The sequence below is a fragment of the Bufo bufo genome, chromosome 7, assembly GCF_905171765.1.
Source record: "Bufo bufo chromosome 7, aBufBuf1.1, whole genome shotgun sequence".
In the NCBI taxonomy this organism is placed as follows: domain Eukaryota; kingdom Metazoa; phylum Chordata; class Amphibia; order Anura; family Bufonidae; genus Bufo; species Bufo bufo.
Genome location: NC_053395.1, coordinates 12,164,436 through 12,222,047, shown reverse-complemented (window position 1 = coordinate 12,222,047; position 57,612 = coordinate 12,164,436). Strand labels below are relative to the sequence as shown.

At 47.3% G+C, this 57,612-nt stretch overlaps 3 protein-coding genes across 7 annotated transcripts; 2 read left to right on the top strand and 1 right to left on the bottom strand.

Annotated features, from left to right (window-relative positions):
• Positions 1-8,053: 8,053 nt before the first annotated feature.
• Positions 8,054-14,938, bottom strand: LOC121007583 (sulfotransferase 1C1-like). The gene is made up of 8 exons (XM_040439623.1): positions 14,818-14,938; positions 13,422-13,602; positions 12,921-13,049; positions 12,449-12,546; positions 9,255-9,381; positions 8,974-9,068; positions 8,711-8,891; positions 8,054-8,501 (listed from the first exon to the last, which is right to left on the bottom strand). Exons 1-8 carry the CDS (start codon positions 14,830-14,832, stop codon positions 8,389-8,391), a joined length of 939 nt encoding a protein of 312 aa, XP_040295557.1. The 5' UTR covers positions 14,833-14,938; the 3' UTR covers positions 8,054-8,388.
• Positions 14,939-17,277: 2,339 nt separating this feature from the next.
• LOC121007575 (sulfotransferase 1C2-like) lies at positions 17,278-34,583 on the top strand. Of its 3 annotated transcripts, none has more exons than XM_040439609.1 (8): positions 17,278-17,353; positions 17,485-17,657; positions 30,313-30,438; positions 30,545-30,642; positions 30,931-31,057; positions 33,351-33,445; positions 33,525-33,705; positions 33,792-34,583. In XM_040439609.1, the coding sequence occupies exons 2-8, from the start codon at positions 17,486-17,488 to the stop codon at positions 33,902-33,904; spliced, it is 912 nt and encodes a 303-aa protein (XP_040295543.1). In that variant the 5' UTR covers positions 17,278-17,353; position 17,485; the 3' UTR covers positions 33,905-34,583. The 3 variants fall into 3 exon arrangements, with proteins under 3 accessions (XP_040295543.1, XP_040295542.1, XP_040295544.1); XM_040439608.1 differs by having other exon boundaries at positions 17,288-17,342; positions 17,377-17,657; XM_040439610.1 differs by having other exon boundaries at positions 17,297-17,353; positions 17,458-17,657.
• On the top strand, positions 17,284-53,551 carry LOC121007574 (sulfotransferase 1C2-like). 3 transcript variants are annotated; one of them, XM_040439606.1, is made up of 8 exons: positions 17,284-17,353; positions 44,836-45,008; positions 50,989-51,114; positions 51,221-51,318; positions 51,607-51,733; positions 52,500-52,594; positions 52,674-52,854; positions 52,941-53,551. In XM_040439606.1, the coding sequence occupies exons 2-8, from the start codon at positions 44,837-44,839 to the stop codon at positions 53,051-53,053; spliced, it is 912 nt and encodes a 303-aa protein (XP_040295540.1). In that variant the 5' UTR covers positions 17,284-17,353; position 44,836; the 3' UTR covers positions 53,054-53,551. The 3 variants fall into 3 exon arrangements, with proteins under 3 accessions (XP_040295540.1, XP_040295539.1, XP_040295541.1); XM_040439605.1 differs by lacking the exon at positions 17,284-17,353 and adding an exon at positions 44,634-44,704; XM_040439607.1 differs by lacking the exon at positions 17,284-17,353 and adding an exon at positions 44,651-44,696 and having other exon boundaries at positions 44,731-45,008.
• Positions 53,552-57,612: the final 4,061 nt, after the last annotated feature.

Genomic DNA, 57,612 nt, shown 5'->3' with positions numbered 1-57,612 from the left:
ATGTTTTTCTTCGATTTGATTTCACCAAACGTTTCGCCGATCACCATCATTCAGGATTTTTTTCCCGCCACATTTCTTCCTCGAATACGATGGGTCCCCACTATCCTTCCAGTTTTCGGCAATCTCCTTAGATGTTTTCTCTGCTTGATGCATGCCAATGATCTGACCCTTCTCAAGCAGACTGACATCTTTTCCACGACCACGAGATGTGTCTTTCGACATGGTTGTTTAAGAAATGAGAAGCAACTCCTTGCACCAGTCGGGGTTAAATAACTTGTTGCAGCTGAAAGATAATCGCCCCGTGCAGTAATTATCCAATAGGAGGCTCAGAACTATCTGCTTAGTTACATAGAAACCTAGAACGTGTTGGCAGATAAGAACCATTTGGCCCATCTAGTCTGCCCAATATACTAAATACTATGGATAGCCCCGGCCCTATCTTATATGAAGGATGGCCTTATGCCTATCCCATGCATGCTTAACCTCCTCCACTGTATTTGCAGCTACCACTTCTGCAGGAAGGCTATTCCATGCATCCACTACTCTCTCAGTAAAGTAATACTTCCTGATATTACTTTTAAACCTTTGCCCCTCTAATTTAACACTATGTCCTCTTGTAGCAGTTTTTCTTCTTGTAAATCTTCTCTCCTCTTTTCCCTTGTTGATTCCCTTTATGTATTTAGCAGTTTCTCTCATCTCCCCTCTGTCTCGTCTTTCTTCCAAGCTATACATGTTAAGGTCCTTTAACCTTTCCTGGTAAGTTTATCCTGCAATCCATGGACCAGTTTAGTAGCTCTTCTCTGAACTCTCTCCAAAGTATCATCCAAGTGGCGACTTTTTTTTTTGGACAGGCAGTGTATATGACACATCAGGAGAGCAGTGACATCACTCCTGTAATATATGACACATCAGGAGAGCAGTGACATCACTCCTGTAATATATGACATATCAGGAGAGCGGTGACATCACTCCTGTAATATATGACACATCAGGAGAGCAGTGACATCACTCCTGTAATATATGACACATCAGGAGAGCAGTGACGTCACTCCTGTAATATATGACACATCAGGAGAGCAGTGACGTCACTCCTGTAATATATGACACATCAGGAGAGCAGTGACATCACTCCTGTAATATATGACACATCAGGAGAGCAGTGACGTCACTCCTGTAATATATGACATATCAGGAGAGCGGTGACATCACTCCTGTAATATATGACACATCAGGAGAGCGGTGACATCACTCCTGTAATATATGACACATCAGGAGAGCAGTGACATCACTCCTGTAATATATGACACATCAGGAGAGCAGTGACATCACTCCTGTAATATATGACATATCAGGAGAGCGGTGACATCACTCCTGTAATATATGACACATCAGGAGAGCAGTGACATCACTCCTGTAATATATGACACATCAGGAGAGCAGTGACGTCACTCCTGTAATATATGACACATCAGGAGAGCAGTGACGTCACTCCTGTAATATATGACACATCAGGAGAGCAGTGACATCACTCCTGTAATATATGACACATCAGGAGAGCAGTGACGTCACTCCTGTAATATATGACATATCAGGAGAGCGGTGACATCACTCCTGTAATATATGACACATCAGGAGAGCGGTGACATCACTCCTGTAATATATGACACATCAGGAGAGCAGTGACATCACTCCTGTAATATATGACACATCAGGAGAGCAGTGACATCACTCCTGTAATATATGACACATCAGGAGAGCGGTGACGTCACTCCTGTAATATATGACACATCAGGAGAGCAGTGACATCACTCCTGTAATATATGACACATCAGGAGAGCAGTGACATCACTCCTGTAATATATGACACATCAGGAGAGCGGTGACGTCACTCCTGTAATATATGACACATCAGGAGAGCGGTGACGTCACTCCTGTAATATATGACACATCAGGAGAGCGGTGACATCACTCCTGTAATATATGACACATCAGGAGAGCAGTGACATCACTCCTGTAATATATGACACATCAGGAGAGCAGTGACATCACTCCTGTAATATATGACACATCAGGAGAGCGGTGACGTCACTCCTGTAATATATGACACATCAGGAGAGCGGTGACGTCACTCCTGTAATATATGACACATCAGGAGAGCGGTGACGTCACTCCTGTAATATATGACACATCAGGAGAGCGGTGACGTCACTCCTGTAATATATGACACATCAGGAGAGCGGTGACGTCACTCCTGTAATATATGACACATCAGGAGAGCAGTGACATCACTTCTGTAATATATGACACATCAGGAGAGCAGTGACATCACTCCTGTAATATATGACATATCAGGAGAGCAGTGACATCACTCCTGTAATATATGACACATCAGGAGAGCAGTGACATCACTCCTGTAATATATGACACATCAGGAGAGCAGTGACATCACTCCTGTAATATATGACACATCAGGAGAGCAGTGACGTCACTCCTGTAATATATGACACATCAGGAGAGCAGTGACGTCACTCCTGTAATATATGACACATCAGGAGAGCAGTGACATCACTCCTGTAATATATGACACATCAGGAGAGCAGTGACGTCACTCCTGTAATATATGACATATCAGGAGAGCGGTGACATCACTCCTGTAATATATGACACATCAGGAGAGCGGTGACATCACTCCTGTAATATATGACACATCAGGAGAGCAGTGACATCACTCCTGTAATATATGACACATCAGGAGAGCAGTGACGTCACTCCTGTAATATATGACACATCAGGAGAGCAGTGACGTCACTCCTGTAATATATGACACATCAGGAGAGCAGTGACATCACTCCTGTAATATATGACACATCAGGAGAGCAGTGACGTCACTCCTGTAATATATGACATATCAGGAGAGCGGTGACATCACTCCTGTAATATATGACACATCAGGAGAGCGGTGACATCACTCCTGTAATATATGACACATCAGGAGAGCAGTGACATCACTCCTGTAATATATGACACATCAGGAGAGCAGTGACGTCACTCCTGTAATATATGACACATCAGGAGAGCAGTGACATCACTTCTGTAATATATGACACATCAGGAGAGCAGTGACATCACTCCTGTAATATATGACACATCAGGAGAGCGGTGACATCACTCCTGTAATATATGACACATCACTCCTGTAATATATGACACATCAGGAGAGCGGTGACATCACTCCTGTAATATATGACACATCAGGAGAGCAGTGACGTCACTCCTGTAATATATGACACATCAGGAGAGCAGTGACATCACTTCTGTAATATATGACACATCAGGAGAGCGGTGACGTCACTCCTGTAATATATGACACATCAGGAGAGCGGTGACGTCACTCCTGTAATATATGACACATCAGGAGAGCAGTGACATCACTCCTGTAATATATGACACATCAGGAGAGCAGTGACGTCACTCCTGTAATATATGACACATCAGGAGAGCAGTGACGTCACTCCTGTAATATATGACACATCAGGAGAGCAGTGACATCACTCCTGTAATATATGACACATCAGGAGAGCAGTGACGTCACTCCTGTAATATATGACATATCAGGAGAGCGGTGACATCACTCCTGTAATATATGACACATCAGGAGAGCGGTGACATCACTCCTGTAATATATGACACATCAGGAGAGCAGTGACATCACTCCTGTAATATATGACACATCAGGAGAGCAGTGACGTCACTCCTGTAATATATGACACATCAGGAGAGCAGTGACATCACTTCTGTAATATATGACACATCAGGAGAGCAGTGACATCACTCCTGTAATATATGACACATCAGGAGAGCGGTGACATCACTCCTGTAATATATGACACATCACTCCTGTAATATATGACACATCAGGAGAGCGGTGACATCACTCCTGTAATATATGACACATCAGGAGAGCAGTGACGTCACTCCTGTAATATATGACACATCAGGAGAGCAATGACATCACTCCTGTAATATATGACACATCAGGAGAGCAGTGACATCACTCCTGTAATATATGACATATCAGGAGAGAAGTGACATCACTCCTGTAATATATGACACATCAGGAGAGCAGTGACATCACTCCTGTAATATATGACACATCAGGAGAGCAGTGACATCACTCCTGTAATATATGACACATCAGGAGAGCAGTGACGTCACTCCTGTAATATATGACACATCAGGAGAGCAGTGACGTCACTCCTGTAATATATGACACATCAGGAGAGCAGTGACATCACTCCTGTAATATATGACACATCAGGAGAGCAGTGACGTCACTCCTGTAATATATGACATATCAGGAGAGCGGTGACATCACTCCTGTAATATATGACACATCAGGAGAGCGGTGACATCACTCCTGTAATATATGACACATCAGGAGAGCAGTGACATCACTCCTGTAATATATGACACATCAGGAGAGCAGTGACGTCACTCCTGTAATATATGACACATCAGGAGAGCAGTGACATCACTTCTGTAATATATGACACATCAGGAGAGCAGTGACATCACTTCTGTAATATATGACACATCAGGAGAGCAGTGACATCACTCCTGTAATATATGACACATCAGGAGAGCAGTGACATCACTCCTGTAATATATGACACATCAGGAGAGCGGTGACATCACTCCTGTAATATATGACACATCACTCCTGTAATATATGACACATCAGGAGAGCGGTGACATCACTCCTGTAATATATGACACATCAGGAGAGCAGTGACGTCACTCCTGTAATATATGACACATCAGGAGAGCAATGACATCACTCCTGTAATATATGACACATCAGGAGAGCAGTGACATCACTCCTGTAATATATGACATATCAGGAGAGAAGTGACATCACTCCTGTAATATATGACACATCAGGAGAGCAGTGACATCACTTCTGTAATATATGACACATCAGGAGAGCAGTGACATCACTTCTGTAATATATGACACATCAGGAGAGCAGTGACATCACTCCTGTAATATATGACACATCAGGAGAGCAGTGACATCACTCCTGTAATATATGACACATCAGGAGAGCAGTGACGTCACTCCTGTAATATATGACACATCAGGAGAGCAGTGACATCACTCCTGTAATATAGGACACATCAGGAGAGCAGTGACATCACTCCTGTAATATATGACACATCAGGAGAGCAGTGACATCACTCCTGTAATATATGACACATCAGGAGAGCAGTGACATCACTCCTGTAATATATGACACATCAGGAGAGCAGTGACATCACTCCTGTAATATATGACACATCAGGTGAGCAGTGACGTCACTCCTGTAATATATGACACATCAGGAGAGCAGTGACGTCACTCCTGTAATATATGACACATCAGGAGAGCAGTGACATCACTCCTGTAATATATGACACATCAGGAGAGCAGTGACGTCACTCCTGTAATATATGACACATCAGGAGAGCAGTGACATCACTCCTGTAATATTGGACACATCAGGAGAGCAGTGACATCACTCCTGTAATATATGACACATCAGGAGAGCGGTGACGTCACTCCTGTAATATATGACACATCAGGAGAGCAGTGACGTCACTCCTGTAATATATGACACATCAGGAGAGCAGTGACATCACTCCTGTAATATATGACACATCAGGAGAGCAGTGACGTCACTCCTGTAATATATGACACATCAGGAGAGCAGTGACATCACTCCTGTAATATTGGACACATCAGGAGAGCAGTGACATCACTCCTGTAATATATGACACATCAGGAGAGCAGTGACATCACTCCTATAATATATGACACATCAGGAGAGCAGTGACATCACTCCTGTAATATATGACATATCAGGAGAGCAGTGACATCACTCCTGTAATATATGACACATCAGGAGAGCAGTGACATCACTCCTGTAATATATGACACATCACTCCTGTAATATATGACACATCAGGAGAGCAGTGACGTCACTCTGATTATATATTACTGCGTTGTCGCTGATCCTCCAAGTCCGTTTTCCGCCTCCTCCCGCAGTGAGATTGCAACTTTTTTTGCAGCGTTTTGTTTTTAAAAAAGTTGCAATGATGAATCTGGAGTGAAACTCATTACCATAACTGACCACACCCACTTCCCCGCCCACATTACAAGACTGGAGTGAGAGGTGTAAAAATGCAGAAAGTTGCAAACCTTTGTTCGAGCAAGTGTCGTATTTTTACGACTTTTTGATGCTAGAAGTGAAGATATGAAAAGTCAGGGCCGGTGTGGGGGCCCCCGGGTGCGGGTGGGAGGTGTCGGGTCCAATAGTCCAGAATGTCACCTTTATCCTTAAGAATCAATACTACCTGGGTGGTACCATGAGGTCAGTGCCGTAAACAGGTTGTCAGCAGAGTCCAGTACAATGGACCCCCGGGGGGGGAGGGGAAGGTTACAGGGATCTGTACTGGACTACAACTATGGGAGTTACCTCCAACTGAGCATGCATGCTGAGAGTTGTAGTTTCACAGCAGCTGGTGTGTGGAAGGTTGCTGAACCCTGCTTTAGTATGCCTGTGTCAGTCTGCACTGTGGCTCTGTCATTCCATTAATGAACCACTGAGCTCAGGATGAACAGCAGTGTAAGCAAATCTCATCCAAGTGCCGCCACCACACAGTCGGATGGCGGTAACGCTCTGCCAGATCTCGGGGGAGGGATAGGACTGATTCTCATGAACAAGCGCTTAAAGGGAAACTCCAGACCTCCTCTTACTGAGACCCCTCCATGAGACCAGTCCCCGTAATGAGGTCCCTTCCCTAATATCTCCTGAGGCTTATGATGAGAGATGTTTATAATTAGAGATGAGCGAATTTTTCAAAAATTTGATTTGGCCAGTTTGCTGAATTTTTTTAAAAGAACTCGGTTCAATACGAATTTATTTGCGGTGAATCGCGTTAAAAAATGGCTATTTCCGGGCTGCAGAGAGCCTTTATAGGGGTGTTGAACACTGTGCCTTGCAGTAAGGCTACATGCACATGGCCGTATGTGTTTTGCGGTCCGCAAATTGTGGATCCGCAAAAAAAAAAAATAGATGACTTTCCGTTTTTTTTTTTGCAGATCCATTGTAATAATGCCTATCCTTGTCCGCAAACTATAAAAAAATAGGACATGCACTATTTTTTTTGCGGGGCAACGGAACGGACATACTGATGCGGACAGCACACGCGTTTTTCGAGGACCCATTGAAATGAACGGGTCCGCATCCTATCCGCAAAAAAAAAAAACGGAACAGACACGGAAATAAACAACGTTCGTGTGCATGTAGCCTAACGCACGCATAGGGAGTCTGCTATGGTAGTGAAACAATACTGGGAGTCCGTACGGCAGGCGTCGCTCTAACAATCACTGCGCAAAACGGACCAAATAACTCAAGTGTGAACTCAGCCTTACAGTCCCTCGCACTGTCCCTAGCGCCTGCTGACGTCTCTCCCTGCACTAAGCGCACTGGAAAATGGCAGAATCCAAGATGGCTGCCGCTATTTATAGGGCTGTGACATCACCGGGCTGGCTGGCTGCATGCATGGCATTGTGGGTGATCCCGCCTTCCCAGAGTTCCTTGCTCCATGTCCTCACACGTGCAGCAGCAATTTTAGGAAAATTCACGAAGCGTAAGGAAATTCGGATTTGATGCGAATCGAATAAATCCTGAAATTCAGATCCAATTCCACTTCGTCAGCTCATCTCTATTTATAATCATCTCCCCATGGGCAGAGCCAATCAGAGCAAGCAGAGCTGCAGTGTAAAGCATGGGGGAGGCCACTGAACTGCCTCAAATAGGGTGGGTATGGAAGGCGGTATCTGCCTGCGCCAGCCAACCACAGTGCAGAGAACAAAAGTGGGTCAAAGTTCTGGGTGGCATCACACCTCTGCCACGTAAGCCTGGTACAGATTTGTGCACTAGGTGGCGCTGTGATTAGAACGCCCCATTTTCCCCCTCACCCCACTATTGAGCTCAGCGGGAGAAGCTTTCATTTCAAACTTTTTTTTTTATTTCCAAAACTTTTCTTTATGCCATAAACACCTCTTTCCCAATAGACAGGAGGTCTCAGGATCTATGCTTGCTGTCATTGAATTGGGACATTCTTGTTTATGTCCAGGGAGAGAAAACTTCTCTCATACAATGTATGAATTCAAGACAACACATCAGCAGCTCGGTTCTACTTCGTAACAATGTATCAGTGCAGGGAAGATGTCCGGAGTATTGCTTCTGTCTTTGGCACTGGCGGCTTTAGGAGGGGGAGCAGTTGAGGTTTCATGGATAAGTGGGAGGTGGAGGAGGCCACGTAGGATGCCTCGCGGGCGGCGTCAGAGAATGCAGCGGAACTTCAGGGTGGAGCCCGCCATCCTCCGCCGATACTCCTCATCGAAAATCTTATTCTGAGACTCGGTGAAGTGATTCATCCAGTCGGCAACTTGCCCTAAAATAGGATGAAAACGGGTTACCACTCATACAGCGGCGGGGTCTACGGGCGGTCAGTCTCCACCTTCATCCACCACTGATGATGAATGGACAAGGCCAGGAAATCACAGCATGCCACAAAGTGTGCTGGCCTAGAACTGCTGTGCGCTGGCCTCTAGTGGCCGCTCTGTGAACTGCAGAGCTTTCCGCCCCGTACTAGGTGCGCACCTTTCCGCATGAAGGGGGACAGCGTCTGGTCCAGCACGTTGGAGGGCATGCTGGAGTAGTTGGTCATCGGGTTCTCCTTCATGGCGCTGAAGGAGGTGTGCTGGCAGATCTTCTCCACGGCGTCTTCAGGCAGCTCCTTCCCTAAGAATCTCATCACCTTCCTGATCTCCCTCTTGGGGTCCTGCGGAGAAAGCGACAATCACTGATGGTCCTGCGGCAGGTTGTCCCCCGCTACCTCCCCCTGGTGTCCGCCGCGGCCTCACCTCCTTCATGTCTTCATAGAACACGTACAGGACGTCGTGCTTGTCTCTGGCGTTCCACCATCCGAGGACGTGGTCGAACCAGCCCCCCCAGGCCACTGTCGGGAGAAGGCCGGGACGTTAGCCGCTGCCAGTCTGTTGCCCCCTGCTGGTGGCAGCGCAGAGCGGGGGAGCACCACAACTCCCATCATGCATCGTGTCAGTATCAGGTGCGACCACGAATGCAGCTCTGGAGTAAAGTAAAGCTGCCCAGCAGTGAATGCAGGTGTAACGTGCTCACCCACCATCGCCCTTCAGAAACTTCAGCACATATTCATCCCACGTCCCGGGGTCCGGCTGCGTCTTGTTCATCTGATCAAAGAAGTAATACGACACCGCGTTGTCCTTAGCGTTACGAGCGACGTAGATCGCCTGAAACAGGAGAGGTCACCGTTATGGGGGCGCTGTGGAGGTCACTGTTATGGGGGCGCTGTGGAGGTCACTGTTATGGGGGCGCTGTGGAGGTCACTGTTATGGGGGCGCTGTGGAGGTCACTGTTATGGGGGCGCTGTGGAGGTCACTGTTATGGGGGCGCTGTGGAGGTCACTGTTATGGGGGCACTGTGGAGGTCACTGTTATGGGGCACTGTGGAGGTCACTGTTATGGGGGCTCTGTGGAGGTCACTGTTATGGGGGCGCTGTGGAGGTCACAGTTATGGGGGCGCTGTGGAGGTCACCGTTATGGGGGATCTGTGGAGGTCACTGTTATGGGGGCACTGTGGAGGTCACTGTTATGGGGCACTGTGGAGGTCACTGTTATGGGGCACTGTGGAGGTCACTGTTATGGGGGCACTGTGGATGTCACTGTTATGGGGGCGCTGTGGAGGTCACTGTTATGGGGGGGCACTGTGGATGTCACTGTTATGGGGGCACTGTGGAGGTCACTGTTATGGGGGCACTGTGGAGGTCACTGTTATGGGGGGGCACTGTGGAGGTCACTGTTATGGGGGGCACTGTGGATGTCACCGTTATGGGGCACTGTGGATGTCACCGTTATGGGGGGTGCTGTGGATGTCACTGTTATGGGGGCACTGTGGAGGTCACTGTTATGGGGGGGCACTGTGGAGGTCACTGTTATGGGGGCACTGTGGATGTCACTGTTATGGGGGCACTGTGGAGGTCACCGTTATGGGGGCGCTGTGGAGGTCACAGTTATGGGGGCACTGTGGATGTCACTGTTATGGGGGCGCTGTGGATGTCACTGTTATGGGGGCACTGTGGAGGTCACTGTTATGGGGGCGCTGTGGAGGTCACTGTTATGGGGGCGCTGTGGAGGTCACTGTTATGGGGGCACTGTGGAGGTCACTGTTATGGGGCACTGTGGAGGTCACTGTTATGGGGGCTCTGTGGAGGTCACTGTTATGGGGGCGCTGTGGAGGTCACAGTTATGGGGGCGCTGTGGAGGTCACCGTTATGGGGGATCTGTGGAGGTCACTGTTATGGGGGCACTGTGGAGGTCACTGTTATGGGGCACTGTGGAGGTCACTGTTATGGGGCACTGTGGAGGTCACTGTTATGGGGGCACTGTGGATGTCACTGTTATGGGGGCACTGTGGAGGTCACCGTTATGGGGGCGCTGTGGAGGTCACAGTTATGGGGGCGCTGTGGAGGTCACCGTTATGGGGGATCTGTGGAGGTCACTGTTATGGGGGCACTGTGGATGTCACTGTTATGGGGGCGCTGTGGATGTCACTGTTATGGGGGCGCTGTGGATGTCACTGTTATGGGGGCGCTGTGGATGTCACTGTTATGGGGCACTGTGGATGTCACTGTTATGGGGGGTGCTGTGGATGTCACCGTTATGGGGGCACTGTGGATGTCACCGTTATGGGGGCACTGTGGATGTCACTGTTATGGGGGCGCTGTGGATGTCACTGTTATGGGGCACTGTGGATGTCACTGTTATGGAGGCGCTGTGGATGTCACTGTTATGGGGCACTGTGGATGTCACTGTTATGGGGGGCACTGTGGATGTCACTGTTATGGGGGGCACTGTGGAGGTCACCGTTATGGGGGCGCTGTGGATGTCACTGTTATGGGGCACTGTGGATGTCACTGTATTGGGGGGCGCTGTGGATGTCACTGTTATGGGGGGCACTGTGGTTGTCACTGTTATGGGGGGCACTGTGGATGTCACTGTTATGGGGGCACTGTGGATGCCACTGTTATGGGGGCACTGTGGATGTCACTGTTATGGGGCACTGTGGATGTCATTGTTATGAGGGCACTGTGGATGTCATTGTTATGAGGGCACTGTGGATGTCACCGTTATGGGGGCACTGTGGAGGTCACTGTGAATGTCACTGTTATGGGGGCACTGTGGATGTCACTGTTATGGGGGCACTGTGGATGTCACTGTTATGGGGCACTGTGGAGGTCACTGTTATGGGGGCACTGTGGATGTCACCGTTATGGGAGCACTGTGGATGTCACTGTTATGGGGGCACTGTGGATGTCACTGTTATGGGGGCACTGTGGATGTCACCGTTATGGGGGCACTGTGGATGTCACTGTTATGGGGGGCACTGTGGATGTCACTGTTATGGGGGCACTGTGGATGTCACCGTTATGGGGGCACTGTGGAGGTCACCGTTATGGGGGCACTGTGGATGTCACTGTTATGGGGCACTGTGGATGTCACTGTATTGGGGGGCGCTGTGGATGTCACTGTTATGGGGGGCACTGTGGTTGTCACTGTTATGGGGGGCACTGTGGATGTCACTGTTATGGGGGCACTGTGGATGCCACTGTTATGAGGGCACTGTGGATGTCACTGTTATGGGGCACTGTGGATGTCATTGTTATGAGGGCACTGTGGATGTCATTGTTATGAGGGCACTGTGGATGTCACCGTATTGGGAGCACTGTGGAGGTCACCGTTATGGGGGCACTGTGGATGTCACTGTTATGGGGCACTGTGGATGTCACTGTATTGGGGGGCGCTGTGGATGTCACTGTTATGGGGGGCACTGTGGTTGTCACTGTTATGGGGGGCACTGTGGATGTCACTGTTATGGGGGCACTGTGGATGCCACTGTTATGAGGGCACTGTGGATGTCACTGTTATGGGGCACTGTGGATGTCATTGTTATGAGGGCACTGTGGATGTCACCGTATTGGGAGCACTGTGGATGTCACTGTGGATGTCACTGTGGATGTCACTGTTATGGGGGCACTGTGGATGTCACTGTTATGGGGGCACTGTGGATGTCACCGTTATGGGGGCACTGTGGATGTCACTGTTATGGGGGGCACTGTGGATGTCACTGTTATGGGGGCACTGTGGATGTCACCGTTATGGGGGCACTGTGGAGGTCACCGTTATGGGGGCACTGTGGATGTCACCGTTATGGGGGGCACTGTGGATGTTACTGTTATGGGGGCACTGTGGATGTCACCGTATTGGGGGCGCTGTGTTACATGTGACACTTTGCACCCACCTTACACTTCTGCTCCCAGAAGGACTGGGGCACCAGATCATACGGCAGATGGGTCTTCACCAGTCGGGGGGACGGGGTCTCCTCCAACATGTCAATGCCTATAGAAAAAGAAGTCATTAATTCTAAATATAAACTCTAGTCACATCCGGAGCTGCATTCATTATTCTGCTTTTTTTCCTATTAACTAATAGGTCGCAGGGCTTCAATTTCACGGCTTCCCTCCTCGGTTGATACAGAGCGTGACCTGCTGTGGTGCATTATGGGAGATTGTACAGTAAGTGGTCAGTGAAAGAAGACGAACTACAAGTCCCACAATGCATTGCAGCAGGATTTTAGGATTATAACCAGCATTTAGCAGAATTGTGAATGCAGCTCTGGATACGACCGACGCACGAGTCACAAGTACAGCTGGGAACCCCGGGTTATTCGGTGCCCACCAGAGGTGCCAGCACCAAGGTCACTGTGTACCTACCGGACGGCACCGGGGGAGGGGAGAAGATCTCCAGGAAGGGGGAGCGGACATATGTGGGGGCCCGTCTGGTCTTCTCCACTTCCCCATCGTTCATTATGGAGTCGATGATCTCCTGCATCCACGTGGTCCCTGGAAGAAGCGGAATCCGTCAACGTAACCCCACCCTCCGCCTGAAGGGGGCGCTCCAGTCTAACGCACACCAAGAAGGAGGTTTACAATTTCTTATAACTGGGTTTCAATTCCTCATTGTTTTCAAGATGTCTGCTTGCTGTCAATGAATGGAAGCAGTCCATTTTACATCTAGGGGCTGAAACCCCATTCAAACCTGAAACTTTTGCTACTGAGGGTTTGTTACAGTGTATCCGGCCTAGACAATCCGCTGTGAGATAAACCTCCAGACTGATACATTGTAACAAACAGTAGAGGTTTGTGCTGCTGATGGGTTGTCTGGACTGACACACTGTAACAAACCCTTGTGATGGCGGCCATCGTGGCGTTTACCTGCTTTGGGGTAGGTGGCGATCAGGAGGTCGTCCGGCCGGGCCTGGAATTTCTCGATTTTCTCCCAGGAAGTTGCGATCGGTTGCATGAGGGGAACGCCATGGACTGGGATCAGGGGGAACCTGTAGAACGTGCCCTCCGGGACCTGCTGCAGGATGTCCGAGTAATCCGGGGAGACGGCCTGCAGGGGGCGACAGCGGGTCTTCACTGCAGTAGAATCAGTCACTGCAGGTGTCACCCAGCTTTCCCGGGAACATATAAGTCCCAGCTACATAGGAATGCTCAGCTCTCATCGCCACCTGGTGGCCCTTGTCTTCTTCATGCCTCACGTGTCTCTATGGTTACAGGATCATGTATGTATCAGATCCGCCGCAAGGCTGCCCTCCGCTAATCTGGGTATGTGATCGGAGACGACTACGTGTCCAGAGACCCTGCTCTTCTTCCTGTGTCAGTCTTTACTGCAGTTCTGGCATTGTATTCACAAGAATGCACAGGATGAGCATACAGCTCCAGCCCCGTCACCCCATGGTGCGCCTCTTTCCTCACGACTTACTTGCCTTGTAGATCAGAATTTCCTCTCCTCCTGGCCACAGGCCGAGCACAGCAGCCCTCCAAGTATGCAGCCGCACCCACCGCTCCATCCGGAACAGAATGCTAGAGCTGCGGTGTAGACTGACACAGAAAGGGGCAATGTGACGGGATTCTCATATCTATTACAGCGCAATAGGTCTGTGGAAAGCTTAGTGATTAACGTATGGCTCAGTGCAGGACTGCCACCTGTCACCTACCTGTGCAGTCACCTACCTGTGCAGTCACCTACCTGTGCAGTCACCGACCTGTGCAGTCACCGACCTGTCAGCTACCTGTGCAGGACTGCCACCTGTCACCTACCTGTGCAGTCACCTACCTGTGCAGCACTGCCACCTACCTGTGCAGTCAGCTACCTGTGCAGTCACCTACCTGTTCAGGACTGCTACCTGTCACCTACCTGTGCAGGACTGCCACCTGTCACCTAACTGTGCAGTCACCTACCTGTGCTGGACTGCTACCTGTGCAATCACCTACCGATGCAGGGCTGCCACACTGCACCTGTCACCTACCCCCATAGTCACCTACCTGTGCAGGACTGCTACCTGTGCAGTCACCTACCTGTGAAGGGCTGCCACACTGCTACCTGTCTCCTACCTGTGCAGGACTGCTACCTGTCACCTACCTGTGCAGTCACCTACCTGTGCCGTCACCTACCTGTGCAGGGCTGCCACACTGCTACCTATCAGCTACCGGCCAGGGCTGGCACACTGCTACCTGTCACCTACCGGCCAGGGCTGGCACACTGCTACCTGTCACCTACCGGCCAGGGCTGGCACACTGCTACCTGTCACCTCGCATTACTCACATGTGGCTTCTCCATCCTGAGCTCTTCTCTCCGCTCCGCGTCCCAAACAAATAGGGTAAAGGTACAATCCGGGGACGTCACAGAGGGTGTGCCCCAGAGAGCGCGGCCAGAGCTGAAAACGTGTCCATATAGATGTAGCAGAGCTGGCACCAAAGCATGCACGTGTACAGATGTAGCAGAGCTGGCACCAAAGCCTGGGTATACAGATATACAGGAGCTACATACAGATATAGCAGAGCTGCAGTCCTATGTAACACCACTGAAATCACAGCACATGACAAGTTCAGCTCTGCTACATCTGTATACAGTTGACCCTTTGCTCTTATAGAGGAACAATGACAAGAAAAACACTCCAGTTCCAAGAACTCCCCCCCCCCCCCCCCCCCCCCCCGACTGCTCGGATTTTCCTGTTATTTTAAGAGCTAGAAACAAAATCCAACATCTCGGGTTCACGCAGAGTTTTCTGCATTTTCAATATCTCTGCTTGCTGTCAGGGCATGGAAATATTTATGCTCACATCCAAAACCGATCCTGAACTGATACTTCTCAACACATCCATCAGCTGTGAGGGCAAGACTAGGTCAAGATGGAGGTAAGACATGTCAATATCCCTGTTTGCTGTCAGTGAGCGGAAACAGTTCTGTCTACATTCAGAAGGTTTGTAACACTGTGTCAGTGCAGGTAAGAGCTGTCAGCCTGGAGTCCAGGACAGGAGAGAGGTTTGTGCTGCTCCTGTGCAGAGAAGCAAGACCAGAGCCGAGACGTCTGCACAGGTGAGTGATGTAGCAGAGCCGAGACGTCTGCACAGGTGAGTGATGTAGCAGAGCCGAGACGTCTGCACAGGTGAGTGATGTAGCAGAGCCGAGACGTCTGCACAGGTGAGTGATGTAGCAGAGCCGAGACGTCTGCACAGGTGAGTGATGTAGCAGAGCCGAGACGTCTGCACAGGTGAGTGATGTAGCAGAGCCGAGACGTCTGCACAGGTGAGTGATGTAGCAGTGCCGAGATGTCTGCACAGGTGAGTGATGTAGCAGAGCCGAGACGTCTGCACAGGTGAGTGATGTAGCAGAGCCGAGACGTCTGCACAGGTGAGTGATGTAGCAGAGCCGAGACGTCTGCACAGGTGAGTGATGTAGCAGTGCCGAGATGTCTGCACAGGTGAGTGATGTAGCAGAGCCGAGACGTCTGCACAGGTGAGTGATGTAGCAGAGCCGAGACGTCTGCACAGGTGAGTGATGTAGCAGTGCCGAGATGTCTGCACAGGTGAGTGATGTAGCAGAGCCGAGACATCTGCACAGGTGAGTGATGTATCAGAGCCGAGACGTCTGCACAGGTGAGTGATGTAGCAGAGCCGAGACGTCTGCACAGGTGAGTGATGTAGCAGAGCCGACGCGGCGCACGAGGTGGAATGTCGCTGCGTTTCATTCTTCCAGTGTCGATAACACCTTACATGCATGACGGCGCTGACGACTATAACACACATCCAGCAATCGCTGGACACCCAGAACCCAACCCGAGCACCGAGGTACAATGTGCCTCACACCTCAGCTGCTCCCATGTAGGGGGGTTTATAAGTTCCCAATAAGAATCAGTCCTGATGTTGTCGCCCTTGGTTATCTGGCTGTTCCTGGGTGACAACCAATACGGCTGCAGAGCTGCATTCACCATTCTGCTGGCTTCTAATGAGCTGTAGGTTTTTTACCTTGTCCCTAGTGGTGACTGCAGTATGCAGATAACTAAAAACCCCATGTTTTGTGGAGTGAGGATCGGTCACAGCTTTATTTATCTTTTTGTTTACCAAAAACACGAAAAACTCTTATCACCAGGAACGGCTTCCAGGAGAGCGAGAAGCGATAGCCCCACGGAAACCACAGCGGGGAACTAGTCGCCTTCTCCTCCGGTCGGAGTCCTTTATTTCCACCAACCTCCAGCTGTGACGTGAACCAGGACAACGGAAGACAGAACAGAGAGAGGCCAATCACAGGGCGGGAACATTCCTGCTGAAGAAGAGACCCCGAGCTGTGAGAAGCCCCCCTATTTATAACTCTAGGGGGCGGGCCAGGAGAGACCATAAATCTGAAGGGGGGGAATAAGGGGGAAAACCAAATACTGAAACAGGCACACACAGTGCTGAAGGAATAACCCCCCCCCCCCCCCCCCCATTAGGAGAAACTACAATGCAGGAGACATGAGGGATTTAACCCATGAGCTGCCCACAGTATCTGCAGTCAAAAACGCAGCGAGATACGAAGAACTGGACCCTGGGAGGAATTCTGGATGCAGCTTTGGGTATAACTGGAGACATGTCTCTTCACGTAGATTTAGGGCGTTTATATAGAAAAAATACGTAACGCCGCGTCCAGGAGGATATCGGTCACTGAAGGGTTAATAATGTGCAATAGAGGAATGTCCAGAGGACAAGGCTGTGATTTGTACAGAAGGGGCGGGGCTGGGGGCGGGGCGAGAGGAATCCGGGGATAAGACGGAAGAAAGAGGCGGAAAGGACGGAGAAGACGGGAGGAGCGGCGGCCGGCAGGTGAGATCGGGCCCCGGGCCCCCGCCGCCTACAACTGGCCCTTTGCCAAACTTTTTGTTAGGAATTCACTATTTAAAGTGAAATCACCCAAAAATAAATCTTAGGACTAAACTCCGCTCCTGTCCTTCCAGAATGAATCCAGAATTAATCGACATATTCTCCGAGGAGCTGAAGATTGTGGGCAACACAATGGGGGAGGTGCAAGGCGTCCCCCTCCCCGAAACCAGCTGCGAAATCTGGGAGCAGATCTACAACTTCCAGGCGCGAGAAGATGACATCCTGATCGCTACCTACCCCAAAGCAGGTGGGTGACGTCATACAGCAGGCCCCGCCCCCGCGCCGACAGCTCCGCCCACTGCGCCCAATATCTTATATCAGCACATAGAGATGTGTACAGCTGGGATTAGATACACGGATCAGCAGACTGTATCACACAGGAGAGGATTAGATACACAGCTCAGCAGACAGTATCACACAGGAGAGGATTAGATACACGGATCAGCAGACAGTATCACACAGGATAGGATTAGATACACGGATCAGCAGACTGTATCACACAGGACAGGATTAGATACACAGCTCAGCAGACAGTATCACACAGGATAGGATTAGATACACAGCTCAGCAGACAGTATCACACAGAATAGGATTAGATACACAGCTCAGCAGACAGTATCACACAGGAGAGGATTAGATACACAGCTCTGCAGACAATATCACACAGGACAGGATTAGATACACGGCTCAGCAGACTGTATCACACAGGAGAGGATTAGATACACGGATCAGCAGACTGTATTACACAGGAGAGGATTAGATACAGCAGACAGTATCCAATGGCGTCGCCAGGGGGGGGGGGCAGAGGGGGCCACGGCTTCCCCTACATCATGCTGTGCCCCCCCCCCAAGTGAGCAGCCGCCGCCGCCGGGCACAGGGAGATGAGCGCTTCCATTGCGCTCATCTCCATTGTAAACTGCCTGTGCCAGCGGAGGTGCAGGGGAGGGAGAGGCGTGTCCCTTCCCCTTCCTCTGATAGGCTGCAGGCAGGCACCGAAGTGGAGGAGAGGCCCCGCCCCCTAATTACTCCTGTTTATCTTTCTAAAGCTAAAGGACCTTTGATGATGTCATCACAGGTCCTGTAAGGGAACTGCACAGTGTAAAGTGTAGTTCCCAGGTTAGAACAGTGCATCTGCCAGGACCTGTGATGACATCATCTTCAGCATCACAGGTCCTGCAGAATCTAGCAAAGGAACTGCACCAAAAATGGTGTAGTTCCTAGGTTTGAAAGGTACATCTGCCAGGACCTGTGATGACATCATCACAGGTCCTTCAACCCCTAACAGCAAGTATTAGAAGTTCACAAGCAGCTCTGCATTGATCCATACAGACTGGAATGGAGAGGTAAGAGGAGGCATAGGCGTGCGCAGCCTATTGCATTAGGGTGTGCACCGTAAAGCACAAACACACACGCCGTGTGCGTGTGTGTATATATATATATATATATATATATACATACACACACACAAATATCCACAGATCCTCCCCAACAGTGTGTCAATTTTGATTGTACTAACCTAATACTTAAAAGACAAGCTTTCAAGAGTTTTCCTTTCTTCCTCTGTACGCTTGAGTATTCAGAAACAATCTATTCCTAAGGGTGGGTTCACATCTGCGTTATCCCATTCCGTTATAGGTTCCATTTCAAACGGAATATAACGGAATGGCCAGATGGAATGCAAAACGGAAACCTTTAAAGGGAACCTGTCACCTGCAAAACGCATATTAAACCGACCACAGTACCTTACAGTATCCCCCCCGTGTGTTGCTAATCATATTTTTCTTTGCTCTTTGCATTTCTTCATACTTGTTAAAAACGTTGTTTTAATGTCGGTTGGCGCTGTCTCCGAGTCAGGCTCGAAGTCAAGGGGGCAACGGCCTTCTTGCTTCAAGTAAAGCTAAGCCCGCCCCTTACCCCTCCTCTACAATTAGATGGACATGCTGCCGGGATCGCGCTCTTCTAGCGCATGCGCGGTACGCTGTCTGTTACAACGCGATCCTCACTCACCCGCCTACATTTTGCTGACTGCGGATGCTCCGGACAGTTTGATTGCGCGTGCGCCCAGCCGTCACGCTATAACAGGCAGCGTACCGCGCATGCGCTAGAAGAGCGCGATCCCGGCAGCATGTCCATCTAATTGTAGAGGAGGGGTAAGGGGGGATCTGTGGATGACACATATATAGCAGCATCTTGTTCAATATATGTGTCATCATCCACAGATCCCCCCCATAACAGTCTCCCTGACAGTGACCCCCCAACAGGGGGTGGAGGCTGGCAACTATTGTAAGACCCCGCTGCGTTCCTTATGTAAAGTGTTGTTAAACTTGTGCCAAATCATATTTTTGCTAATCATATTTTTCTTTGCTCTTTGCATTTCTTCATACTTGTTAAAAACGTTGTTTTAATGTCGGTTGGCGCTGTCTCCGAGTCAGGCTCGAAGTCAAGGGGGCAACGGCCTTCTTGCTTCAAGTAAAGCTAAGCCCGCCCCTTACCCCTCCTCTACAATTAGATGGACATGCTGCCGGGATCGCGCTCTTCTAGCGCATGCGCGGTACGCTGTCTGTTACAACGCGATCCTCACTCACCCGCCTACATTTTGCTGACTGCGGATGCTCCGGACAGTTTGATTGCGCGTGCGCCCAGCCGTCACGCTATAACAGGCAGCGTACCGCGCATGCGCTAGAAGAGCGCGATCCCGGCAGCATGTCCATCTAATTGTAGAGGAGGGGTAAGGGGCGGGCTTAGCTTTACTTGAAGCAAGGAGGCCGCTGCCCACTTGACTTCGAGCCTGACTCGGAGACAGCGCAAACCGACATTAGGGTTGTTATGGGGGCATCTGTGGATGACGCACTGTTATGGGGGCATCGTGGATGACACACTGTTATGGGGGCATCGTGGATGACACACTGTTATGGGGGCATCTGTGGATGACGCACTGTTATTAACAGTGCGTCATCCACAGATCCCCCCCATAACAGTATCATCCACATATCCCCCTCATAATAGTGTAATTCACAGATCCCCCATAAAAGGTGACATATTCCACACAGATATCCCCTTAACAGTCTATTAAGGGGATATCTGTGGGTGGCACTGTTATGGGGGCATCTGTGTGGAATCTGTGGATGACACTGTTATGGGGGGCCAGGGGGGATCTGTGGATGACACATATATAGCAGCATCTTGTTCAATATATGTGTCATCATCCACAGATCCCCCCCATAACAGTCTCCCTGACAGTGACCCCCCAACAGGGGGTGGAGGCTGGCAACTATTGTAAGACCCCGCTGCGTTCCTTATGTAAAGTGTTGTTAAACTTGTGCCAAATTGTACTACTAGTACTATTTAATCTATTACTAACTTACTTGGACAGGACTCCAGCTGGTATTCAGTTTTCTTTTTGACACAATCACCATATTCACTGGGCATGGGCACTGGGCGGGCAGGCAGGCTCTTCAAATATTCAAACTAGGCCGGCGGCAGCGTAACGTGACGTCACTCACTCCGTAACGCCGCACGCGCCTGCTCCTCCCACTTTATTAATGGAGCAGGCGCGTGACGTCGGAGTGAGTGAAGTTACGCGGCCGGCCGCCGGGAGACGGAGCGCAGCAGCAGTGAGCAGTCGTATAAGCAGATGTATGTCATTGAAGCTGTCCAGGGCTGGCAGCCGGGGCTCAAGTGGCAGGCGGCAGTACAGGAGGCGGAGCACAGGGGTGTGATTAGGGTGTGCCCAGGCACACCCGGCACACCCCGTGCGCACACCTATGAGAGGAGGTCCTCCACTTTTCATCATTTACCTCCCCTCCATGCCCTGTTTTTACTCATTGCTCACTCATGTATAATACTTCAGACAGGTACCACTACCTCATGTACCTCACAGTGACTATAATGTATAACTGACCACATATTTCTATAAACACTGCATCTACAGTATTATACCTTCTATGTGTCACATCAATACACTGCTCTGTATATATATATATATAGATACACACACATACACACACACTGCATATATTACACAGTATTATACATGCAATATGTACAGATATATAGTATATACCGCAGTGTACTGATATGTGAGGTATGAGGTATAATAGATGCAGTGTGTACAGATATATAGTATATACCGCAGTGTACTGATATGTGAGGTACGAGGTATAATAGATGCAGTGTGTACAGATATATAGTATATACAGCAGTGTACTGATATGTGAGGTACGAGGTATAATAGATACAGTGTGTACAGATATATAGTATATACAGCAGTGTACAGATATGTGAGGTACGAGGTATAATAGATGCAGTGTGTACAGATATATAGTATATACAGCAGTGTACTGATATGGGAGGTACGAGGTATAATAGATGCAGTGTGTACAGATATATAGTATATACAGCAGTGTACAGATATGTGAGGTACGAGGTATAATAGATGCAGTGTGTACAGATATATAGTATATACAGCAGTGTACTGATATGTGAGGTACGAGGTATAATAGATGCAGTGTGTACAGATATATAGTATATACAGCAGTGTACTGATATGTGAGGTACGAGGTATAATAGATGCGGTGTATACAGATATATAGTATATACAGCAGTGTACTGATATGTGAGGTACGAGGTATAATAGATGCAGTCTGTACAGATATATAGTATATACAGCAGTGTACTGATATGTGAGGTACGAGGTATAATAGATGCAGTGTACAGATATATAGTATATACAGCAGTGTACTGATATGTGATGTACGAGGTATCATAGATGCAGTGTGTACAGGTATATAGTATATACAGCAGTGTACTGATATGTGAGGTACGAGGTATAATAGATGCAGTGTGTACAGATATATAGTATATACAGCAGTGTACTGATATGTGAGGTAGGAGGTATAATAGATGCAGTGTACAGATATATAGTATATACAGCAGTGTACTGATATGTGATGTACGAGGTATCATAGATGCAGTGTGTACAGGTATATAGTATATACAGCAGTGTACTGATATGTGAGGTACGAGGTATAATAGATGCAGTGTGTACAGATATATAGTATATACAGCAGTGCACTGATATGTGAGGTACGAGGTATAATAGATGCAGTGTACAGGTATATAGTATATACAGCAGTGTACTGATATGTGAGGTACGAGGTATAATAGATGCAGTGTGTACAGATATATAGTATATACAGCAGTGCACTGATATGTGAGGTACGAGGTATAATAGATGCAGTGTACAGATATATAGTATATACAGCAGTGTACTGATATGTGAGGTACGAGGTATAATAGATGCAGTGTGTACAGATATATAGTATATACAGCAGTGTACTGATATGTGAGGTACGAGGTATAATAGATGCAGTGTGTACAGATATATAGTATATACAGCAGTGTACTGATATGTGAGGTACGAGGTATAATAGATGCAGTGTACAGATATATAGTATATACAGCAGTGTACTGATATGTGAGGTACGAGGTATAATAGATGCAGTGTGTACAGATATATAGTATATACAGCAGTGCACTGATATATGAGGTACGAGGTATAATAGATGCAGTGTGTACAGATATATAGTATATACAGCTGTGTACTGATATGTGAGGTACGAGGTATAATAGATGCAGTGTGTACAGATATATAGTATATACAGCAGTGTACTGATAGGTGAGGTACGAGGTATAATAGATGCAGTGTACAGATATATAGTATATACAGCAGTGTACTGATAGGTGAGGTACGAGGTATAATAGATGCAGTGTACAGATATATAGTATATACAGAAGTGTACTGATATGTGAGGTACGAGGTATAATAGATGCAGTGTGTACAGATATATAGTATATACAGCAGTATACTGATATGTGAGGTACGAGGTATAATAGATGCAGTGTGTACAGATATATAGTATATACAGCAGTGTACTGATATGTGAGGTACGAGGTATAATAGATGCAGTGTGTACAGATATATAGTATATACAGCAGTGTACTGATATGTGAGGACGAGGTATAATAGATGCAGTGTACAGATATATAGTATATACAGCAGTGTACTGATATGTGAGGTACTAGGTATAATAGATGCAGTGTGTACAGATATACAGTATATACAGCAGTGTACTGATATGTGAGGTACGAGGTATAATAGATGCAGTGTGTACAGATATATAGTATATACAGCAGTGTACTGATATGTGAGGTAAGAGGTATAATAGATGCAGTGTACAGATATATAGTATATACAGCAGTGTACTGATATGTGAGGCACGAGGTATAATAGATGCAGTGTGTACAGATATATAGTATATACAGCAGTGTACTGATATGTGAGGTACGAGGTATAATAGATGCAGTGTACAGATATATAGTATATACAGCAGTGTACTGATATGTGAGGTACGAGGTATAATAGATAGTGTGTACAGATATACAGTATATACAGCAGTGTACTGATATGTGAGGTATGAGGTATAATAGATGCAGTGTGTACAGATATATAGTATATACAGAAGTGTACTGATATGTGAGGTACGAGGTATAATAGATGCAGTGTGTACAGATATATAGTATATACAGCAGTATACTGATATGTGAGGTACGAGGTATAATAGATGCAGTGTGTACAGATATATAGTATATACAGCAGTGTACTGATATGTGAGGTACGAGGTATAATAGATGCAGTGTGTACAGATATATAGTATATACAGCAGTGTACTGATATGTGAGGACGAGGTATAATAGATGCAGTGTACAGATATATAGTATATACAGCAGTGTACTGATATGTGAGGTACTAGGTATAATAGATGCAGTGTGTACAGATATACAGTATATACAGCAGTGTACTGATATGTGAGGTACGAGGTATAATAGATGCAGTGTGTACAGATATATAGTATATACAGCAGTGTACTGATATGTGAGGTAAGAGGTATAATAGATGCAGTGTACAGATATATAGTATATACAGCAGTGTACTGATATGTGAGGCACGAGGTATAATAGATGCAGTGTGTACAGATATATAGTATATACAGCAGTGTACTGATATGTGAGGTACGAGGTATAATAGATGCAGTGTACAGATATATAGTATATACAGCAGTGTACTGATATGTGAGGTACGAGGTATAATAGATACAGTGTGTACAGATATACAGTATATACAGCAGTGTACTGATATGTGAGGTATGAGGTATAATAGATGCAGTGTGTACAGATATATAGTATATACAGCAGTGTACTGATATGTGAGGTACAAGGTATAATAGATACAGTGTGTAGATATATAGTATATACAGAAGTCTACTGATATGTGAAGTACGAGGTATAATAGATGCAGTGTGTACAGATATACAGTATATACAGCAGTGTACTGATATGTGAGGTACAAGGTATAATAGATGCAGTGTGTACAGATATATACAGCTGTGTACTGATATATGAGGTACGAGGTATAATAGATGCAGTGTGTACAGGTATATAGTATATACAGCAGTGTACTGATATGTGAGGTATGAGGTATAATAGATGCAGTGTGTGCAGATATATAGTATATACAGCAGTGTACTGATATGTGAGGTACGAGGTATAATAGATGCAGTGTACAGATATATAGTATATACAGCAGTGTACTGATATGTGAGGTACGAGGTATAATAGATGCGGTGTGTACAGGTATATACAGCTGTGTACTGATATGTGAGGTACGAGGTATAATAGATGCAGTGTGTACAGATATATAGTATATACAGCAGTGTACTGATATGTGAGGTACGAGGTATAATAGATGCAGTGTGTACAGATATATACAGCTGTGTACTGATATGTGAGGTATGAGGTATAATAGATGCAGTGTGTACAGATATATAGTATATACAGCAGTGTACTGATATGTGAGGTACGAGGTATAATAGATGCAGTGTGTACAGATATATACAGCTGTGTACTGATATGTGAGGTACGAGGTATAATAGATGCAGTGTGTACAGATATATAGTATATACAGCAGTGTACTGATATATGAGGTATGATAGATGCAGTGTGTACAGATATATAGTATATACAGCAGTGTACTGATATGTAAGGTACGAGGTGTCAATACACTGCTGTATATACTATATATCTGTACACACTGCATCTATTAGACCTCGTACCTCACATATCAGTACACTGCTGTATATACTATATATCTGTACACACTGCATATATTATACCCCGTACCTCACATATCAGTGCACTGCGGTATATACTATATATCTGCATCTATTATACCTCTTTTGTGTGCCAGGGCTGTTTTGTAATCCCAATCCGGCCCTGATGGCATAAATTATAAAACGCAGCAGCAAGAATAGTTCATGGAACAAAGGGAGGGGCTATAAAAGGGGAATGGGGGCCCAATTTAGATTCCTGCTATGGGGCCCAGTGATTTTTCTGTACGCCCCTGGCTGCAGGCACTAGGCCGGCAGCCTATCAGAGGCCGGCGCAATGACGTCATCGTGCCGCCTGAGCCTTACATTACAGCGTGGGACACAGGAAGAGGCTGCATCGCATCGCTGACACTTAGGTAAGTATAAGTGTTTTTTTTTGTTTTTTTTTTACAATAGTGTTACTGGCACTTTGGGGGGGGCTTATTACAAAACTGGCACATGATGATGGGGGGGACTTAATACTGGTACATGATGATGGGGGGGACTTAATATTGGCACATGATGATGGGGGGGACTTAATACTGGCACATGATGATGGGGGGACTTAATACTGGCACATGATGATGGGGGGACTTAATACTGGCACATGATGATGGGGGGGCTTAATACTGGCACATGATGATGGGGGGGACTTAATACTGGCACATGATGATGGGGGGACTTAATACTGGCACATGATGATGGGGGGACTTAATACTGGCACATGATGATGGGGGGGCTTAATACTGGCACATGATGATGGGGGGGACTTAATACTGGCACATGATGATGGGGGGGACTTAATACTGGCACATGATGATGGGGGGACTAAATACTGGCACATGATGATGGGGGGACTTAATACTGGCACATGATGATGGGGGTACTTAATACTGGCACATGATGATGGGGGGGACTTAATACTGGCACATGATGGGGGGGACTTAATACTGGCACATGATGATGGGGGGACTTAATACTGGCACATGATGATGGGGGGACTTAATACTGGCACATGATGATGGGGGGGACTTAATACTGGCACATGATGATGGGGGGACTTAATACTGGCACATGATGATGGGGGGACTTAATACTGGCACATGATGATGGGGGGGACTTAATACTGGCACATGATGATGGGGGGGACTTAATACTGGCACATGATGATGGGGGGACTTAATACTGGCACATGATGATGGGGGGACTTAATACTGGCACATGATGATGGGGGGGACTTAATACTGGCACATGATGATGGGGGGGACTTAATACTGGCACATGATGGGGGGGACTTAAAAAATACTGGCACATGATGGGGGGGACTTAATACTGGCACATGATGGGGGGGACTTAATACTGGCACATGATGATGGGGGACTTAATACTGGCACATGATGGGGGGGACTTAATACTGGCACATGATGATGGGGGACTTAATACTGGCACATGATGATGGGGGACTTAATACTGGCACATGATGATGGGGGGACTTAATACTGGAACATGGGGGGGCTTAATACTGGCACGTGATGGGGGGCTTAATACTGGCACGTGATGGGGGGCTCATTACTGGCACGTGATGGGGGGGTCATTACTGGCACGTGATGGGGGCTCATTACTGGCACGTGATGGGGGCTCTTGTTACTGGCACGTGATGGGGGCTTATTACTGGCACATTGGGGGGCTCTTGTTACTGGCACGTTATTGAGGGCACTTATTACCGGCACATTATTGGTGGGCACTATAGGGGCATCTACTGAGGCCACAAAGAAGGGGTGTTTTATATGGGGGGCTCTGTACAGTAGCATTTTATACTGGGACACATTATGGTGGGTACTATGGAGAAGGGGAGAGAGGAGTACTATGGGCTCATCTACGGGGGGCACTAAGAAGGGGTATTTTATACTTGCAAATTATGGGGGACACTGAGGGCATCTACTGGGGCACGATATATGGGGCATTTTATACTGGTACATTATGGGGGGCACTAGCAGGAAGGGGGGAGAGGAGCACTATGGAGGCATTTACTGGTGCACTATATAGGGGTATTTTATACTGGCACATTATGGGGGAAATTAGCTCAACTGGGGGAATAAGGGGGTATGTTTTGCACATTATAAGAAAGAATTATTTCTACTGGGGGGCATTATGGTGGGTTTTATTACTCCCCCATGGTATGACCCCCTAGTAGCAGCACCAGCCTCTCTCTGCTCTGCTATCCCTCTGCCCCTTCTCCAAATCCTTATTATGAAATCTTTCTCATTAGGATAAAACACAACATCAGCTCCGCCGAGCCCCCGGCCAAAGTGTTGAAGTGGCGTCCGAGATCCCCAAGGGCCAAGCCAAGTAACTGTACGTTTTCATGTGAAATATGTTTATTTTATATATGTACACTCCTGTGAGAGGCGGGGAGGGGGATCTGTGGATGACACTGTCATGGGGTGGATCTGTGGGTGACACATATAGCATAAGATGCTATATACGGTATGTGGCATCCACAGATCCCCCCATAGCAGTGTCATCCACAGATCCCCCTCTCTATAAAAGTGTCATCCACAGACAGCTGGACTTTTCTTCCCTGTTGCGGTTTTAGGTATTGGGTAAAGTATTGCAGCATTTCTAAGCGTACTTGTGTAAATGTATCGTTGTTATAGCTGCCCCCCCTACTTTTGTCCTGGCCCCCAGTGTGCCCCCCCAAAATTTGAAAGCTAGAGACGCCACTGACAGTATCACACAGGAGAGGATTAGATACACGGATCAGCAGACTGTATCACACAGGAGAGGATTAGATACAGCAGACAGTATCACACAGGAGAGGATTAGATACACGGATCAGCAGACAGTATCACACAGGACAGGATTAGATACACGGATCAGCAGACAGTATCACACAGGATAGGATTAGATACACAGCTCAGCAGACAGTATTACACAGGATAGGATTAGATACACAGCTCATCAGACAGTATCACACAGGACAGGATTAGATACACAGCTCAGCAGACAGTATCACACAGGATAGGATTAGATACACAGCTCAGCAGACAGTATCACACAGGGTAGGATTAGATACACAGCTCAGCAGACAGTATCACACAGGATAGGATTAGATACACAGCTCAGCAGACAGTATCACACAGGATAGGATTAGATACACAGCTCAGCAGACAGTATCACACAGGAGAGGATTAGATACACAGCTCAGCAGACTGTATCACACAGGACAGGATTAGATACACAGCTCAGCAGACAGTATCACACAGGATAGGATTAGATACATAGCTCAGCAGACAGTATCACACAGGAGAGGATTAGATACAGCAGACAGTATCACACAGGAGAGGATTAGATACACTGCTCAGCAGACAGTATCACACAGGATAGGATTAGATACACGGATCAGCAGACAGTATCACACAGGATAGGATTAGATACACCGCTCAGCAGACAGTATCACACAGGATAGGATTAGATACACAGCTCAGCAGACAGTATCACACAGGATAGGATTAGATACACAGCTCAGAAGACTGTATCACACAGGAGAGGATTAGATACACAGCTCAGCAGACAGTATCACACAGGATAGGATTAGATACACAGCTCAGCAGACAGTATCACACAGGATAGGATTAAATACACAGCTCAGCAGACAGTATCACAGATGATAAGATTAGATACACAGCTCAGCAGACTGTATCACACAGGATAGGATTAGATACACAGCTCAGAAGACTGTATCACACAGGAGAGGATTAGATACACAGCTCAGCAGACAGTATCACACAGGAGAGGATTAGATACACAGCTCAGCAGACAGTATCACACAGGATAGGATTAGATAACAGGTAGCAATGCTGGGATTGGGGGGTCAGGGGTCAGAGGTCGGAGGTTACAGACTTGAACCAATTATTTCTGCTAATATGAAACATAAACCTCAGAGCCAAGAACCAGAGGTCGGAGCAGACGGTGGAGAGAAGTTAAAGGGGTTTTCCGAGTTATCGAAAAAATCAATATATTGCACGGTAAATCTGAGGGTCAGCGATATATAACTGAGCTAAGCAAGTTTTAGGCAAAAAAATATCTATTTCCTCATTTTCCTGGTTCTCTTCTGACCTTTGTTTACCTGCAATAAGAACAATCTAAAAAAATAACTCTGACAACCGCTTTAAAGAGACCGCGTCCGGGAAGGAGCAGTCATCCTGTCAGGTCGTTCAGAATGCTATCAAGGAAAGCTGGGTGACAACCGGTGTGCCGGGCATTACAGCCCCCACAGGGTAGTCAGTCACCCAGCTTTCCAGTATATGTTTCTGCCAGGAGGCTTGTAATCAGCGCAATCTTAGAATCCGGAGAGAAGTAAGTGCCCCCCCCCCCCCCCCCCCCCCCCCCCCCCCGTTGGGGTTTTCTTTGGCCCCAGCTGGAGTTCTCAGGAACCTGATACGGGTAATATCTTAATTATGGGTTCAGAGGACACAGAATCCGAAGCCGCACCGTGCCACCTGGTAAAGACGTACTTAAAGGGACGGTGGTTGTGACTCTAACGTAATATTCAATATTTTCAAACACGATTAATAAATATGAGAATTATAGCTGCGGGTCACTTTAAGATTTAAAGGGGAAATGCACTTTGATAGAAAATTTAGGTCATGGTATAAAAGTGATCTGTGATCAGCTGAGATCTATGTGTCGTTCCAGGGACTACATGGATCCAGGAGATCGTGGACCTGATAATGCTAGATGGAGACGTGGAGAAGAGCATGCGGGCCCCGTGCTTTATCAAGGTGCCGTTCATAGACCTCTATCCAAAGCCGATGCCGCCAGGTAACGCAGACCTCAGGTCCATCACTGTAAGCCGCTGTGAACATAAAGCGAGCAGGTTCTATTGCTGCAAAATTGCAACTAAAACGTGACTGTTTTCTGACCTCAGGTGTGGAGGCCGCGAACGACATGGAGTCACCGCGTCTCCTAAAAACTCATTTACCAACACAACTTCTACCGCCATCTTTTTGGGAGAAGAACGTCAAGGTGAATATGAAGTTTCCACCACCATCCAGGGTTGGAGGGTCCCACCAGACTACCAAAGGATCCTCCCAGGGCCAAAGCTGTGATGCAATAGTGGACCCCAAAGGTCCAAGAGAAAAAGAAAACATAGGGGTTGGCCTGCAAGATTAAATTCCTCTGGTGGGCCTAAGGAACCCCAGTCCCACACTGCCACCATCCACGGAGTGAAGCTTTGGAATGATCACAGGACGTCTCCTTTGGACAATGTATGGCCTGGCTTTCTAACTTAAGGTTTTTCTTTCCTTCCAAAAGGTAATTTACGTTGCTCGGAATGTCAAAGACTGTATGGTCTCCTACTTCCACTTCCAGAGGATGAATAAAAGTCTGCCACATCCGGGGACCTGGAATGAATATTTCTCCAAGTTCACGGCTGGAAATGGTAAGTGAAAGACACATAATATGATCCTGAATAGTGTTGAGTGAACTTGTGTTTTAAGTTCTGCATCCAAAGTTCGAGTTCGGGTTATCGAAGAATCCCGTTATGGATTCCAAATTTCGTTATGGTCCGTGGTAGCAGAATCTATAACGGGATTCTTCAATAACCCGAACTTTGGATGAGTTCAATCAAACACTAATCCTGAACCTTTCCTCACTGTGTTCCCTCTTGTTTCTTCGCCATGTTCCTCCTTGCTTCCTTATCATGTTCCTCAGTGTTTCCTCGCCATAAGAGTGCATTCAAACTCCTATGTGGATTTTGCGGTTTGCAAAAATGTGGATCGGATGCTGACCAAAAATACGGTTGTGCGAATGGGGCCTAATACCATTTTCTCTCCATGTTCATTACTGTTTCATCAGCATGTTCCTTAACCTTTCCTCACCATGTTCCTCTTTATTTCTTTGCCATGTTCCTCCTCATTTCTTCACTATGTTCCCTTTCTTCACTATGTGGTGTTTCTTCACCATGTTCCTCAGTGTTTCCTCACCATTTTCCTCAGTGTTTCCTCCCCATGTTCCTCAGTGTTTCTTCACCATGTTCCTCAGTGTTTCCTCACCATGTTCCTCAGTGTTTCCTCACCATGTTCCTCAGTGTTTCCTCACCATGTTCCTCAATGTTTCCTCACCATGTTCCTCAATGTTTCCTCACCATGTTCCTCAATGTTTCCTCACCATGTGCTTTCCATCTCCTCACCATTTTCCTCAGCATTTTCTCACCTGTTCCTATTTTTGCACCCATCTTTTAGTTCCTTGGGGAAGCTGGTTTGACCATGTTCCTCATCCTTTCCTCACCATGTTCCTCTTTCTTTCTTTGCCATGTTCCTCCTCATTTCTTCACTATGTTCCCTTTCTTCACTATGTGGTGTTTCTTCACCATGTTTCTAAATGTTTCCTCAGTGTTTCCTCGCCATTTTCCTCAGTGTTTCCTCGCCATTTTCCTCAGTGTTTTCTCACCATTTTCCTCAGTGTTTCCTCACCATTTTCCTCAGTGTTTCCTCACCATGTTCCTCAATGTTTCCTCACCATGTGGAAACACAAGTTCAAAGTTCTGCGTCCAAAGTTCGGGTTCGGGTTATTGAAGAATACCTATATGGATTCTGCTACCACGGACCATAATGAAATTTGGAATCCATAACGGGATTCTTCAATAACCCGAACCCGAACTTTGGATGCAGAACTTAAAACACAAGTTCACTCAACACTAATCCTGAACCTTTCCTCACTGTGTTCCCTCTTGTTTCTTCGCCATGTTCCTCCTTGCTTCCTTATCATGTTCCTCAGTGTTTCCTCGCGATAAGGGTGCATTCAAACTACCATGTGGATTTTGCGGTTTGCAAAAATGTGGATCGGATGCTGACCAAAAATATGGTTGTGCGAATGGGGCCTAATACCATTTTCTCTCCATGTTCATCACTGTTTTATCAGCATGTTCCTCAACCTTTCCTCACCATGTTCCTCTTTATTTCTTTGCCATGTTCCTCCTCATTTCTTCACTATGTTCCCGTTCTTCACTATGTGGTGTTTCTTCACCATGTTCCTCAATGTTTCCTCACCATTTTCCTCAGTGTTTCCTCAGTGTTTCCTCACCATTTTCCTCAGTGTTTCCTCACCATGTTCCTCAATGTTTCCTCACCATGTTCCTCAATGTTTCCTCACCATGTTCCTCAATGTCTCCTCACCATGTTCCTCAATGTTTCCTCACCATGTTCCTCAATGTTTCCTCACCATGTTCCTCAATGTTTCCTCACCATGTTCCTCAACGTTTCCTCACCATGTTCCTCAACGTTTCCTCACCATGTTCCTCAACGTTTCCTCACCATGTTCCTCAACGTTTCCTCACCATGTTCCTCAACGTTTCCTCACCATGTTCCTCAACGTTTCCTCACCATGTTCCTCAACGTTTCCTCACCATGTTCCTCAACCTTTCCTCACCATGTTCCTCAACCTTTCCTCACCATGTTCCTCAACTTTTCCTCACCATGTTCCTCAACCTTTCCTCACCATGTTCCTCAACCTTTCCTCACCATGTTCCTCTTTATTTCTTTGCCATGTTCCTCCTCATTTCTTCACTATGTTCCCTTTCTTCACTATGTGGTGTTTCTTCACCATGTTCCTCAATGTTTGCTCACCATTTTCCTCAGTGTTTCCTCACCATGTTCCTCAATGTTTCCTCACCATGTGCTTTCCATCTCCTCACCATTTTCTCACCTGTTCCTATTTTTGCACCCATCTTTTAGTTCCTTGGGGAAGCTGGTTTGACCATGTTATCGGATGGTGGAAAGCAAAAGACAAGTGCCAGATCCTCTATGTCTTCTTCGAGGACGTAATTGAGGTGAGGACAGTGACTTCCTCACATGGTACATGGACACTTGGCTCAGTGTCTCATAGTTTTCTCTGAATTCTGTCATCAGGACCCAAAGAGAGAAATAAGAAAAATATCACAGTTTCTGGGGAAGGAGCTGAGAGAGGAGGTTCTGGACACCATCCAGCACCACACGTCGTTCAGCGCCATGAAGGAGAACCCAATGACCAATTACAGTATTCTGCCCTCATGTGTATTTGACCAGTCCGTCTCCCCCTTCATGAGGAAAGGTGAGATTCCCATGCTGATGCTTTATTTTTTAATTCATTAATAAATGCTCATCATTAACCCCTCGTGGTGTCTATTTTAATTTCAGGTAAAGTTGGAGACTGGAAGAATCATTTCTTGGTGGCTCAAAATATTGTGTTTGATGAGGAATACCAGAAGAAGATGGAGGGGATCGGGCTGAACTTCCGCACCGAGCTATGAAGCAACTAAAATGGCTGCCATGACACAAAGTTTTATTTTTTTAAATGTGAGGTGGGTGGAATAATAACCCCCCCCCCCCCCACCCCGACCACGTAGACCCTCTCACCGTCTCAAGACTTAGGGAGAATTGACAGGTTTGGAGATGTACATGATAGATATAAATTAATCACTGGGAGGTTTGACCATAAAGTCAATCTCCAGGCTCCTCCCCCTCATTGAGTCTCTTTTCCTAATTAATGAGACTCCCTTTAATTAGGCCCCTCCCCTCAGTCTACGTGATGCAGTTTCCAGATCTCACCGGTGGTTTTGTCCATGCAGCTCTTCATGCATTGATTTCTGAACAAACAGAGCTGCAGTGTAAAGCATGGTGAAGGGATAGTGGGTGGGTTGTAAACTACCTCAGACTCCAGTGAGACAATACAGCTAAGTGTACTTTCACACCAGCGTTAAAGTTTTTCGGTAATAAGTTCCGTCATAGGGGCTCAATACCGGAAAAAAAATGCATCAGTTTGTCATAATGCATTCTGACTGGAAAGCAATCCGTTGAGGATGTCCTCCGTTCCGTCCCTTTACGGTATTTGGCGGGAGAAAATACCGCAGCATGATGCATTTTTTTCTCCGGGTAAAATTCCGGAACGGCATTGAATTGTATAAGTGCATTAAAATTGCCGCATTGACGGATCCGTAAAGATAAATACTGGATCCGTTTTTCCGGATGACAGTGGAGAGACGGATCTGGTATTTCAATGCATTTGTCAGGCGGATCCGTACACGTACACAAATGCGATCCGTTTGCACACGGATTTCCGGATCCGGCAGCCATTTCCGGCAACGGAACCGCCTGCTGGAATCCAACAACGCAAGTGTGAAAGGGGCCTAAGGTGGAGTCCTCGTGAATCATAACTGTGTCCTAATGTCCACGCCATTAATGATATGAGGAACAGTGTACCATGCTGCATAAAGAACCGTTGACCTAAAGCGCTTGGGATTTCCTGTTTGCGCCATTGATCCTGCACATCGTTACATAAAGGGTTAACTAATGCCCAGGAATCAGGGAGGTCCATTCCTGACCAGAGATACGACCATATGACCCATGACACATCCATCAGGTGGTACAGGACGGCCAATTGAGACGTTCCAGCACATGGACACGCCCCCTACCTTATAAATAAACCCGATCTGGCCGCCATTTTACATTCAGTCTTTTGCCAGTGTAGGGAGAGGTTGCTGTGTGGGGCAGGGACAGACTGTTAGGGACACCAAACACTAGCTAATAGGGCCACAAAAGTCCTTCTAAGGACTGGTATAGGTGTGCTATAGATAGGTGTGACTTACTCAGGGGTGTAATATACTTATAATATACCTTCTATGTTAGACAGTATATTATAGTGCATTCGCATTGTGCAGCAGTTGAGCGCGGTTCTGCTGCGATACCGCAGCTATATAGAGGGAATAACTAATTGCAACTGATGTGATATACCTGTTGCCCCAAAAAAAAAAAACTATTGAGGGGTGTCATATACTTATAATATACTTTCTAACATAGAAAGTATATAGTGCATTTGTATTGTGCAGCAGTTGTGTGCGGCTCTGCTGCGTTACTGCAGGTATATAGAGGGACAAACGCTATTGGACTAACTAATTGTAACGGGTGTGACATACCTGCCTGTACTGGCCTACAGTAACATTTGTATCCAGTGACCGCCTAATATACCTCCACTCCAGCCACATAATCACAAGTTCTTGGATGCCACTGTTATGGGGGCGCTGTGGATGTCACTATTATGGGGGCACTGTGGATGTCACTATTATGGGGGCACTGTGGATGTCACTGTTATGGGGGCACTGTAGATGCCACTGTTATGGGGGCACCGTGGATGTCACTATTATGGGGGCACTGTGGATGCCACTGTTATGGGGGCGCTGTGGATGTCACTGTTATGGGGGCGCTGTGGATGCCACTGTTATGGGGGCACTGTGGATGTCACTTATGGGGGCACTGTGGATGTCACTGTTATGGGGGCACTGTGGATGTCACTGTTATGGGGGCGCTGTGGATGCCACTGTTATGGGGGCACTGTGGATGTCACTTATGGGGGCACTGTGGATGTCACTGTTATGGGGGCACTGTGGATGTCACTGTTATGGGGGCGCTGTGGATGTCACTTATGGGGGCACTGTGGATGTCACTGTTATGGGGGCACTGTGGATGTCACTGTTATGGGGGCGCTGTGGACGCCACTGTTATGGGGGTGCTGTGGATGTCACTGTTATGGGGGCGCTGTGGACGCCACTGTTATGGGGGCGCTGTGTGGCAGGCGCAGCACTATGAACTGCCTTTTGCGCTGTGGCATTAGAAGAATTCCGATATCTCTGACTTTTAGTCTAACCAGACTGTCTATTACTCTGTAATTCCTCTAGCTCCGTTCTATGGAAACAGTAGGTTAAAGAGCACAGCAAATGCTTGAAATAACTTCTTTATTAACTTCAACTTTTCTTCATATATAACACTGCCGCCTCCGCAGCAGATAGTCCATGTACAAAACACGTGTTGAAAAGATATCACAAAATGACGGTATGCATAAGATGATGGATATATTTCTCTCTTCAGTATCTGTACTGTCACTTTAAGTTATTTAAGCACTTTATGATCTCTCTGAGAGGTATATCTGAGGTCTAACTAATAGTTCTACTTGCAGTATGCAGTTAGCAGTGACTATTTGCAGATTGGTTAAGTATGATCTGGTATGGTTGTATGAAATTTGGATTGCAATATACACTGCTCAAAAAAATAAAGGGAACACAAAAATAACACATCCTAGATCTGAGTTAATTAAATATTCTTCTGAAATACTTTGTTCTTTACATAGTTGAATGTGCTGACAACAAAATCTCACAAAATTTAAAAAATGGAAATCAAATTTTTCAACCCATGGAGGTCTGGATTTGGAGTCACACTCAAAATTAAAGTGGAAAAACACACTACAGGCTGATCCAACTTTGATGTAATGTCCATAAAACAAGTCAAAATGAGGCCCAGTAGTGTGTGTGGCCTCCACGTGCCTGTATGACCTCCCTACAACGCCTGTGCATGCTCCTGATGAGGTGGCGGACGGTCTCCTGAGGGATCTCCTCCCAGACCTGGACTAAAGCATCTGCCAACTCCTGGACAGTCTGTGGTGCAACGTGACGTTGGTGGATAGAGCGAGACATGATGTCCCAGATGTGCTCAATTGGATTCAGGTCTGGGGAACGGGCGGGCCAGTCCATAGCATCAATGCCTTCGTCTTGCAGGAACTGCTGACACACTCCAGCCACATGAGGTCTAGCATTGTCTTGCATTAGGAGGAACCCAGGGCCAACCGCACCAGCATATGGTCTCACAAGGGGTCTGAGGATCCCATCTCTGTACCTAATGGCAGTCAGGCTACCTCTGGCGACCACATGGAGGGCTGTGCGGCCCTCCAAAGAAATGCCACCCCACACCATTACTGACCCAATGCCATACCAGTCATGCTGGAGGATGTTGCAGGCAGCAGAACGTTCTCCACGGCGTCTCCAGACTCTGTCACGTCTGTCACATGTGCTCAGTGTGAACCTGCTTTCATCTGTGAAGAGCACAGGGCGCCAGTGGCGAATTTGCCAATCTTGGTGTTCTCTGGCAAATGCCAAACGTCCTGCACGGTGTTGGGCTGTAAGCACAACCCCCACCTGTGGACGTCGGGCCCTCATATCACCCTCATGGAGTCTGTTTCTGACCGTTTGAGCAGACACATGCACATTTGTGGCCTGCTGGAGGTCATTTTGCAGGGCTCTGGCAGTGCTCCTCCTGTTCCTCCTTGCACAAAGGCGGAGGTAGCGGTCCTGCTGCTGGGTTGTTGCCCTCCTACGGCCTCCTCCACGTCTCCTGATGTACTGGCCTGTCTCCTGGTAGCGCCTCCATGCTCTGGACACTATGCTGACAGACACAGCAAACCTTCTTGCCACAGCTCGCATTGATGTGCCATCCTGGATAAGCTGCGCTACCTGAGCCACTTGTGTGGGTTGTAGACTCCGTCTCATGCTACCACTACAGTGAAAGCACCGCCAGCATTCAAAAGTGACCAAAACATCAGCCAGGAAGCATAGGAACTGAGAAGTGGTCTGTGGTCACCACCTGCAGAACCACTCCTTTATTGGGGGTGTCTTGCTAATTGCCTATAATTTCCACCTGTTGTCTATCCCATTTGCACAACAGCATGTGAAATTGATTGTCACTCAGTGTTGCTTCCTAAGTGGACAGTTTGATTTCACAGAAGTGTGATTGACTTGGAGTTACATTGTGTTGTTTACGTGTTCCCTTTATTTTTTTGAGCAGTGTAGAATCTGAATGGTTGCAATTGGTTTTGGTGGAACTTTAAGAAAAAACACACACAAACAACTGGTTCAGTATATAGTTCTAAACACAATACTAACAATAGGAACATTATATAACTGTTCTAAATACCTATTTTGGCCTCTTGTTCCCATAAAACTCAGCTCTCAGTGGAGTGAATGTCTCTTCAGCTCCTGTCTTTGGTGAATAATGATTCTAGCAGCTCCTGCTAGGGGAATTCATAGACAGGCTGTGTGTGAGGTTGGCTGTGATTGGTGAAAACTCTGGCTGTGATTGGTCTAGACTTCTGCCCAGCAACAGCAGATTAACTTTATGCTTTCTGTTGTTTCTGCTGAGTCACTGAGCTTACCTTACATTACAAAATGGCAGATTATCTTTTTCTGCTTCTGTGAACACAAAATATAACAGTTATATGACATCTAAACATGAAGTCACAGTAAATAACTCTGCTTTTGTCTTTAACACATAAACATAAGAACTGTATTAAGGCTATTGGCAGGTCCAGCTGTATACACATATAAGCTATACTAGCAACCTAGGACAGGTCCTAGCTGGCCAGCTACTGGGTTTTTCGGTCCCCACCAAAGGCGCCACCACCAAGGTCACTGTGTACCTACCGGACGGCACCAGGGGAGGGGAGAAGATCTCCAGGAAGGGGGAGCGGACATGTGTGGGGGCCCGTCTGGTCTTCTCCACTTCCCCATCGTTCATTATGGAGTCGATGATCTCCTGCATCCACGTGGTCCCTGGAAGAAGCGGAATGTCACAGAGCAGCGGGTGATCCGTCAACGTAACCCCACCCTCCGCCTGAAGGGGGCGCTCCAGTCTAACGCACGCTAAGCAGAAGGTTTAAGCCTCTTGCACACCACCGTATTTTTTTTCCGTTCTGTTTGCGGTCCGTATGCGGAACCATTCACTTCAATGGGTCCGTAAAAACAATGGAATGTACTCCGTATGCCTTCCGTTTCCATATTTCCGTTCAAAGATAGAACATGTCCTATTATTGCCCACAAATCACGTTCCGTGGCTGCATTCAAGTCAATGGTTCAACAAAAAAAACTGAATGCATCCGTATGTCTTCCGTATCCGTTCCGTTTTTGCGGGACCATCTATTGAAAGTTTTATGCCCAGCCCAATTTTTTTATGTACTTACTGTTTAAACATGATTGGATGCTTCCGCTTCCGTTTTGCAAAAAATGGATCAGAAACGGAAACCAAATGGAAAAACGGAACGGAAACACTACTGAAACAAAAAAAAAAGGATTAGTTTAAAACGAACCACAAAATCATAGGGTCGCGTGCAAGAGGCCTTGCAATTTCTTATAACTGGGTTTCAATTCCTCATTGTTTTCAAGATGTCTGCTTGCTGTCAATGAATGGAAGCAGTCCATTGTACATCTAGGGGCTGAAACCCCATTCAAACCTGAAACTTTTGCTACTGAGGGTTTGTTACTGTGTATCCGGCCTAGACAATCCGCTGTGAGATAAACCTCCAGACTGATACATTGTAACAAACAGTAGAGGTTTGTGCTGCTGATGGGTTGTCTGGACTGACACACTGTAACAAACCCTTGTGATGGCGCAGGCAGCGGCCATGGTGGCGTTTACCTGCTTTGGGGTAGGTGGCGATCAGGAGGTCGTCCGGCCGGGCCTGGAATTTCTCGATTTTTCTCCCAGGAAGTTGCGATCGGTTGCATGAGGGGAACGCCATGGACTGGGATCAGGGGGAACCTGTAGAACGTCCCCTCCGGGACCTGCTGCAGGATGTCCGAGTAATCCGGGGAGACGGCCTGCAGGGGGCGACAGCGGGTCTTCACTGCAGTAGAATCAGTCCCTGCAGGTGTCACTCAGCTTTCCCGGGAACATATAAGTCCCAGCTACATAGGAATGCACAGCTCTCATCGCCCCCTGGTGGCCATTGTCTTCTTCATGCCTCACGTGTCTCTATGGTTACAGGATCATGTATGTATCAGATCCGCCGCAAGGCTGCCCTCCGCTAATCTGGGTATGTGATCGGAGACGACTACGTGTCCAGAGACCCTGCTCTTCTTCCTGTGTCAGTCTTTACTGCAGTTCTGGCATTGTATTCACAAGAATGCACAGGATGAGCATACAGCTCCAGCCCCGTCACCCCATGGAGCGCCTCTTTCCTCACGACTTACTTGCCTTGTAGATCAGAATTTCCTCTCCTCCTGGCCACAGGCCGAGCACAGCAGCCCTCCAAGTATGCAGCCGCACCCACCGCTCCATCCGGAACAGAATGCTAGAGCTGCGGTGTAGACTGACACAGAAAGGGGCAATGTGACGGGATTCTCATATCTATTACAGCTCAATAAGTCTGTGGAAAGCTTAGTGATTAACGTATGGTTCAGTGCAGGACTGTCACCTACCTGTGCAGTCACCTACCTGTGCCGTCACCTACCTGTGCCGTCACCTACCTGTGCAGGACTGCCACCTGTCACCTACCTGTGCAGTCACCTACCTGTCAGCTACCTGTGCAGTCACCTACCTGTTCAGGACTGCTACCTGTCACCTACCTGTGCAGGACTGCCACCTGTCAGCTACCTGTGCAGGACTGCCACCTGTCAGCTACCTGTGCAATCACCTACCTGTGCAGGACTGCCACCTGTCACCTACCTGTGCAGGACTGCTACCTGTCACCTACCTCTGCAGTCACCTACCTGTGCAGTCACCTACCTGTGCAGCACTGCCACCTACCTGTGCAGTCACCTACCTGTCAGCTACCTGTGCAGTCACCTACCTGTTCAGGACTGCTACCTGTCACCTACCTGTGCAGGACTGCTACCTGTCAGCTACCTGTGCAATCACCTACCTGTGCAGGACTGCCACACTGCTACCTATCAGCTACCAGCACTGGGCTGCCATCTGTCACCTACCTGTGCAGTCACCTACCGGTGCAGGGCTGCCACACTGCACCTGTCACCTACCAGTGCAGTCACTACCAGTGCAGGGCTGCTACCTGTCACCTACCTGTGAAGGGCTGCCACACTGCTACCTGTCTCCTACCAGTGCAGTCACTACCAGTGCAGGGCTGCTACCTGTCACCTACCTGTCAGCTACCTGTGCAATCACCTACCTGTAAAGGGCTGCCACACTGCTACCAACACTGGGATGCCACCTGTCACCTACCTGTGCAGTCACCTACCTGTGCAGGGCTGCCACACTGATACTTGTCACCTACCTGTGCAGTCACCTACCGGTAGGTGACTGCACAGGTAGGTGACAGGTGGCATCCCAGTGTTGGTAGCTGACACACTGATACTTGTCACCTACCGGCCAGGGCTGGTACACTACTACCTGTCACCTACCGGCCAGGGCTGGCACACTGCTACCTGTCACCTACCGGCCAGGGCTGGCACACTGCTACCTGTCACCTACCGGCCAGGGCTGGCACACTGCTACCTGTCACCTACCGGCCAGGGCTGGCACACTGCTACCTGTCACCTACCGGCCAGGGCTGGCACACTGCTACCTGTCACCTACCGGCCAGGACTGGCACACTGCTACCTGTCACCTACCGGCCAGGGCTGGCACACTGCTACCTGTCACCTACCGGCCAGGGCTGGCACACTGCTACCTGTCACCTACCGGCCAGGGCTGACACACTGCTACCTGTCACCTACCGGCCAGGGCTGGCACACTGCTACCTGTCACTTACCGGCCAGGGCTGGCACACTGCTACCTGTCACCTACCGGCCAGGGCTGGCACACTGCTACCTGTCACCTACCGGCCAGGGCTGGCACACTGCTACCTGTCACCTCGCATTACTCACATGTGGCTTCTCCATCCTGATCTCTTCTCTCCGCTCCGCGTCCCAAACAAATAGGGTAAAGGTACAATCCGGGGACGTCACAGAGGGTGTGCCCCAGAGAGCGCGGCCAGAGCTGGCAGCAAAACGTGTCCATATAGATGTAGCAGAGCTGGCAGCAAAACCTGGGCATACAGATATACAGGAGCTACATACAGATATAGCAGAGCTGCAGTCCTATGTAACACCACTGAAATCACAGCACATGACAAGTTCAGCTCTGCTACATCTGTATACAGTTGACCCTTTGCTCTTATAGAGGAACAATGACAAGAAAAACACTCCAGTTCCAAGAACTCCCCCCCCCCCCCCCCCCCCCCCCCCCCCGACTGCTCGGCTTTTCCTGTTATTTTAAGAGCTAGAAACAAAATCCAACATCTCGGGTTCACGCAGAGTTTTCTGCATTTTCAATATCTCTGCTTGCTGTCAGGGCATGGAAACATTTATGCTCACATCCAAAACCGATCCTGAACTGATACTTCTCAACACATCCATCAGCTGTGAGGGCAAGACTAGGTCAAGATGGGCTTTCAGCCTCTGAAGGTAACACATGTCAATATCCCTGTTTGCTGTCAGTGAGCAGAAACAGTTCTGTCTACATTCAGAAGGTTTGTAACACTGTGTCAGTGCAGGTAAGAGCTGTCAGCCTGGAGTCCAGGACAGGAGAGAGGTTTGTGCTGCTCCTGTGCAGAGAAGCAAGACCAGAGACGTCTGCACAGGTGAGTGATGTAGCAGAGCCGAGACGTCTGCACAGGTGAGTGATGTAGCAGAGCCGAGACGTCTGCACAGGTGAGTGATGTAGCAGAGCCGAGACGTCTGCACAGGTGAGTGATGTAGCAGAGCCGAGACGTCTGCACAGGTGAGTGATGTAGCAGAGCCGAGACGTCTGCACAGGTGAGTGATGTAGCAAAGCAAAGTCGTCTGCACAGGTGAGTGATGTAGCAGAGCCGAGACGTCTGCACAGGTGAGTGATGTAGCAGTGCCGAGACGTCTGCACAGGTGAGTGATGTAGCAGAGCCGAGACGTCTGCACATGTGAGTGATGTAGCAGAGTCGAGACGTCTGCACAGGTGAGTGTTTTAGCAGAGCCGAGACGTCTGCACAGGTGAGTGATGTAGCAAAGCAAAGTCGTCTGCACAGGTGAGTGATGTAGCAGAGCCGAGACGTCTGCACAGGTGAGTGATGTAGCAGAGCCGAGACGTCTGCACAGGTGAGTGATGTAGCAGAGCTGAGACGTCTGCACAGGTGAGTGATGTAGCAGAGCCGAGACGTCTGCACAGGTGAGTGATGTAGCAGGGCCGAGACGTCTGCACAGGTGAGTGATGTAGCAGAGCCGAGACGTCTGCACAGGTGAGTGATGTAGCAGAGCCGAGACGTCTGCACAGGTGAGTGATGTAGCAGGGCCGAGAGACGTCTGCACAGGTGAGTGATGTAGCAGAGCCGAGACGTCTGCACAGGTGAGTGATGTAGCAGAGCCGAGACGTCTGCACAGTTGAGTGATGTAGCAGAGATGAGACGTCTGCACAGGTGAGTGATGTAGCAGAGCCGAGACGTCTGCACAGGTGAGTGATGTAGCAGAGCCGAGACGTCTGCACAGGTGAGTGATGTAGCAGAGCCGAGACGTCTGCACAGGTGAGTGATGTAGCAGAGCCGAGACGTCTGCACAGGTGAGTGATGTAGCAGAGCCGAGACGTCTGCACAGGTGAGTGATGTAGCAGAGCCGAGACGTCTGCACATGTGAGTGATGTAGCAGAGCCGAGATGTCTGTACAGGTGAGTGATGTAGCAGAGCCGAGACGTCTGCACAGGTGAGTGATGTAGGAGAGCCGAGAGACGTCTGCACAGGTGAGTGATGTAGCAGAGCCGAGACGTCTGCACAGGTGAGTGATGTAGCAGAGCCGAGACGTCTGCACAGGTGAGTGATGTAGCAGAGCCGACGCGGCGCACGAGGTGGAATGTCGCTGCGTTACATTCTTCCAGTGTCGATAACACCTTACATGCATGACGGCGGTGACGACTATAACACACATCCAGCAATCGCCGCACACCCAGAACCCAACCCGAGCACCGAGGTACAATGTGCCTCACACCTCAGCTGCTCCCATGTAGGGGGGTTTATAAGTTCCCAATAAGAATCAGTCCTGATGTTGTCGCCCTTGGTTATCCGGCTGTTCCTGGGTGACAACCAATATGGCCACCATTATGGCTGCAGAGCTGCATTCACCATTCTGCTGGCTTCTAATGTAGTTGTCCCTAGGGGTATAAACACTGATCGGGTGGGGGGGGAAGGGGCGAGATACGGAGAACTGGAGCCTGGGAGGAATTCTGGATGCAGCTTTGGGTATAACTGGAGACATGTCTCTTCGCGTAGATTTGGGGCGTTTATATAGAAAAATAACGTAACGCCGCGTCCAGGAGGATATCGGTCACTGAAGGGTTAATAATGTGCAATAGAGGAAAGTCCAGGGCAAGAGGAGGACACGGCTGTGATTTGTACAGAAGGGGCGGAGCTGGGGGCGGGGCAAGAGGAATCCGGGGATAAGACGGAAGAAAGAGGCGGAAAGGACGGAGAAGACGGGAGGAGCGGCTGCCGGCAGGTGAGATCGGGCCCCGGGCCCCCGCCGCCTACAACTGGCCCTTTGCCAAACTTTTTGTTAGGAATTCACTATTTAAAGTGAAATCACCCAAAAACAAATCTTAGGACTAAACTCCGCTCCTGTCCTTCCAGAATGAATCCAGAATTATTCGCCAAGTTCTCCGAGGAGCTGAAGATTCTGGACAATACAATGGGGGAGGTGCAAGGCGTCCCCCTCCCCGAAACCAGCTGCGAAATCTGGGAGCAGATCTACAACTTCCAGGCGCGAGAAGATGACATCCTGATCGCTACCTACCCCAAAGCAGGTGGGTGACGTCATACAGCAGGCCCCGCCCCCGCGCCGACAGCTCCGCCCACTGCGCCCAATATCTTATATCAGCACATAGAGATGTGTACAGCTGGGATTAGATACACGGATCAGCAGACTGTATCACACAGGATAGGATTAGATACACAGCTCAGCAGACAGTATCACACAGGACAGGATTAGATACACGGATCAGCAGACTGTATCACACGGGATAGGATTAGATACACAGCTCAGCAGACTGTATCACACAGGAAAGGATTAGATACACAGCTCAGCAGACAGTATCACACAGGATAGGATTAGATACACAGATCAGCAGACAGTATCACACGGGATAGGATTAGATACACAGCTCAGCAGACTGTATCACACAGGATAGGATTAGATACACAGCTCAGCAGACAGTATCACACAGGAGAGGATTAGATACACAGCTCAGCAGACAGTATCACACGGGATAGGATTAGATACACAGCTCAGCAGACTGTATCACACAGGAAAGGATTAGATACACAGCTCAGCAGACAGTATCACACAGGAGAGGATTAGATACACAGCTCAGCAGACAGTATCACACAGGAGAGGATTAGATACACAGCTCAGCAGACTGTATCACACAGGAGAGGATTAGATACACAGCTCAGCAGGCAGTATCACACAGGATAGGATTAGATACACAGCTCAGCAGACTGTAATACACAGGAGAGGATTAGATACACCGCTCAGCAAACCGTATCACACAGGAGAGGATTAGATACACAGCTCAGCAGGCAGTATCACACAGGATAAGATTAGATACACAGCTCAGCAGTCAGTATCACACAGGATAGGATTAGATACACAGCTCAGCAGGCAGTATCACACAGGATAGGATTAGATACACAGCTCAGCAGACTGTATCACACAGGATAGGATTAGATACACAGCTCAGCAGGCAGTATCACACAGGATAGGATTAGATACACAGCTCAGCAGACTGTATCACACAGGATAGGATTAGATACAGCAGACAGTATCACACAGGACAGGATTAGATACACATCTCAGCAGACAGTATCACACAGGATAGGATTAGATACACAGCTCAGCAGACAGTATCACACAGGAGAGGATTAGATACACAGCTCAGCAGACAGTATCACACAGGATAGGATTAGATACACAGCTCAGCAGACAGTATCACACAGGATAGGATTAGATACACAGCTCAGCAGACAGTATCACACAGGACAGGATTAGACACCGCTCAGCAGACAGTATCACACAGGAGGGGATTAGATACACAGCTCTGCAGACAGTATCACACAGGACAGGATTAGATACACATCTCAGCAGACAGTATCACACAGGATATGATTAGATACACAGCTCAGCAGACAGTATCACACAGGATAGGATTAGATACACAGCTCTGCAGACAGTATCACACAGGACAGGATTAGATACACATCTCAGCAGACAGTATCACACAGGATATGATTAGATACACAGCTCAGCAGACAGTATCACACAGGATAGGATTAGATACACGGATCAGCAGAGAGTATCACACAGGACAGGATTAGATACACAGCTCAGCAGACAGTATCACACAGGATAGGATTAGATACACAGCTCAGCAGACAGTATCACACAGGAGAGGATTAGATACACAGCTCAGCAGACAGTATCACACAGGATAGGATTAGATACACAGCTCAGCAGACAGTATCACACAGGATAGGATTAGATACACAGCTCAGCAGACAGTATCACACAGGACAGGATTAGACACCGCTCAGCAGACAGTATCACACAGGAGGGGATTAGATACACAGCTCTGCAGACAGTATCACACAGGACAGGATTAGATACACATCTCAGCAGACAGTATCACACAGGATATGATTAGATACACAGCTCAGCAGACAGTATCACACAGGATAGGATTAGATACACAGCTCTGCAGACAGTATCACACAGGACAGGATTAGATACACATCTCAGCAGACAGTATCACACAGGATATGATTAGATACACAGCTCAGCAGACAGTATCACACAGGATAGGATTAGATACACGGATCAGCAGAGAGTATCACACAGGACAGGATTAGATACACAGCTCAGCAGACAGTATCACACAGGAGAGGATTAGATACACAGCTCAGCAGACAGTATCACACGATAGGATTAGATACAGAGCTCAGCAGACAGTATCACACAGGACAGGATTAGATACAGAGCTCAGCAGACAGTATCACACAGGATAGGATTAGATACATGGATCAGCAGACAGTATCACACAGGAGAGGATTAGATACATGGATCAGCAGACAGTATCACACAGGATAGGATTAGATACACAGCTCAGCAGACAGTATCACACAGGAGAGGATTAGATACACGGATCAGCAGACAGTATCACACAGGATGGGATTAGATACACAGCTCAGCAGACAGTATCACACAGGAAAGGATTAGATACACAGCTCAGCAGACAGTATCACACAGGAGAGGATTAGATACACAGCTCAGCAGACAGTATCACACAGGAGAGGATTAGATACACAGCTCAGCAGACTGTATCACACAGGAGAGGATTAGATACACAGCTCAGCAGGCAGTATCACACAGGATAGGATTAGATACACAGCTCAGCAGACTGTAATACACAGGAGAGGATTAGATACACCGCTCAGCAAACCGTATCACACAGGAGAGGATTAGATACACAGCTCAGCAGGCAGTATCACACAGGATAAGATTAGATACACAGCTCAGCAGTCAGTATCACACAGGATAGGATTAGATACACAGCTCAGCAGGCAGTATCACACAGGATAGGATTAGATACACAGCTCAGCAGACTGTATCACACAGGATAGGATTAGATACACAGCTCAGCAGGCAGTATCACACAGGATAGGATTAGATACACAGCTCAGCAGACTGTATCACACAGGATAGGATTAGATACAGCAGACAGTATCACACAGGACAGGATTAGATACACATCTCAGCAGACAGTATCACACAGGATAGGATTAGATACACAGCTCAGCAGACAGTATCACACAGGAGAGGATTAGATACACAGCTCAGCAGACAGTATCACACAGGATAGGATTAGATACACAGCTCAGCAGACAGTATCACACAGGATAGGATTAGATACACAGCTCAGCAGACAGTATCACACAGGACAGGATTAGACACCGCTCAGCAGACAGTATCACACAGGAGGGGATTATATACACAGCTCTGCAGACAGTATCACACAGGACAGGATTAGATACACATCTCAGCAGACAGTATCACACAGGATATGATTAGATACACAGCTCAGCAGACAGTATCACACAGGATAGGATTAGATACACAGCTCTGCAGACAGTATCACACAGGACAGGATTAGATACACATCTCAGCAGACAGTATCACACAGGATATGATTAGATACACAGCTCAGCAGACAGTATCACACAGGATAGGATTAGATACACGGATCAGCAGAGAGTATCACACAGGACAGGATTAGATACACAGCTCAGCAGACAGTATCACACAGGATAGGATTAGATACACAGCTCAGCAGACAGTATCACACAGGACAGGATTAGATACAGAGCTCAGCAGACAGTATCACACAGGATAGGATTAGATACATGGATCAGCAGACAGTATCACACAGGAGAGGATTAGATACATGGATCAGCAGACAGTATCACACAGGATAGGATTAGATACACAGCTCAGCAGACAGTATCACACAGGAGAGGATTAGATACACGGATCAGCAGACAGTATCACACAGGAGAGGATTAGATACACAGCTCAGCAGACAGTATCACACAGGATGGGATTAGATACACAGCTCAGCAGACAGTATCACACAGGATAGGATTAGATACACAGCTCAGCAGACAGTATCACACAGGATAGGATTAGATACACAGCTCAGCAGACTGTATCACACAGGATAGGATTAGATACACAGCTCAGCAGACAGTATCACAGGATAGGATTAGATACACAGCTCAGCAGACAGTATCACACAGGATAGGATTAGATACACAGCTCAGCAGACTGTATCACACAGGATAGGATTAGATACACAGCTCAGCAGTCAGTATCACACAGGAGAGGATTAGATACACAGCTCAGCAGACAGTATCACACAGGATAGGATTAGATACACGGATCAGCAGACTGTATCACACAGGAGAGGATTAGATACACGGATCAGTAGACTGTATCACACAGGAGAGCATTAGATACACAGCTCAGCAGACAGTATCACATAGGATAGGATTAGATACACAGCTCAGCAGACAGTATCACACAGGAGAGGATTAGATACACAGCTCAGCAGATAGTATCACACAGGAGAGGATTAGATACACAGCTCAGCAGACAGTATCACACAGGATAGGATTAGATACACAGCTCAGCAGACAGTATCACACAGGATAGGATTAGATACACAGCTCAGCAGACAGTATCACACAGGAGAGGATTAGATACACGGATCAGCAGACTGTATCACACAGGAGAGCATTAGATACACAGCTCAGCAGACAGTATCACACAGGATAGGATTAGATACACAGCTCAGCAGACAGTATCACACAGGAGAGGATTAGATACACAGCTCAGCAGACAGTATCACACATGATAGGATTAGATACACAGCTCAGCAGACAGTATTGCACAGGATAGGATTAGATACACAGCTCAGCAGACTGTATCACACAGGATAGGATTAGATACACAGCTCAGCAGTCAGTATCACACAGGAGAGGATTAGATACACAGCTCAGCAGACAGTATCACACAGGATAGGATTAGATACACGGATCAGCAGACTGTATCACACAGGAGAGGATTAGATACACGGATCAGTAGACTGTATCACACAGGAGAGCATTAGATACACAGCTCAGCAGACAGTATCACATAGGATAGGATTAGATACACAGCTCAGCAGACAGTATCACACAGGAGAGGATTAGATACACAGCTCAGCAGATAGTATCACACAGGAGAGGATTAGATACACAGCTCAGCAGACAGTATCACACAGGATAGCATTAGATACACAGCTCAGCAGACAGTATCACACAGGATAGGATTAGATACACAGCTCAGCAGACAGTATCGCACAGGATAGGATTAGATACACAGCTCAGCAGACAGTATCACACAGGAGAGGATTAGATACACGGATCAGCAGACTGTATCACACAGGAGAGCATTAGATACACAGCTCAGCAGACAGTATCACACAGGATAGGATTAGATACACAGCTCAGCAGACAGTATCACACAGGAGAGGATTAGATACACAGCTCAGCAGACAGTATCACACAGGATAGGATTAGATACACAGCTCAGCAGACAGTATCACACAGGACAGGATTAGATACACAGCTCAGCAGACTGTATCACACAGGAGAGGATTAGATACACAGCTCAGCAGACTGTATCACACAGGATAGGATTAGATACACAGCTCAGCAGACAGTATCACACAGGATAGGATTAGATACACGGCTCAGCAGACAGTATCACACAGGATAGGATTAGATACACGGCTCAGCAGACGGTATCACACAGGGGAGGATTAGATAACGGGTAGCAATGCTGGGATTGGGGTTTTCTTTGGCCCCAGCTGGAGTTCTCAGGAACCTGATACGGGTAATATCTTAATTATGGGTTCAGAGGACACAGATTCCGATCGCCTGATATAATACGCTACCTCGTCACCGCTCCCATAATTCCAGCCGCACGGTGCCACCTGGTAAAGACGTACTTAAAGGGACAGTGGTTGTGACTCTAACGTAATCTTCAATATTTTCAAACACGATTAATAAATATGAGAATTATAACTGCGGGTCACTTTAAGATTTAAAGGGGAAATGCACTTTGACAGAAAATTTAGGTCATGGTATAAAAGTGATCTGTGGTTAGCTGAGGTCTATGTGTCGTTCCAGGAACTACATGGATGCAGGAGATCGTGGACCTGATAATGCTAGATGGAGACGTGGAGAAGAGCATGCGGGCCCCGTGCTTTGTCAAGGTTCCGTTCTTAGACCTCTATCCAAAGCCGATCCCGTCAGGTAACGCAGACCTTAGGTCAATCACTGTAAGCCGCTGTGAACATAAAGCGAGCAGGTTCTATTGCTGCAAAACTGCAACTAAAATGTGACTGTTTTCTGACCTCAGGTGTGGAGGCCGCGAACGCCATGGAGTCCCCGCGTCTCCTAAAAACTCATTTACCAATACAACTTCTACCGCCATCTTTTTGGGAGAAGAATGTCAAGGTGAATATGACGTTTCCACCACCATCCATGGTTGGAGGGGCCCCCCAGACTACCAAAGGATCCTCCCAGGGCCAAAGCTGTGATGCAATAGTGGAACCCAAAGGTCCAAGAGAAAAAGAAAACATAGGGGTTGGCCTGCAAGATTAAATTCCTCTGGTGGGCCTAAGGAACCCAAGTCCCACACTGCCACCATCCACAGAGTGAAGCTTTGGAATGATCACAGGACGTCTCCTTTGGACAATGTATGGCCTGGCTTTCTAACTTAAGGTTTTTCTTTCCTTCCAAAAGGTAATTTACGTTGCTCGGAACGTCAAAGACTGTATGGTCTCCTACTTCCACTTCCAGAGGATGAATAAAGGTCTGCCTGATCCAGGGACCTGGAATGAATATTTCTCCACGTTCACGGCTGGAAATGGTGAGTGAAAGACACATAATATGATCCTGAACCTTTCCTCACTGTGTTCCCTCTTGTTTCTTCACCATGTTCTTCCTTGCTTCCTTATCATGTTCCTCAGTGTTTCCTCGCCATAAGGGTGCATTCACACAACCATATGGATTTTGCGGTCCGCAAAAATGTGGATCGGATGCAGACCAAAAATACGATCGTGCCAATGGGGCCAAATACCATTTTCTCTCCATGTTCATCACTGTTTCATCACCATGTTCCTCAACCTTTCCTCACCATGTTCCTCAATGTTTCCTCATAATTTTCCTCAGTGTTTCCTCACCATGTTCTTTGGTGTTTCCTCACCATGTTCCTCAATGTTTCCTCACCATGTTTCGCAATGTTTCCTCACCATTTTCCTCAGTGTTTCCTCACCATTTTCCTCAGTGTTTCGTCATTATTTTCCTCAGTGTTTCGTCACCATTTTCCGCAGTGTTTCGTCACCATTTTCCGCAGTGTTTCGTCACCATTTTCCTCAGTGTTTCATCACCATGTTCCTCAATGTTTCCTCACCATTTTCCTCAGTGTTTCCTCACCATTTTCCTCAGTGTTTCCTCACCATTTTCCTCAGTGTTTCCTCACCATTTTCCTCAGTGTTTCTTCACCATTTTCCTCAATGCTTCCTCACCATTTTCCTCAATGTTTCTTCACCATGTTCCTTGGTGTTTCCTCACCATGTGCTTTCCATCTCCTCACCATTTTCTCACCTGTTCCTATTTTTGCACCCATCTTTTAGTTCCTTGGGGAAGCTGGTTTGACCATGTTATCGGATGGTGGAAAGCAAAAGACAAGCACCAGATCCTCTATGTCTTCTTCGAGGACGTAATTGAGGTGAGGACAGTGACTTCCTCACATGGTACATGGACACTTGGCTCAGTGTCTCATAGTTTCCTTTGAATTCTGTCATCAGGACCCAAAGAGAGAAATAAGAAAAATATCACAGTTTCTGGGGAAGGAGCTGAGAGAGGAGGTTCTGGACACCATCCAGCTCCACACGTCGTTCAGCGCCATGAAGGAGAACCCAATGACCAACATGAGTGTCCTGCCCTCATGTGTATTTGACCAGTCCGTCTCCCCCTTCCTGAGGAAAGGTGAGATTCCCATGCTGATGCTTTATTTTTTAATTCATTAATAAATGCTCATCATTAACCTTTCGTGGTGTCTATTTTAATTTCAGGTAAAGTTGGAGACTGGAAGAATCATTTCTTGGTGGCTCAAAATATTGTGTTTGATGAGGAATACCAGAAGAAGATGGAGGGGATCGGGCTGAACTTCCGCACCGAGCTATGAAGCAACTAAAATGCCTGCCATGACACAAAGTTTTATTTTTTTAAATGTGAGGTGGGTGGAATAATGACCCCCCCCTCCCCCACCCTGACCACGTAGACCCTCTCACCGTCTCAAGACTTAGGGAGAATTGACAGGTTTGGAGATGTACATGATAGATATAAATTAATCACTGGGAGGTTTGACCATAAAGTCAATCTCATGGCTCCTCCCCCTCATTGAGTCTCTTTTCCTAATTAATGAGACTCCCTTTAATTAGGCCCCTCCCCTCAGTCTACGTGATGCAGTTTCTAGATCTCACCGGTGGTTTTGTCCTTGCAGCTCTTCATGCACTGACTTCTGAACAAACAGAGCTGCAGTATAAAGCATGGCGAAGGGATAGTGGGTGGGTTGTAAACTACCTCAGACTCCAGTGAGACAATACAGCTAAGGTGGAGTCATCATGAATCATAACTGTGTCCTAACAGTGTACCATGCTGCATAAAGAACCGTTGACATAAAGCGCCTGTGATGTCCTGTTTGCGCCATTGATCCTGCACATCAGTACATAAAGGGTTAATTCATGCCCAGGAATCGGGGAGGTCCATTCCTGACCAGAGATACGACCATATATCGGCCATACTTGTGTTGTGACGTGCTTTTCTTCTGTTTCATCAATGGTCGGCTCTATGTAACATGCATATCATTTTATTTTTAAAATGATTCACATAAAAATACCAATTATACAATCTAAAAAAAAAAGAAATAATAATTAAAAAGAATCTAGAACATACATACACAATATATGTCACGTAATAGCGTAATCACAGTCCCTCTCGTGGTTGCTGTTGCGGAACTCGCGCAATACTTTGGGACCCTTGTTAATGTGTAGCCGTCTTATAAAGGAAAATGATCCCCATTTGTTCTATTCCTCTGTCGTGTGTCTTTTACATTCTTGCAGTGTAACTTTGTTGCCACTTTGTTTTACTTTCCCATATGTACATACATCATACACACTCGGGTAAGGGTACTTTCACATTTGCGGCAGAGGATTCCGGACGCAAACGGATGGCATTTGTCAGACAAATGCATTGAAATACCGGATCCGTCTCTCCGGTGTCATCCGGAAAACGGATCCAGTATTTTATTTTATTTTTTTGCATTTTTAAAGGTCTGTGCATGCGCAGACGGGAAAGCCGGATCTGTTTTGCCTGAACACTTAATGACGGATCCGGCACTAATATGTAAATGAATGCATTCCGGTAAATGATCCGTAGTTTTGGCCGGACAGCATGCTGCGGTATTTTCTCCATCCAAAAAACGTAAGAGGGACTGAACTGATGCATCCTGAACGGATTGCTCTCCATTCAGAATACATTAGGACGGAAGCTTTAACGCAAGTGTGGAAGTCCCCTTGTCTTGTAGCCGTCTCCTGGTGTGTTTGTTCGATGCTGGGAATAGTGATTGGTACGTACGTGGCTTTCTCCTGTATGGCTGTTCCCCTTCAGAAACACTGAATCTCGCTGTTAGTGCCAGCACTTTTCTTTCAGCGCATGCGGATTAGGGATATCTGACTCCGTGGCATATGTTTGATTCTTTCGTAGAGGGTGGGGTTACCCTTTCAGTATTATGGTTAGAAAGGAAGGTGGCATACATACACTGCGCTCTCCGGAAGATTTAACCGGATTCTGCACCCCATTGGGAATCCCTATTCCCTCCTTGCCAGATTGCACTGCCTCTCAACTATGTCCTCTGATTTCTCTGACTTGGTCGAAGGCTCTTCCAAGGATGAGACGCCTGTGGCCCACGGACTCTGGACACTCCTGAACATTATATCCTACCCCCCAGAAGAGGGGAAAGCTATGAGGGAACCAGAGGTCATTATATCCTCCAGCTAGATGACAGGGAAGGATTTATTATGCAGATAACTTACTTGTAACGAACCAGCGGGTGAGTACCCACTGTGCCACTGACTGGCAATACACTGGAGGGGCGTAACTAAGCAACACCAGGTCTTCACTAGCGCCTCTGGTGGTGAGGATAGACTTGAGCCACGGTAGTTGCCAGGGGCGACTCCTGAGCGTAAACCGAGTCAGTGGCAGCTGGTCCAGCAGATCAGAAGATACCAACAATGGTACCAGCAGAGTCAGAGACAGGCAAGGCATAGAAAAGGCAGAAGCAGTTACCTGCGCCGCAAGCGATAGAAGCTAAGCGGCCACAGGCAGAGCTGCACACAGATGGTGATTCCCCCTCTGGGGAAGCCAGGGACCCTCTTTCCGAAGGCAGACATAAAACAAGCAGATACAGACAATGTACAGAAACTGACATAGACAGAAGCCAAATGCACAACAGGACAGAATAAATCGGAAGCAGTTAAGCACTGCCAGGCTCTCAGACGCAGTTCCGCACTGCTAGGCGAACAGGGAACAGACCAGGAGCATAACATAATACAGGTACAGACAGAACAGGACATGGCATAAACAAGATACAGAATACAGTAATAAATAAATAAATAAAAATAAATAATAAGATACAGAATACAACAAAGTAAAACCTAGGCGGAACCATACAAACGGGCAGATGGTAAGACCCCTTGGGTCCGCAGCAAGGAGCTACACCTACAACGGAACAGGACAAACTGACCCCCCGGCCCCACAGCTTATTAAGGCTGCATAACGAGGCACCTGAGAATCCCCACAGAGCAGGGGAGTTAACCCCACCAACACAACCAGAGTCCAGAACAGACCATAACAGACAGACGGCAGAACAGGGCAACCGGCATACACGGAGACACCACCAGCCAGTACGCCAGAGAACAACCAACCCGTGAAACCGCAACATCCACAGGCGAGTGACTGATCCCGCAACCAGCCTGCACAGGAATTCAGCCTGCAGCCAGTACGCAAGGGTGCGCGCGGCCAGCCTACACGGAAAGTGTCACAGTGAACCGCGCTGTGACATTACTATTTTGAATATGGTCAGATACCCTTTACTTCCTATGTAAGTATATATATGAAGGCACACTCGCACTTGGTTAGTTAAGACAGTTTATAGGTTTCTGTAAATAGGGATTACTCAACCTACTGTATCTATGTAATAATATTAATAAAACACACTAAATACCCCCCAAATAATACAGGTAAATAGACCATATAATAAAATTACTACCACGTGTTGACATATCTTATATTTGTCTATATTCTCCAGACCAGCGGTGGAGTTGCTGAGGTCACCGCCCCGGTGACAAATATCCACTGATATAGTACGATCTGATTTCAGATATGGGACAAATCTAGCATAAAACGTTGGGTAAATCAAGCATAAACATTGTTACATAAAAACATATATAGTGAAAATAAAATAAAATGCTGTTTGTCAATTGTTCCAGCCTCTGCACTCTTGTGATTGGAGTGTAAACCTATAAACCAAGGATATCTGGCAGTTCTTCTGGTCACTAGCGAGTTTCCAATTGGAGGTGTTTAGACGGTAGAGCACTTTATGGCGCCAGAAGACGATTTCCACAGATAATGCGGTTCATAGTTATATCCCCTTTAAATGTCTAGATCCTTGTTGCGACTTATACCCCATTTGCAGTGTTTGCACCTTGAGGCAGTTCCAGAGAATCATTTGTGTATAAAACTGTGGTTAGTTATTCTCTACGATTGTTGTCTTCGCCAACATTTGGTCCCATTACCTGGTCGGACCATGCCCCTCTTTATATAGACTTAGATTTGGCTTCTTCACCTCCGAAACGTACCCACTGGCGCTTAAACGAAACCCTCCTGACTAATATTGTCATGAGAGAAGAATTAAGTTCTCACCTAACTAATTGTGTCCTCTCTAGGGATATTGTGGGAAGCCCATGAGGCAGTCTTCCAAGGGGGGTTGTATCTCAACAGTCTCTAGAGTTAAAAAAGATAGAGAGAGTCATCATAGTAGATGTCTAACGGAACTACATCGTGCAGAACAGGAATTGGCTTTGAGACCGTCAAGACGCCTTCTACGGAAGATTCTTGATCTCAGAAACCAATTAAAGACTCTCTCACTGAACAAAACAGAGACACTTTTGGGTTATCCCGAGGAATAAAGCTCCTGATGGCCTCACATACCTTTATTAGAAAACCTATAGTGAGATTTTGCTACCACATATGGTCCCTTTATTCAATTCCTTCCTATTAGGAGAACCTATACCGGAGACTATGCTCCAATCCTTTATAACAGTCATTCCCAAACCAGAAGAAGATCCCTCAGAATGTGCCAGTAATCCTCCAATCAGTCTATCGAACTCGGATCTTAAGATCTTCACTAAACTGCTTGCCAACTGGTTAAATTGCTGGCTCCCTCAGTTGATTCATAAGGATTAAGTTGAGTTTGTCCGGTTCCAACAGAGTGATTGACCTGATTGACGCAGCTAATAAGGGTCGATTGAATCTCTGATTCTTAGCCTTGATGCAGAAAAAGCTTTCAACCGGTTTAATTGGACCTTTATGTTTCATATGCTACAGAAATTTGGGTTTACAGGCCCCTTCCTGCAAGCACTCAGAGGTCTTTACTCGTCCCCAACTGCACGGGTCAATCTGCCT

Excerpts from the sequence above, each read along its gene's own strand:
- LOC121007583 (XM_040439623.1), bottom strand. Across the intron at positions 13,050-13,421 it reads CGCCACCTACCCCAAAGCAG|GGACCACGTGGATGCAGGAG; the intron begins GTAAACGCCACG and ends CGCTTCTTCCAG. Across the intron at positions 12,547-12,920 it reads CCCTCCCCCGGTGCCGTCCG|GCATTGACATGTTGGAGGAG; the intron begins GTAGGTACACAG and ends CTTTTTCTATAG.
- LOC121007575 (XM_040439609.1), top strand. The coding sequence starts at position 17,486 with ATGAATCCAGAATTAATCGACATATTCTCCGAGGAGCTGAAGATTGTG. Across the intron at positions 33,446-33,524 it reads TCTTCGAGGACGTAATTGAG|GACCCAAAGAGAGAAATAAG; the intron begins GTGAGGACAGTG and ends TTCTGTCATCAG. Across the intron at positions 33,706-33,791 it reads CTCCCCCTTCATGAGGAAAG|GTAAAGTTGGAGACTGGAAG; the intron begins GTGAGATTCCCA and ends TTTTAATTTCAG.
- LOC121007574 (XM_040439606.1), top strand. The coding sequence starts at position 44,837 with ATGAATCCAGAATTATTCGCCAAGTTCTCCGAGGAGCTGAAGATTCTG. Across the intron at positions 51,319-51,606 it reads TTTGGGAGAAGAATGTCAAG|GTAATTTACGTTGCTCGGAA; the intron begins GTGAATATGACG and ends TCCTTCCAAAAG. Across the intron at positions 51,734-52,499 it reads CACGTTCACGGCTGGAAATG|TTCCTTGGGGAAGCTGGTTT; the intron begins GTGAGTGAAAGA and ends CCCATCTTTTAG.